General features: G+C 49.8%; 1 protein-coding gene and 1 long non-coding RNA gene across 3 annotated transcripts; one reads left to right on the top strand and one right to left on the bottom strand.

Moving 5' to 3' along the window:
• Nucleotides 1-11,910: 11,910 nt before the first annotated feature.
• PADI2 (peptidyl arginine deiminase 2) lies at nt 11,911-53,006 on the bottom strand. 2 transcript variants are annotated; one of them, XM_077151110.1, is made up of 16 exons: nt 52,802-53,006; nt 40,522-40,705; nt 39,481-39,553; nt 33,351-33,412; nt 31,020-31,137; nt 30,445-30,570; nt 25,824-26,002; nt 24,044-24,147; nt 23,127-23,238; nt 22,547-22,654; nt 19,966-20,117; nt 19,486-19,630; nt 18,466-18,559; nt 16,720-16,805; nt 14,962-15,090; nt 11,911-14,340 (listed from the first exon to the last, which is right to left on the bottom strand). In XM_077151110.1, the coding sequence occupies exons 1-16, from the start codon at nt 52,891-52,893 to the stop codon at nt 14,107-14,109; spliced, it is 1,998 nt and encodes a 665-aa protein (XP_077007225.1). In that variant the 5' UTR covers nt 52,894-53,006; the 3' UTR covers nt 11,911-14,106. The 2 variants fall into 2 exon arrangements, with proteins under 2 accessions (XP_077007225.1, XP_077007227.1); XM_077151112.1 differs by lacking the exons at nt 39,481-39,553; nt 40,522-40,705; nt 52,802-53,006 and adding an exon at nt 33,645-34,584.
• On the top strand, nt 39,765-44,581 carry LOC143674845 (uncharacterized). Its single transcript, XR_013171235.1, has 2 exons — nt 39,765-40,282; nt 44,300-44,581. It is a non-coding gene; the product is annotated as an uncharacterized LOC143674845 (long non-coding RNA).
• Nucleotides 53,007-70,503: the final 17,497 nt, after the last annotated feature.

The raw sequence follows: 70,503 nt of genomic DNA, 5'->3' as shown, positions 1-70,503 counted from the left end.
AGGACATCCCAGCTCTCTGCCTGGGGTATTTTACTTCAAGGGAGCAGAGTAATGGGGCATCTGGGGCTTGAGGGGGAAGGGCAGCTAAAGCAGTCTTCCAGACTTGACAGAGACGGAGTTGGCAAGTCAAAATGCCACCACCACCTGGCCTGGATTGCCCACCCCGACCCTGCTGGCCCCTGCTCCCAGGGCAGCCCTTAGCCCTTAGCCTTCTGCTAAGTGACTCGGGATCACCTTTACTTCTGCTCTTGATGCTGATGATGGTGGCAATGGGGCTGCCACGCTTGGGGTGCCTCCTGCAAGCCAGGCTCTGTGCAGAACACTTTGGGGACATTTTCTCTCTCCAATCATGACCCGAGGTAGGGATTACTGTCCTTCATTTTCAGTTGGGGCAATTGAGCTTCAGAAAGGGTCAACAACTCATGCCTGGCCACCCACCCAGCTGGGGGGGGGGGGTCGCCGTCTTCTGTGGGCATGCGCCCCAGGCTCGGGGGGACAGGCTGCCTGCAGGTACACGGGTCCACCAGGAGAGGGCGCCAGTGCCTCACAGGGCCGCTCGGCGCTCCCCGAGCCCCCGGCCAGCCGGTGCTAAGAACGGGCTCCTCCTGACCTCCTCCTCCCTCCTCCCGAGCAAAGCCCGCCACAATTAGAGTCTATAATTAGACTTCTCAAAATATTCTCTTTGAGTGGGACGGGGACAATCAGACGCTAAAGCTTCTCCAATTTCACGAGCAGTCTCTGTGGAACTCCCGGAGCACAGAGTTAAGAGCCGCCCCCACTACAGATTCACACACTGCGGTCGGCTCAGCTGCTGGGACTTAGCAAGTGGCCCACAGCCTTCCGGGGCCTGTCGCGCGCCGGGCCCTACGGCCCTGCACGCACGCACATAAATTTAGAGCTGACCCAACCAGCTAACCTCTGTCTCACAGATCTCCACTTTCGTCTGCCTGCCACGTCCTCAGCATACTCTCAAATTAGCAGTGAATTTAATCTTTTGGGTGTGTGTGGTGTGTGCTGTGTAAGCAGAGTGATTTGCACAAGGAAAAACTCTCTTTCCAGTTGAATCTGAAGTTCAATCTCCCCTTGCTGTCGGAGACAGAGCCATGTAAATGAAATGCATAAAAGAATAGTGGTAAATATTCGATTGTAGTCATTTGATGTCTGACTGAAAACAAAACAATTCTTCCGATAAGGAATGTTAAAGATAAATTGACTTTCTAAAGAAGCAGGGAGGTGGAGTGTTTAAATGGGCAGGGCTTTAGGGGTTCAAATCCTCTTGTGCCATCTGTATACTGAGTGAATTTGAACAAGTTACCTAACCTCTATGTGCCTCAGATTCCTACTGCGTAAAATGGGAAAAATAATCAGTCACTTCAAACAGGCAGGAAAAGGATGAAGTAAATTAATATCTGTTTGGCCTTATCCATCTTAAACTGGGGATGGAAAGCCCAGCTGTGGGAGGGAGAGAGGTATAAGAGTTGTGTATTTTTACACAACACAAATATCAGTATAATGATTCATTTGTTACACCCTACCTTCTCTGTATAACTCCACCGTCTGTTCCTTTTGATCCTGATTGGATTATACTAATTAGGATTGGAAGATTTCATCATCTGTAGAATGCCAAGGATTTCAGGCAGCTTTTAAAAATTATATAAATATACATACGTAATTAAACTTTTGTTATGGATTGGAAGATTTCATCATCTGTAGAATGCCAAGGATTTCAGGCAGCTTTTAAAAATTATATAAATATACATACGTAATTAAACTTTTGTTATGTAAAAATTTCAAGCAATATAGACAAACTTTAAATCATCTCAATCACACTTCCCTTTCCAGAGGTGATTACTATTGCCAGTTTCACAGGATTACTTCCATATCTTTTTTTTCAAATCTTTTAATTTTTTTTAAACATAACAACATATAAACACAAACATTCTTACCGTATGATCATTCCATTCTTGGTATATAATCAATAACTCACAATATCATCATGTAGTTGTATATTCATCACCATGATCATTTCTTAGAACATTTGCATCAATTCAGAAAAAGAAATAAAAAGGAAAAAGAAAAAAACTCATACATACCATATCCCTTACCCCTCCCTCTCATTGATGGCTAGTGTTTCCATCTACCCAATTTATTTTAGTCTTTGTTTCCCCTATTTTTTTCTATACCCCTTATCACTCCCTTTCATTGATCACTAGCATTTAAATCTACTAAATTTATTTTAACATTTGTTCCCCCTATTATTTATTTATTTTTAATCCATATGTTTTACTCATCTGTCCATACCGTAAATAAAAGGAGCATCAGACACAAGGTTTTCACAATCACACAGTCACATCGTGAAAGCTATATCATTATACAATCATCTTCAAGAAACATGGCGACTGGAACACAGCTCTACATTTTCAGGCACTTCCCTCCAACCTCACCGATACACCTTAACTAAAAAGGTGATATCTATATAATGCATAAGAATAACCTCCAGGTTAACCTCTTGACTCTGTTTGAAATCTCTCAGCCCTTGACACTTTATTTTGTCTCATTTCTCTCTTACCCCTTTTGGTCGAGAAGGTTTTCTCAATCCCTTGATACTGAGTCCCAGCTCATTCTAGGATTTTTGTTTCACATCGCCAGGAAGGTTTTACACCCCTAGGAGTCGTTTCCCACTTAGAGAGGGGAAGGGCAGTGAGTTTGCTTGTCGTGTTGGCTGAGAGAGAGAGGCCACATCTGAGCAACAAAAGAGCCTCTCTGGGGGAGACTCTTAGGCCTAATTTTAAGTAGGCTTAGTCTATGCTTTGCGGGGTTAAGTTTCATATGAACAAACCCCAGGACTGAGGATTCGGTCTATTGCTTTGGTTGTGCCCATTGCTTGTGAGGATATCAGGTCTCCACATGGGGAAGGTGAATTTTCCCCCTTTCTTGTCGTTCCTCCAAGTGGACTTTGCAGATACTTTTTATTCACTGTTCAAATCACTCTGGGATTTATCAGGGCATCACTCTGGACACATAAAATCTCATGCCCTCCTCAAGGTTCCATGCATTTATGGTGTTCAGTTGAACTGTCCACATAAGTTATATTAGGAGATGCACTAGTCAAATGATAAATTTTGCATCAAATAAACATTTTTCGCTTTAGTCTTACACATGAGTTAAAGTTTTAAAATATGAATTACCATCTATTGTCAACCCCTTGCAATATTGACATTCTTTTGTTCTTCCTCATGCAAAAACATTTTTAATTTGTACATTTTTAATTTGTACAGTATACATTATCATTGTATACTCTAGGCATTCCTAGATGATATCCTCTCAATCTTTATCGTCTATCTTTCCTTCTGATTTCATTTGTGCCCCCAGCCCTCTTCCCTCTATCAGTCTCACATTCAGCTTCATTCAGTGTACTAACATTATTGTATTATAGTTGGGTAGTATTGTGCTATCCATTTCTGAATTTTTACAGTCAGTACTGTTGCACAATCTGTATCCTTTCAGCTCCAATGACCCGATATCTACCTTATTTCTATCTCCTGATGGTCTCTATTCTTAGCTGAAATTCTCCAAGTTCATTCATTAATGTTAGTTCATATCAGTGAGACCATACAGTATGTGTCCTTTTGTTTGTGGCTAATCTCACTCAGCATAATGTCCTCAAAGTCTATCCATGTTGTTACTTACTTCATAACTTTATTCTGTCTTACAGCTACATAATATTCCATTGCATGTATATACCACAGCTTGTTTAGCCACTCATTTGTTGATGGACATTTGGGCTGTTTCCATCTCTTGGCAGTTGTACATAATGCTGCTATAAACATTCGTATGCAAATGTCCATTTGTGTCCTTGCCCTCATGTCCTCTGAGTAGATACCTAGCAATGGTATTGCCGGATCATATGGCTTCCTGAGGAACCACCAAACTGCCTTCCACAGTGGTTGTACCATTTGACACTCCCACCAACAGTGGATAAGTGTGCCTCTTTCTCCACATCCTCTCCAGCACTTGTCATTTTCTGTTTTATTGACAATGGCCATTCTGGTGGGTGTGAGATGATATCTCATTGTGATTTTGATTTACATTTCCCTAATAGCCAGGGAAGTTGAGCATCTTTTCATGTGCCTTTTTGCCATTTGTATATTCTCTTCTGAATATCCGTTCATGTATTTTGCCCATTTTGTAATTGGGTTATTTGTCTTTTTGATGTTGAGTTGAACAATCTCTTTATATATTCTGGATACTAGACCTTTATCTGATGTATCGTTTCCAAATATTGTCTCCCATTGTGTAGGCTCTCTTTTTACTCTCTTGAGAAAGTTCTTTGATGCACAAAAGTGTTTAATTTTGAGGAGCTCCCTTTTATTTCTTTCTTTCTTCAATGCTCATGCTTTTGGTGTAAGATCTAGGAAACCGCCTCCTATTTAAGATTTATAAGATATTTCCTTACATTTTCTTCCACAAGTTTTATGGTCTAAGAACTAATGTTTAGGTCTTTGATCCATTTTGAGTTAATGTTTGTATAGGGTGTGAGATATGGATCCTCTTTTATTCTTTTGCATGTGGATATCCAGTTCTCTAGCCACCATTTATTGAAAAAACTGTTCTGTCCCAGGTGAGTTAGCTTGACTGCCTTATCAAAGATCAATTGTCCATAGATGAGAGGGTCTACATCTGAACAGTCTATTCAGTTGGTCAGTATATCTATCTTAATGCCAGTACCATGCTGTTTTGACCACTGTAGCTTTGTAATATTCCTTAAAGTCAGATAGTATGAGACTCCCGATTTCATTTTTCTTTCTCAGGATATTTTTAGCTATTCTGGACACCCTGCCCTTCCAGATAAATTTGGTTATTGGTTTTTCTATTTCTGAAAAGTAAGTTTTTGGGATTTTAGTTGGTATTGCATTGAATCTGTAAATCAATTTGGGTAGAATTGACTTCTTAACTATATTTAGTCTTCCAATCCATGAACACGGTATGCCCTTCCATTTATTTAGGTCTTCTGTGATTTCTTTTAGCAATTTCATGTAGTTTTCTTTGTATGGGTCTTTTGTATCCTTAGTTCAATTTATTCCTAAATATTTTATTCTTTTGGTTGCAATTGTAAATGGACTTTTTTTCTTGATTTCCCCCTCAGATTGTTCATTACTAGTGCATAGAAACACTACAGATTTTTGAGTGTTGATCTTGTAAATGCCACTTTGCTGTACTCATTTATTGGCTCTAGTAGTTTTGCTCTGGATTTTTTTGGGTTTTCGACATATAGTATCATATCATCTGCAGACAGTGAGAGTTTTACTTCTTTCTTTCCAATTTTGATGCCTTGTATTTTTTTTTCTTGTCTAATTGCTCTGGATAGAACTTCCAACACAATGTTGAATGACAGTGGTGATAGTGGACATCCTTGTCTTGTTCCTGATCTTAGGGGGAAAGTTTTTGGTTTTTACTCATTGAGGATGATATTAGCTGTGGGTTTTTCATATATTCCCTTTATCATTTTAAGGAAGTTCCCTTCTATTCCTATCCTCTGAAGTGTTTTCAACAGGAAAGGGTGTTGAATTTTGTCAAATGCCTTCTCTGCATCAATTGAGATGATCATGTGATTTTTCTGCTTTGATTTGTTGATGTGGTGTATTACATTAATTGATTTTCTTATGTTGAACCATCCTTGCATACCTGGGATGAACCCTACTTGGTCACAATGTGTAATTCTTTTAATGTGTTGCTGGATTCGATTTGCTAGAATTTTGTTGAGGATTTTTGCATCTATATTCATTGGAGAGATTGGTCTATAGCTTTCTTTTTTTGTAATATCTTTGTCTGGCTTTGGTATAAGGGTGATTGTTGGCTTCGTAGAATGAGTTAGGTAGCTTTCCCTCCTCTTCAATTTTTTTGAAGAGTTTGAGCAGGATTGGTAGTAATTCTTTCTGGAATGTTTGGTAGAATTAGCCCGTGAAGCCATCTGGTCCTGGACTTTTCTTTTTTGGGAGCTTCTTAATGACTGATTCAATTTCTTTACTTGTGAGCTTCCAAATCTTTTTCTTTCCATGTTATGTACATTCATTTGTTTCATGACAATCCATGACTTTGTTTGATGTTCTTTTTTTTCATTTATACAAATCGTAATATACTGTACCTATTGCTTGGCAACCTGCCACTTTTCCTCAAGTGCTCCGCCTTCTCGCATGTTTATGTCAGCACACATAGATCTATTTCATTTTATCTGCTAATAATATTTAAATCTAGGGGCGGACTATTTGACTATTTCTCAGAAAGTCTCTTAAAAATGTTATTTCATGAACTTAACAGCAATAAAGAATCATATAGTACTGCTCTCTTTCCAAAATACAGGACTGATCATGTGACTGCAGCTGCCCCAAATCTCTAGGGGGCTCCCATTGTTAAAACCCTGGTATTTCAAGCCTGACTTCAGCCTCTAACTCAGCCTCACCCTATGATCACCATTTTCCAAATAGGCCACACAGTCACACCCCTTTGTTTCTCTAGTCAGCCCACAGCCCTTCCTCCCTGATGTCCAAGCGTCCATGCCTGCACTCATTCAGTAGTCCAAATAATCATCATAGTCCCAAATCCCTCTCTCAACTGGAGAGAATTATGAGTCTCTGCGTGTGTGTGTGCATGTGCCCATCTAAGAAATCCCACAGCTTTTCGTAACTTATTCATTCATTCCTCGATTCAACAAACAGTTGTTAAGCTCCTACTCCATCAGTCTGCCTCTTCCCTGTCCTCTCTCCCTGAGCCAGCTGTCAGTTCCTTGAGGGATGAGCCCATGACTCCTGCAGAGGGTGTTCTGGGGAGAACAGATGTCATGAGTCCTCTGGCGTGATCCCGGTTTTCACCTGTTGTCCTGGTGAAATTAGTCACAGTGCCCCCTTTCACTCCCAGGAATGTCCTCGTTTTGATGAAAAACGATAAGAGATTGAACTTATCCCCTAGCTAGGCACAGCAGGAGCTCCGTAAATTGTTAACAGAAAGAATGAATAGATGGGATGAATGAACAGAATTTGCTTTTCATGGTTTAGGGATGCTGCCTTACTCTGAGCAAGACCAGAGAGAGCAGACTCTGTGCCCTGTAGAGCACATTTTTTATCCTAGGCTCTATGGCCTTTGGGGGTGTTTATAGAAATCTTACAATCTCCAGACATTCTGCTCGTAGGTAAGGGGCATTTCTTGATGGTAAGATTCTAGAAGGACCCCTAAAGTGCTTAGAAATGACTGGTGGGAAGGCAATAGTTGTGAGAAAAGAATGGCGGCTCACTGAATCTGGGTTAGAAAGTTGTTTTTTTTTCTTACAGGAAAGAAACAAAAACATTCTTAGTATATGCTCATTCCGTTCTACATATATAATCAGTAATTCACAATATCATCACATAGGTGCATATTCATCATCATGATCATTTCTTAGAACATTTGTATCAATGCAGAAAGAGAAATAAAAAGATAACAGAAAAATAAAATGAAAAGAGAAAAAAACAAAATTTTACATACCATATCCCTTACCCTTCCCTTTCATTGATCACTAGCATTTCAGACTAAATTTATTTTAACATTTGTTCCCCCTATTACTTATTTTTATTCCATATGTTCTACTCATACTCTGTTGACAAGGTAGATAAAAGGAGCATCAGACACAAGGTTTTCACAGTCACACAGTCACATTGTGAAAGCTATATCATTATACAATCATCTTCAAGAAGCATGGCTACTGGAACACAGCTCTACATTTTCAGGCAGTTCCCTCCAGCCTCTTCATTACATCTTGACTAACAAGTTGATATCTACTTAATGCATAAGAATAACCCTCCGGATAACCTCTCGACTCTGTTTGGAATCACTCAGCCAATGACACTTTGTCTGATTTCACTCTTCCCCCTTTTGGTCGAGAAGGTTTTTTCAGTCCCTTGATGCTGGGTCTCAACTTATCCTAGAGTTTTTCTCAATCCTTTGATGCTGAGTCAGTCTCAGCTCATTCTAGGATTTCTGTCCCACATTGCCAGGAAGGTCCACACCCCTGGGAGTCATGTCCCACGTAGACAGGGGGAGGGTGGTGAGTTTGCTTATTGTGTTGGCTGGAGAGAGAAGCCACATCTGAGCAACAAAAGAGGTTCTCTTGGAGGTGACTCTTAGGCCTAATTTTAAGTAGGCTTGACCTATCCTTTGTGGTAATAAGTTTCATATGAACAAACTGCAAGACTGGGGGCTCAGCCTACAGCTTTGGTTGTCCACACTGCTTGTGAGAATATCAAGAATTCAACTTGGGGAGGTTGAATTTTCCCCTTTCTCACCATTCCCCGAAGGGGACTTTGCAAATAGGAAGTTGTTTTTGAAGTGAGGTAGGGGAGATGTGCAATTTGAGTGGGTGGGCTCTGGAGTCTGACCCCCTGGGGGATTTTGTATGACTTTGAGCCGGTCACTTCATCTCTCTGAGCCTCAATTTCCTCATCTCTGCAGTGGGGAGAATAATCTCTCAGCTTTGTTGTGAGAATCAGATGAGATGATGCACGGAAAGTATGACATTTCATATACATAGTTCAACCTGACATACCTGGCAAGTAATCAGTATTCAGGAAGTGGTGGCCCTTCGTTATCACCTTGCATCAGGTAGGGCTGATTTTTCAGCCTCCATTATTCAGCTATATGGATTTCATTCTTGCACTGAAAAACTTATCTACTGAGCACTTATTAGATAATAGAAACTGCCATCAGGAGGAAAACAAAACGTTTCTTCTAGAGATTGAACTTATCTCTTAAACACTTGGGTGGCATGTGAACAGAGGCTCGGAAGGCTGGTCAGAGACTGTCTTCAAAGAGTCATCTTGGGCATCCTCAGGACTGTGATAAAGTCAACCTCAGCCTACGATGGTGGGGAGCAGAGGCCAAATGTGGCTTGGCCTGAACCTGCAGTGCTTAGGAACTAGTTAGTGGAAGAAGTCCTTTGCTTTCTCAAAGATCAGGGTTGAGAAAGAGCCTGGCTGGCTGGGGCTGAAGCACAGGTGAAAAAGCGACTTGTGGCATCAGCCAGGCTTTAGATAAAGCTGTAGAGCTGAGATTCCACTGGTCCTTTGACTGGTTCTCCAGCTGGAGATTCCAGACGCTGCTATTTGGTATCATTCACTAATTTCTGTTACCAGTGTCATTGTCATCTCCCCGGACCTGATGCCACTTGGGTGAGATCCTGACTAGGTCCCACCTGAGAGGCAGTGTACATCCTGCCTGCTCTTTGGCTTGGGGGGAAGCCCCATTTCCAGAGACTTTCGACTGTTCAAATGTATGACTAGGTCATCCGGAATGAGTGAAGGGGCTGAGATAATGAGATGAAGATGTCAATTCCCCTTAAGCAAACTCTTGGGACATAACATATTTTAGCATAATGTGTTAAAATGTATAATCAAGTTGTATCTTGGGGATATAGGGGAAGGAGGCTAGCAGTGAGGGGGTTATGTTTTCCCTTCCTGCTGGGCTGGAGAGTATGTTGGGACTGGTAGCAGTTCCCATCTTGACAGTGGGCAGAAGGGACTTGGCCAAAGGCACTCCCCTTGCTGAAAGAGAGGCCAGTCCTGGCAATATGATGGCCACCCCAGTTTAGGCAGGAGAACCTTCTGGAGGTGAAGGGCAAAGCTTCTTCATGCCAGGGCCAGGGGTGGCCCATATCTACCTTACGTTTGTCTTTTCAGCATTACAATAAATGTTTGTTACCCATTGCAGTCAGGCTAACTGGACTCTGTGGATTTAAGAGAGCTGGCTATTTCCATGATTGGGGCTCAGGCTAGTAGAGCAGATTTTTTTTTTCCAGATAAAATATTATACGTTTATTTAAAACTTAATTCTCACCTTGAGCATGCAAAATACAAACTGCACAAAATGTTCATTTTTTTTCTTTACTTTGTAGTTTACCAATATACAAAATAGAAGTTTGCTTAAATTTATATTACATATTTATTAAGGCAAGGAACTATCTAGAAAAAGAAAACATTTGTTCTGCTTAAGGCATACTCGGGAATAAACCATTATACAAATTATTGCACATCTGAAACCACACTGCTTGAACAGACTGTCTGCACAACAAATGTTGAAGTAAACCAGGTATATTTATCTGACTTAGGTCACAAATGTAGATTGGAAGTCAAAAATAGATTTTCTTTGGAAAAAGTATGCAGCAGTTTGAGAATTTTGGCTTCCTTGTTTGGTACGTTTGGAACCAAGATTCATTAGAACCAAGATTCACTAAGCACCATTGGTTAAGCTTAAAATGCATTCTTTTTGTATCTGAATTTCTCTCTCTTCTTCTAATATTGTAATAGATGGCTTTTCGAAGGCAAAGAGAATACAAGGTGATCTTTATATTTATATTGCATTGAAACTCGATTTAAGGGAACGTGGCCCTTCCACCCCACAATGCATCAATCTAATGATATCCACGACTCCCAGTTCCCCCCTTGACGTTTCCTAAGTCTAGGAATATTCAAGTTGGATTTAGGGTTGGAATGAATGGAAGATGCAGTCGCAGACCCCATCTGTCTTGGATTTGCGTCCTTTGGTTTCCTCATTCCAGCAGAGCAGATTTTGAACTATGCCTTCCAATACGGTAGCCACGAGCTACTAATGACTATGGAGCACTTGAAATGTGGTTAGTCCAAAAAATGTGTTATGGGTATCAGATACACATGAGATCTTGAAGATTTACTACAATTTGTTTTAATGTGCCCACTAGAAAATTAAAAATTACATTGCGGCTCGTCTTATCTTCCCCTTCAAAAATGCTGTTCTGAACATCTCTGGGGGGACCTTCAGCAACCCTGAGTGGGGAGCCCCCAAGACATGACAGCACACCAGGGCAGATTTTTCTAGCACACCAGCAGCAGCCCTCGGAGAGCTTCAGAAAGAGATGGGGCAGAAACCCCATTAAAGATGGTCCTTGCTGTGACTTGGGCTCCTTAGTTGGCTGTAACATGGTAGGGTGACCTTACGGGGTGGGATTGCTGGGTCACACCTGGTAGAGAAAGAACGAGCCATCTGCATTCTGATGTGGTCATTTTGCAGGGGCCCCTGAAACTGTCCACAGCAGCGCATCAGTGCAGAAGCCTGAGATAGGCTGAGAAGGGCTCCAGGTGCCTCTCAAAGAGATTGAAAGTGGCTCCAAGGCTAGTAATCAACCTGGTGGTTGCATTTTGGGGCCTCAGGAGTTTGCTTACCAATCTCCAGCTAGATGGGAGCTATGTTGTATAGATGTTTATACCAGGGGTCAGGCCACAACTATCTATGTGTAATAATTCCCTGTTATAAGAACCTGATATGTCACAGACCAAGGGACACTGCCCTACCCAGATCCTTTTCTGGCCCTGGGAGCCCAGTCCCAGTTCCTGGGATCTTGCTGCTGATTGCTTGGGTTGTGATCTTCAGATGACTGCCCGGGAGATACTGGTCCCCCTCACCTGTTCAGAGAGATGAAGGCTCTCTAGCCGTGACAGACTGGTGCAGGGGCACAAAAACTCAGCCTCCAGATGGGACGACTTTGAGGCACCACCTATGCGTCAGGGCTCCCCAGTGATCAGGCTGAGGTGTTACCCAAAATCACACCCTTGGTTTCTCCTGGAGGCACTTTCCTAATAAACTACTTGCTCCCAAATCCTTGTCTTAAGAGTCTGCTTCAGGGGAGGCCCTACCTGAGAAGCTCAGGGCATTGGTCTTGACCTGGGGCACTGGCCATGTAAGACGTGCCCTTGAGTGTGTGGGGGATGCCAGCTCCCTGAGATATCCTTGCTGGGGGCCCCGACCCTGTGCCCTGAAGGGCAGGGGCTGCGGGGCCAGGAGAGAGCCCTGTGGTCACCCTTGCTCCAGCCCGCATCTGTGAAGCAGCAATGAATCACACCACCAGCACCGTGCTTCCCCTTTGACCATTTATTTTATTGCTGTTCCATCAGGGCTCTTCCCCAGACATCTTTCGGCATCCCTCCATCACTGCCTCTCCTCCAGACAGTTGAGTCTGTGGCCTGCTTCCTGCCATTATCACTACACCCTCTGCCCTCTTACATAACATATTTCAAAATAAAGATGGAAAGAGGAACTTTGCTGAGTTTTGCAACACAGAGGCACAGTCTAGACCTACATTTATAGGGAGTGGGGATGGGAGAAGAGTGGTGAGTCTGGAGGGGAATGACCACACTGAGGGCAGCCAGTCATATGGGCGGGAAAGTGCCTGAATCCTGGGGGCTTCAGAAACACCAGAATTTACTAACTTATCAATAAAGTCAGAGAGTCTTAGAAAAATCTATAAAGACACACTGTATCCACATGGGAAGCACTCACTTCCCCTTAAAGTAGACTAGGAAGGAAAAAAAAAACAGCAAGCCCACAAAACCACTTTACCCAAACTCACACACATGACAAACTCTAAAACTCCAGATAAACACTTTCAAATAGGCACATGGTGTCTCTAGCTCTGGGGCTGGAGAGATGTGGGGCTTAGGGCCCCGCCAGTGGGGACCACAGCTCCTGAGGAATCTTGGGGTCTGACCTGTCGGGTGGTTTTGGCCCAGCTGGATGGGAAGGGACCTGTTAAGGATTTCCATTTCACCAAGACTGTGACTTGTAGGAAGCTTTGTGCTCTGCATTTCCTGGATATAGTGGACGGGCGTTTCCAAAGAGCACATCACTGCAAGGGCAGATGCTGGCCATTTGAATGTGGGCACTGCATGTTAGGGGACTGGCCTGCTCCCTGAGGGCAGGGACTGGGTGCTTCTCGCTAACCACTGAGTCCTCAGAGCCCAGCGCTGTGCCTGGCGCTTGGCTTGGCAGGCACGCAACAAATATTGAATGACTGGATGAAATAATCCAAAATGAAAATCCCATTCCCTGGAGAATACGAATTCATAACCTTTCTATTTGTTATAAATTGGGTCTCTTTTATGAGTCACTCATTTTCCTGATATCAACTGGCCCTGAAAGAATGCTCTTTAGTTGAAATTGAGTCATTTCCAGTTGGAACCAAGGAATTAATCTGGTTATGTCCAAATAAGATGATCTGCAGCAAATGTGCTAGTGAATTCCAGTGAGACTATCCATTTCTCAGGTCAGCTGCTAGCCCAGAACTGGCCATCCAGGCTGGAGGTGTAGGCCAGGGTCCTTGTATGTTGGGCAGAGGGTTAGGTCATCATTTATGCCCTGGGGGAAGGACTGGGCCTGGCAGGTGGTGAAGTTCTTGTCTAGAGAAATGGCATCAAGTATAGGCAGGAAGCGGTGGAAGGGTGGGGAGCAGGGAGGGGGTCAAGGACTGACCAGAGAATTGAGGTCCAGCAAGAGGAGATGGACGGGGCTGGCCTTGGGGCATGTTTACACACTGAGCTCTCGGGTCACTAGGATGCTGGTCTGGGGTTCAGCCCCGAGCACCTGGGAGAGCTGGTGCCCATGGGAAAGATAAGGCATAACCAGCATCTCTCAAACAGGGAAGGCTATTCTGATAAAATCTATTTCCAGCAAATGTTCAAAGCTAAAGTATTGGACCCTCGGGGAGTGGGAAGGACTGGTCGCCAGGTGTCTACACAGCAGAGAGAAAGCCAAGAGGGTTTGAGAGAGGCTGGTGAGGAATGAGTAACTGGAGGCAGCCGCCCGGCAGCCTGAGGAGGTGAATCTGAAATGGGGCTGGCGGCTGAAAGCAGGTGTGGGGTCCCAGGGTCCCTTTCCATGTGTTCTATTCATGCTTTAAGGCATGGCTGCTGGAAGAAGCGATCCCAGAACCTCCCTCCCTTCTTCCCTTCTTCAGTTTTGGAGTAGAGGCTAAAGATTCTTTGGGGAATGGTTTGGGTCCATGGGTTTGGGGGTCTTGATTTGTTTTCAAGTCAGGGCAGTCCAGACACAAATGCCCAGCTATTCTCAGGAAGGACAGAATTGAGGGAGCCTGTGAGTGGCTTCAGTGGCTGTGGAGACGCCTCTCAGGGAGGGCAAGGCACAGGTACCCCAAATCCCACCCCGCTTCCTGAAGGTCTCCCAGTCCAGTCCGTGTCAGGCAGGTGGAGGCTCTGGGGGGCGTCAGGGGTCTGGAGAGGGCAGGGAAGGAGGGGGTGCCCGGGCCACTGCAGCTCAGGGCACCATGTGCCACCACTTGAAGGGGAAGGGCTTCCGGCGCACGTTGGTGCCGCAGTGGACTTCGCCCAGGAACTTGTGGTAGGCGGAGATGTCGTCGATGAAGGTGCAACAGAGGCCCAGGGGCTCCAGCAGGGAGCGCACGTGTACCTCCAGGCAGCACTCCTCCTCCGTGTGGGGCCCGAAAGGCTTGGGGACGCCCAGGTCCTTGTCCAGCACGATCATGTTCACCTGTGGTGACAGTGCCGCAAAGTGAGCCCTCATGACGCGCCTGGTGTGTTCTAAGCTCCCTGAGCACTCACAGAGCCTAGGACGTAGGTACGCCCATTATCCCTACCTGTTAGCGAGGAAACTGAGGCCCAGAGGGACTCATTGATTCATAAATGGCCAAGCTGAAGTGGAAGATCAGGCAATTGGCCTCTGAACTGATGCACTGCAGATATATACTTGAGTGCACATGTGTGTGCATATACACGTGTGTGCAAATGGCTGTATATGCTGCACTTGGGTGCGTGTGTGGGCATGCATGTGCATGTATTTGTACATACACGCATATATGTGTGTGTCTGCATGTGCATGTGGGTGTACATGTGTGCACATGTCTACGTGTGTGTGTGTGTGTTCTAACCTCTTTCAATATCACAGAGGATTCCCCACCATGAGAAGAACTCCTGTGCACAAAAGACATTTAGAGCTTTTTCAAAGCTCTTTCCTATCTGTTCAGGTAAAGGATGCCCAGCGCCCCAGGGAGGCAGCCAGGAGGGAAGGGAGGCCCAGAGTGGGGAAGTGCTGGGGGGTGAGTGGAGGGAGGCCCGGGGCTGGGAGCTGGCAGTGGGCTCCCGCGCGCCTCACCATGTTGGGGAAGTAGGCCCTGGCCTGGCGGTGCTCGTCCATCTTGAACAGAGCGGGCAGGTCGATGATGTCCTGCTCTGTCAGCCCCAGCTCCTTCTTGAGGATGTCACGGTTCCAGTCCAGGCAGCGCTGGGCAGGGGGTGGAGGGAGGACATGTGGTGAGGGACACACCCGGCCCCTTCTCCCACCCCGGTGCCCCGGGGAGACTTCCAGCGCTTCCTTCGCACCCCACTTTCTCTTCCAGTGCCCCTCTCCACCTGGGTCGTACCAGTGATGCTAACGGAGGATGGCCACAGAAGGAGCCAAGAGCGCTGCCCCTGAGCACTTACGGGCCAGCCCGGGGCTAGATGCCTCCTGTACAGTGTCCCACTGAATCCTCGGGCCACCCAGTGAGGTCAGAATAACACTGACGATCATTCGGATGATAATAGTAGAAGCTACTCTGTACTAGGTGGCAGGAACGATGTCAAGCACTTTGCTTTTATACTTCCTTAAGCCCACGACCACGCCCGCAAGGTGGATACATTACAATCCCTGTTTAGAGGGGAGGGGCTCACCTTGGGGACTTGCCCCGATTGCCAGGATTTGACCTCAGATCTACATGATGCCCAGAAATGGCCTCCAAGCAACTGTCATAATAAAGTCGATTTTCAAACAGCCAGTGAGCATCTTGTGGACTGTAGTGGAACCTGCTGTCACCTGCCTGGCGCCCTCTCTACCCTCCCCCTGCAGTGTGGCATCTGTGTGGTTAGCTTGGTGGACTCCCCGCACCCCCCAGGGGAAGTCTAACTCGTGGACCCTAGTCCCTACCTCCCTAAACCAGGAATTGGTTAAAGAATGGGTAGTAATCTCTAATCAGGTCACTCAGAACATGGAATTTCCCTGGCCAGAGAGATTGGGTTACATCGGCCCAAACAGAGTGAAAGGCGAGGCCTCTGCTCAGTTATTAGGGGGCATGGAAAACCTCTGTTTTTGTGGATGGTGTGCTGGGCAGATGGGAGGCCTTGAACTGTTGCAGCTGTGCTTCTACCATGAGCGCACCTGCAGAGTCCAAGAAGTGCAGAGAAACGGAGCTGGAGGCCTGAGCAACACGTGCCTGAACCCCCCCCACCCCACAGCTGGACTTTCCATTTATATGAGACAATAATGCCTTTTTGTTTAAACCAGCTTGAGTTGAGTTTTCTGCCTTAAAACAACAACAATAACAAAACTTGGTCCTTCAAACATGCTCATGCATATAAACAGAGATTCAATTCAAAATATGACCCTCATGACTGGTTTCTCCTACTGGATACAAGCTTGAGGACTTAGGGACTCAGAAAGAGGGGTCTAGCTATAGAAAGATAACTTCAGGGGCCTGTGATACCCCTAAAACCATTCAAAATTTACGGCATATTTTTATATGTGCATTTTTCTGGAGACCTAACATCTATAGCTTTCATATTTTTAAAAGGGTGTGACTCCTCCAAATGTTATGGACTCCAGCCTTATGGAGATCCTGGCTCTCTGGTGCTGCTTGGTGTGCCTTCTTTTCCAGGTCTCCTGCCTAAGCTCTGCTGATCTGTACATTCCTACCTCTGACTCCACTTTTACTCTCCAGCTTTGGCAAGGGGTAAAGCAAGGAGGGGGTCTGAGTGCCCGTTGAGCCCCTGAACCCCCATGGATGCTGCGATGATGTGAGTGGTGCCTGGTAACCACCCCCCCCCACCCCCCGCTCCCAGAGGCCTCTGCCCCAGCCCCGGCTGGCCCCCCCCTCACCTGGAAGTACTGATTCTCCTGTATGAGGCTCTCATTGGACAGAATCTTGTTGATGGTGATTCGCTTGCTGCTCATGCCTCCTAAGCCTGGGGATTTCAGAGGACAGGTGATGCTTCAGCCACAGGTCCCCAGGTCCCCCTTCCATCAAGAACCCCCTCCCAAGTCCCTGAGCTAACTGCTGGGTTGGGGTTAGAGGGATGGGGCTGGAGACAGGCTGGGGGACCAGAGGGAGGCCCCAGAGGACATCAGGTGCCCCCTGCCTGGGAAGGACAGCACACATTCCTTTCTCCAGGGTGTGTCATGTCACCTGGGCCAGGGAAGAGGCAGCGCTGCTTGCTCAGCAGGGTGGGGGTGAGGGGTGCAGGCAGCCCTCCGGGTTTCCCACCAAAGCATGAGAAGCTGACCAGGGTGAGTGTGGCAGAGGCAGAATGTCCAGAGGTGTCACTGTCCCCATGCCCTGGGTTTGCATGGCTTTGCCTTGGGCTGTGCCTGCTCCAGGCGCCTCTGGCCTGATTGGTAATGGTGATACCTAATGCTCTATGTGCACCCACTATGTGGCAGGTACACTTCTAAACCTAAATTTACATGGATTAGCTCATTAATCCTCCCCATTTCTATCAAGTAAAGAGGAGGAAACTGAGGCATAGAGAGATGAAGTGACTTCTTGTTCCCACAGCTAGCAGGTGGCATAGCTGGTGCACACACCCAGGCAGCAGACTGCCGATGTAAGTCACCTTTTCTTTCCTCCTGTTCTGGGAAAAGCCTGCGGGTCCATTGCACTTCCCAGGCTTGCAGCTTGCTAGGTGCACTGAGATTGGGGCTGTCAGGCTTTGCCCCTGAGCTGTCTCCACACCACCACTCAGCCCTACGTGCACAAAGGTAATGGTCCCTCCAGTCTAGGGGTAGCTTTTGGGGTGTGTTTAACTATAGAAAGGAAGTTTCGAGAAGGACAGGACCTGGGCCTGTCAATCCAAGGAAAAAGATCCCATTGGTTGGGAATCAAAAAAGGACAGTATTCTTAAATTGGTCTTGTCTGTCCTAGATACCAATAACTGCAGGGACCCTGTCTTTGGATTTGGAGGGCAGCAATATAGTCAAATATCAACCAGCCTGAGGAATGCAGACTTTTGGGAGGGAGGTATATTGGAGATACCAACCTGAAAAGTGACAAAAGTAACTTAAGCAAAAACCTATAAGAACCTTTCTAACTTTGCTCTCTGTCTTCTCCTGATCACCGTGCCCTCCTCCCATGATTAATTTAAATGCAAAAATTAATCAGTCTACGCACACCCCAATTACAGGAGAACCACAGTGAGGACATCTGGCCATATGATCAGTAATGCTGATGCTCACTTTTCTACCTGTCCCTGAGCCAAATGTGCTTTTTCTCTTTCCCCTCCCTCTCCCAACATAAGCTCCTTGATCATTGTCAGTGGTGAGTGGTTTAACGCTCCTCTGGGTCTGGTGTTGTTCCGAGTGCACAGCAGGTCCCCGGGAAGCAGCGGCACTTTGAACTGTTGACGATCAGCTCTGCACAGCTCAGTGGCCTACCCGACCCTTGGAACGACAAGGTTGCAGGAGGCCAGGGCTGCTTCCTACCAAGGTGACCCCATAAAGCACAGGGCAGGGCAGGCCACATGCCCAGGGAAGGGGAGCGGGATGCATGCGAACCAAGTGCTCACCCTCCCCCCAGCGTCTGTTGGGGGCTCCAGCTCCCTTTTTCTGCCAAGGCCCGGGCCCACTCACCTTTGAACATGATGGCCTCTCCGTGGCCCTCCTTCTGCTTCTCTCGGAAGAGCTTGTAGCAGGCCGAGGTGCTAGCCATGAGCATTCGGAATTGCTGCGGGACAGAGTCCAGAGGGACAGTGTCAGCAGCGGAGGGAAGGTGCAATGGGACACGACGGAGCCTCCACCCCAAGGACTCAGGGCCCTGTCTGCTCATCACCTCATGCCTCCCCAGCTGAGCAGCAAAGGCTGCTTGGGAGAGTTTTCTCTGTCTCCGAGGAGTACCTCTGACCCTTTCTGCTACAGAAACTCCTCCACCTTAGCAGAACGCCACTGGGTCAAAGGTGGCCTTGGGTGGAGCAGAACTTTTCCAAGTTGCCAAGAGGCCAGGCCATCTGTACATAATTTCCAGAGTATAAAGTCATAGCCATTCTTCCCACTCCAGAAAAACGAAAGATCTCTTTCCAGAACTCCAGGCCCATATCCCGTTGTGCTTTAGCGTGTTCTGGTCAATGCAGTGACCACCAGCTCCATGTGCCTATTAAGCCCTTGAAATGTGACTAGTCCAAATTGAAATGTGCTGTAAGCATAAGCTACACAAAAAATTGTGAAGACTTTAGTATGAACAATGAATGTAAAATCTCTCATCATAATTTTTATATTGATTATATGCTGAAATGCTAATATCTTGATATGCTAAATAGAATATACGGTTAAAAAATTAACTTCATCTGCTTTCTTCTTACTTTTAAAAAAATGGCCTCTAGAAAATGTAAACAAACATAATATGGCTTGCACATTTGTGGCTCACATTCTTTTCCTCCTGGACTGTATTGCTCTAGAGTGTCTGAATCTCTCCTTGGAGTGCTCTTGGCAGTGTCAATGCCACAGCGACAATATACAACCCAGCTTCGGCCTCCTTCCTTCTTCCTCTTCCTTCCTCCACCTCCACTTCCCTTAGACCCTGCCTCCTGCTGGCAAGGGCTGGTAGCACATGGGTTCCGTGCTGTGCTATTCACTCCATCCTCAGGGGTAGCTCACCTTTGTGCCTGGGATGGGGACAAAGGTCATGAACTCATCCACGTGGCCCACGGTCAGCCAGTCTGAGTAGAGCTCCACGGGTGCCTGCACCTGCTGGGCCTGGAGGAATTCACGCACCACCTTGGTCATCCTCCGGCCACCGGACCTGGGTGGGGGGAAGAGAGGCTTATCATGCCTGCCTTGCCAGAGAGCATGCAGGAGGCGGCAGCCTCTGGAACCAACCCCAAACCCAGGGTGCACCAGCAGTGAAGTCACAGGAAGGAGTCCGAACCCAGGTGCAGGCAGGAGGGGGTCGGAGCCCAAGGGAAAGGGGGAGGCAATAACTGCAGCCACGTCCTGTGTGAAGGCTGTGGAGACCAGCTCTCAGCCCCGAGGGTACCAGCCAACCGCCCCAGATATAAGCAACTCGGGCCACCCCAAAAGAGAAACAGTGATGATCCCCACCCCTGCTGTCCCCAGCCCCTCCCCGGCGTCTCTTACAGGGGAAAGCTGCTCCCGATGAGGATCCGGCCCAGGGGGTACGTCTTGCCATTCACGGTCACTGGGGGACTGACCTCCAGGTTCCCAAAGGAATCGAGGCTGGTGACGGGCTCAAAGAGGGGCTCCCGGGTCACATAGCCAAAATCTGGACCCTGGGCAGAGGGCACACACGTGCTGTCAGTCGTCCACCGCCAGGAGTGCTGACCCCCAGCCGGCCCCCCTTTGACAGCTACTCTTCTACCACCTTTGGCCCAGCACCACGGGCCCTTCGCCTCTGGGAAGGTTGCCCGCCGTCTCCTTATTTCCACCAGAGAGCAGGGGTTCAGGCAGGGGGAGGTGGAGCTTATGAGTACGTTGGTGTGAGTGTGGGTGTGTGAGAGTGTGACAGTGTGAGTGTGTGAGCCTGTGTATGTACATGTGGGTCTCTGTGTGCACCTCTAACTCCATTCCAAACACTAATACCTAGAGGTGATTTAGAAATTAATCCTTGTTTTGTGCTATCATGCCTCTGCCCAACTTTTAATTTCTCTGGCCCTCAGTTTCCCCAGCTGTAAAAGACGTGTCAGCTTAGGTGACCTGTGCAGGGTGGTAGACTGTTTAATTGTTCCCAGAGAGCTACCACCCTCTTCCCAGTAAGAGGATTTTGTGTACTGACCTATGGCCATGTGACTTCTGTTATCTCCCTGCAGAAGGAATAAAGTTCCTTGTCCTGTCACTTAGTTTGGCCAATGGGATGTGAGCAGAAGCGATGGGTGCCAGTGAAAAACAAGTTGTAAGGGACATCATGTGTCTGCCAACTCCCTTTTCCTTCTCTTGGGCCAGAAGAATGGCATTTCTCACACTGGGGCTCTAGGATGAGGAAGGCATGAGAAAGCAAAGCCACCCACCACCAACCAGTGGTCCACATGGAATGTGAGCAGTGAATAAACCTTGGTTGTTGTCAGCTTTTGAGATTTGGGGTTTGTTTGTTACTGCAGCCTTACTTAGGGAAAGCTGACCGATACATGTGGGAATGGCAGCTATGTAACAAGCACACTATCCCAACCCATTTCCAGTCAACCATACTTTCCCACTGAACCCAGATATGTAGCCTCAGAATTTTTCTCAGTACAGACTCTAACAGACTCGTGTTGGCACAGGTGATTTAACCCTATTGGACTCCTTGAACTTTAAAGTTCCTTGCATGATTTTTTCCTTTTGGTAAAAAAGCAGGAACCTTGTTTAGGAGTTTGCACTGGAGCTGGGACTAAGTTTGCCCAACAAAATTTAGCAGAGGGGGTGGATATGGCTTATTCTGGCCCAGCTGAGAGGCTCAGGGGACAGCTGCGCCTGGAGGGGTGGATCACCGCAGCTTAGCGCTTTCTCGCTTGGGAGCCTCAGCTGGCGAGGGGTGAGCTTGCCGGAGGCCTGGGTAGCTGTGGCTTTACAGCATCGCACTGGCAGGCAGGCATGCAGCACAAAGCCTGGCCTTGGAAGCAGGCCAGCCTGGACCACGGGAGGCAGGTGGTGGCCCGGGAAAGAGAGAGGGGACAGGGTCTGGGAGGCATTGGTTCTCACGCCCGTGGTGACCGCTGTGTAATTTTACTCTACCCCTCACCATTTCGGCGACATGGACAGAGAGCTCACCAAGGACAGCATCTAAGGCTGTGGGGTGACAATTAAAATAGCAGCTAATAAGGGTCATTGCATCAGGTGCAGCACTGTTGCCTTATTGCCTATAATCTTCAAGGCAATCCTATGAGATCAATACTGTTTTCACCCCCATTTCACAGATGAGCAAACTGAAGCTTGTGGAGACTAAGTTGCTTGCCCCAGGTCATGCTGCTGCTAAGGTACAGAACCAGGTCTCTAGTCCAGGGTTGACTGACACTCCTGAGCTTTGTGCTCACACCTGTGGCTCTGCCTGCTCTTGGTGATGAGGCGACCAGACTAGTGAATTGCTCTCAAGAAGCTGGTGTGACATTGGTGTGAACCTGCCCAGGGGTCACCTCTGAGCCACCTGAGCCTAAAGGGGAGGCTGTGCTGCGTCTCACTTTGGAAAAGCTACCTGACCTGTCCCACACTGTTTCATGCCTCCTCCTGCCTATTTGGGGTAGGGGGAGGGAGGGTGAGGATAAAAGGGAGACTGATTTCATTTCTGCTCTCACAAAGTAGGTCATTGAGGGCATATAAAAGGAGCAACATGGCTTTTAGCTCTGGGGGGAAAAAGAACCTAAACCAAACAAACATGAGCTGAAAATCACAGCTTCAAGCTCCCAACAAGCTTTAAAGTTGGAACCACAATTTTTGACAATTGCTGAACTTTGAAACTTATTTTGCTGCAAGCTGGAGGTGGCTCAGAGCCTCTGGAGTTGGGCCTTGCTTCCTATCTCCTGTGGTTCCCCTTTCCTAAGAGAAAAATCTACATATCATAGAGAAACATCAGTTATCAGAGCAAGAAATGACCTTAGGGGTCACTACCCCAATTGGCCCATTTTGCAGACAAGAAAACAGAGGGGGGCAGCAGATGAATTGGCTCGAGACTGCCCAAGGCCTCTTGACCGCTGCCCCGTAAGAGGCCTCAGGATGGGGGTCCTCTCACCAGGAGCTGCTTCACTGGGAAGTCCTTCAGGTTTCCATCCCGGGGGGAGTCCAGCACCACGGGGAAGCCTTTGTGGGGGGCCTCAATGTAGCCAAACTCGATTTCATCCTGTGGGGACACCAGGGAGCTGTCAGATGAGCCCGGGGCAGTGGGCATCAGGTCACCTCCCACCAGGGACCTGCCCGAGGCGGGACTCATGAAGAAACAGGTAGTTTGTGCACATGGATGAAAAGCTCAGAAAGTACAAACAAGAGCACAGAGCAAAGGCTAAGTCTCCCCTGCACCTGTTCTCCTGGTCAATTCTCCATCCCATAAGCAGCAGTTTCTCATGAACCCTCCAGGAAGTCTCTGAACATCAAAGCATGTTTGTATAGATACCGACCCCTTTTTTAAAAACATAAATGGTAGCATCCTGTATACAGTTTCCTGCAAGTGGCAATGGGGAGCTCATTCTGCGTCTGCAGGCACGGTTGGCCTTATTCCTCTTAGCAGCTGCACGGAACACGGCAAGGCTGCACATCATATTCTTAGCCATCACCGGTGCGTGGATGTTTAGGCTGCTTTTCAGTCTTTGGCTCACCTGGATCCAGCGGTCACCCCGGTTCAGGTACTGGAAGCAGACCTTCAGTTCACAGTTGGTTTTCTCAACCAGGTTCTTCACCTCTTTCAGGAACAGGTAATTGTCCTTCATGCTGGGAAGCGTAGGGAAGAGAGGGCGGCCAAGAGGAAGGGTGAGGAGGGACAAGGGGTATCCCCCTTGAGGTGGTGACAGCAGCTGGCACCTCTGGGCTGTGTTGGGCAGGTGTGACACCCTCTGTGTTCACCATCACCTTTGCAAAGGCTGCCAAAGTCAAGGGCCAGGCTCTCTCGTAAACCCACCCACTCATGTGGTGTTTGTCAAGGTCATGAGCAAACAAAATGGGGAGGGGGGCTTCACCCCCCCCCCCCCCCCCGCCACAAGCCTCACATCTCTGAGCTCCCCAGATTTTCAAAAGAAACCTGTGTCTGGGGGAAGCATGACACTCCCTAGCACGGAGGCAAGGGGTGGGCCTGAGGACCTTGGGGGTCCCCCTTCAATGCTGCCAGCTACGCACCTGTAGGTACTTCTTTCACCTGCTTCTCATCTTGCTGCGTATGCCTAGCATGTAATAGCTGCTCAATAAAAATTTGTTTATTAATGAGTAAGATGACCTGAATATCCAATGCAAGGATGCTCCCAATGGTATGGTGCTGGGCCAAGAATGGGAAAGACATGGTATCTATTACTTTTAGAGCACATACTCTGTGCCAGGACCTGTTTCATTTCATTTAATTCTTGCAGCCTGTGATGAGGGCTTTTCAGAGAAACCAAGGCACAGAGAGGCCTAGCGAGTTGTACAAGGTCACACAGCCATAAAGCAACAGAGTCAAGACTCCAACTCGGATCCATCTGACCCTGAAGCCCCGGCTCTCAGCCTCTCTGGCATGCCATGCCACTGGGCTGTCGCCACCCCTTACCAGCACACGAACACCGACACTGGCGGCAGGATGCTGGGCGTCATGATCCACGGAGCAATCCGGAATGTCACGGTGTCCGTGAAGATGGGTGTCAGGGGAATAGCCTGGGTGTGGGAAAGAAGGGGGAGATCAGAAGGTCTCACCAAGGTCGAGTCCATTATTACTTTTCACTTCTGCCTTCTGAACTGGGTGAAACTGATAATAGTACATTCATTGAGCACTTAACTGTATGCCAGGCCCTGTGCTAAGTGGACCTTACATGTGGTAATTCACTTCTGCCTTACAACTCCAGGGAGCAGATATTCTCATAATCCTCATTTTATAGAGGGAGAAACCAAGTTACAGAGAGGTTAAAGCAACTGCCCAAGGTCACACAGTAACTGGTAGGGCCAGGATATGGACTCAGACAGGCTGGCCACCAACATTCTTAACCACCACCCTATCTTTCCCCAATGAACATTCTCTTCCAGGAAATGGCCCACACAGTGGCTGAGCCAGCCCCATGCCTTCTTCTGGTTTTGCTCTGGGCACCTTGCCCTTTTCTCTGTGTGAGCATTTTAAAGTTTCTATGTCCAGACTGTTCTGTGTTTTAACGGAAGGTTCTTGGCACACTGTCGAGGGAAAATGAGATTTGATGTCAGTGTTCCTTAGAGTGGCTGGCTTTGAAAAGCGACACGGAACGGGCCCCTGCTTTGGCAGGGAGGGTGGGGTGAGGCTGTGGCACGGCCTGCCACACCTGCCAGGCCACTTGCCTGTGCTGCCCGGGTCTCCCTTTGAGCCTCTGCAGGTGCTGCTGGCGGGGCCAGTCTGGGGGCCCTGATGGCCAGGCCATGCCGGGCAGGGAGGAGCAGGAGAGGGCCCAGCTGCCCACCACCACGCCCACTGCCTTGGCCTTTTCTCTTTCCAGGTTGCCTACATGAGGACTATGTAAGTCTGGATGCTTACATCCTCCCCTGGAAGTAGATGTTTTTATTATTGCTGATTTACGAATGGGGAATGTAAGGCTCTGAGAGGTTAATTCACTTGCCCAGTGTCTCATGGTGGATGAACTAAGATAGAACCTGGACATCTGCTTCCAGAGCCTACTGCCATAAATCTAAGAGCCCACTATGCCCTTCTCCAAAGTGGCTTGGGAGTCAAAATGGGGAGGGGATTCTGGGTCTGGGAGAGGAGCCAGATGTCTCCTCCTTTCTGAGCCAAACAGCCTGAGAGGCCAGGATCTGGGGACATGTGGTCTTTGGAACGAGAGTCTGTATCAGCAAGACAGACCCTAAGCAAGGAGGCTTCTCCTCTAGAGGGGCAGGTGCTCTCTTTGTTGTCTAGTTCCGCAGAACCAGAAGAAAGGGGGGACGAGATGTCTCAGGGTGGGGCACAACCTGGGCCCAGGATGTGGGGGCCTGGCCTCGGTCAGGTTGGTATAACCATCGCTAGGGTGAGGGGTCAGCATTGAGCGGGAGTTAATAGGTCCAGAACAGGGTGCATGGTAGGTATTTCATTAACCTCTTGCATTAACCACTGGGACTCTCCAGAGGGAGGGAGACTGACAAGGGGACAGTCCCGGAGGAAGTCAGAAAAACTTGCCCACTGAGAATTCCTGGGGATGAGCAGGAGGGGCATCCAGGAGCCCAGCCCCGAGGACACTGGCAAGCACGTGCAGGCAGGCGGGCAGGTGGGCATGCGGGCCCTCAGGCCCAGGCCCCCTCTCAGGGCTGTGTTTCCAGCAGAGGCCCCCTGACACCCCAGCCTGGCCCCCGGGTGGAGGCCTGGAGCCCTCCCTCACCTCGGCCATGTACTCCAGCAGGCTGACATGGATGGAGACCAGACCCGAGAAACCCTCGTCCGGGAACCGCAGGCCTTCCACGAAGAACAGCAGCTCCGCGGAGCCGCCCGTGTACTTGACCACATGGTAGAGCTTCCGCCGGCCCAGGATGTGGATGTAACGCTGGCCGAAGAATGGGTCTGCAGGGAAAACAGCCAGCATCAGTCCCAGGCCCCGCAAGGAACAGGTCAGTGGGGTGGGATTGTTAGTGGGGACAAGACGGCAGAAGAATTCGTCCTCTAGATGCAGCAGAAAGCGCAAGCAGAAAGTGCCACGGCAATGGCTGTGGCTGGACAGAGTCGTCGTCACCTCAGCACTGCTTGCTGTATGCCAGTTCTGTGGCATTGAACAAACCAGCCCCTCTGACTTCTGGCTTCCTCATCTATCAAACACACGTACTCTCTCGGGAGCAGCACATTTGGAAATGATGCTTATGGTGTTGAGAAAAGTTATTATTGTTCCTATTTTACAGATGAGGAAACTGAGTCTTAGAAAGGAGAACTGGCTTGTCCAAGTCATACAGGCAGTAGGTGGCAGAGCTAAGACTCAAATTCAAGTCTCATTCTGAACCCCAAGCTCTCCTCCCCTTTATCTAAATAAAACATGTATGTGCCCAATTGTACCCCAAACTCCCCTTCATTTATAATGGAAGGCATTTGGGGTCTGCCTGGGAAGAAAGGCAGGTTTTCCAGGGCTTCCACCCCACTGGGTTCACCCAGCTCGTCATGGTGCTGTCCCCTCTGCTGGGAGCAGCTGTTTCTCTCCTTCCTTCAGGCCTGATTTGTTTGGGGCTTCTGCAGCCCGATCTTCCCCATCGCAGCCCTTCTAACCAGGCATGACCTTGCATGTTTGGCTGTTGGCCTTGAGGGGCCATCACCTGTGTGGGGATAGAACCAACACTTGCCCTCCATGCTTGAGAGGCCCAGCCTGAGCCCAGGGCCTGGCACATGGCAGCATTCAATAAATGTTTACCAAGTAAATGTAGGACTCCCACTCCACTCCTGGCGGGAGAGGCCAAGGGAGATTTTCTAGGCCAATTCAGAGCATGTGTATTGAGCTGCTACTCTGGGAGCAGCTTGGGCAAGGACCTCCGGGGAGATGGAGGTGGTCAAAATGTTGATCCCTGTCGGTCTAGGAGCAGTGCTCAGCCGAGGACGAGATAGAGCGGACGTGGCAGTCGTCACAATGGAGCATAGAGTGAGACGTGCTGTCCTGCTACTCGGGGCAGGGTGGGTGGGATGGGGGGAGGGGGGAGCTTTTGAGCAGAGAAGGCAGCGCCTGGATGCCCTTGCAGGGCAGTGGTGGGGAGAGAAGATACTTGCTTTGGCAAAGGCATGGAGGTAGGACCCTATGCAGTTCCAGAAGGAGTTTCTTTATGCCCTGTAGAGCTGGAAGGGCAGATTCAGGCTCAGCTTACTATGACTGTCAGCAACAATGGAAATGGTTAACGACCAGTGGCCCAAGGGTCAAAACAGTCAAGGTGACTGAACACAAAGAAGGAGCTCAATTGAAACTCGTGAAATAAGATGAACCACTGAAACCAGGGCTCAGGATGGCTCCTCATATAAGACAATGTGATCCATCAATTAGACTCTTGTTAAATCTCTCATCAGGTTTGCCTTCGCGGTTATGAATTCCAGACTCAGAGAGACCTGGGTTCAAATCCTGTTCTGGCCTTATAAGCTACAAAACCTTGAGGAACACATGTAACCTCTTGAGCCTTAGTTTACTCTTCTGTTAAATGGGATAATATCTATGCCACAGGGTTGGTGCAAAATAGAACACACAGCAATGGTAATCTTGGTAACGCATTCACTTCTGGTATAACTATTAAAAGAGCCAGTGAATAGGTCAGTGTGTCCCAACTGTTAAACTCATGACCTTCTTATTGAACAGCTTCCAAACAGAAGGCAAAGAAACAATAGCTTGCCTCATCCTCCCTTGGGTGGGTAGATTCAGACATGCTGAATGTCCCAAGGAATTTGTCACAGCCCAACACAGAAGGTGACATTTTTCTCACCCAAAAATGACAGTGTGTGCCCTGTAGCCCAATTGCTGGGCAGCTCCACATTGATCTGTACAATTAAAACCCTCCCCTGGGGCTTTGGCCCTCCCAGGTCTATGGACCCCAGGATGCACCTGTACGGATCTCAGGGGAGAGGCCAGAGCATATCTTTGCAGAAGGGGCATCTGCCAAGTTTGCCCAGTGGTGCTGCCAGGCTCTGGTGTGGGAGGAGGGGCCAGGCCAGGGGAGCTGGGTCAGGTGGAAGGACATGCTCCAGTCCATCTGGCGGCAACTTCCCCACCCCGATGTGACCCATGGCCTGTGGCTCACAATGTATCTCTGTTTCCTCGGTCTCTTTCAGGCTGGACCAGCTCCAGGCAGATAGATTCCTTGGTGGGAATAAGCCAGCCATTGTCCTGGGAGCCTCTTGCCCCTGCCCTGTCCCCAGCTCAAAGCAGACCTGCCTGAACAAGGCTGGCTCTCCCTGGAGGAACCAAAAAAGCCTCTCTATTGAGCAGCACCCCTGCCCCAGCCACATGGTATGGGTTGGCACGGCCTTCCCTGTCACCTTGGAACAATTCCACCTCCAGAGGGGCCTCTTCGATAACGTGACCAATCACCCCAGTTTGCCCAGAACTGAGGTGTTTCCTAGGGCAAAGGAACTTTCAGTAGTAAAACCAAGAAAGTCCTGGACAAACTGGGACTGGCTGGCCGTATAGCCTCGTAGGAAGGGGTGAGCTCCCAATTTTGGGGGCTTGGGGCAGAATCTGAGGCTGGAGGACCGACACCTGTTCCTCCCAATAGCCCTGGAAACTTCTGCCTACACCAATAATTATAATTAACAATCATCATAATAATCCCAACAAAAGCAACATCTGCCCTTTAGAGAGAGCTTTCCATGGACCTCACCATGTGGCCGTCACTTAACCCCACCACCAGCTGAGGCAGCAGGACCATCATCCACATTGCATCTCAGATGAGGAACCCAAGGTGCAGACAGGTGAGGGGACTTTCTAGACCCAGGATTTGAACCCAGGCCTGTCTGACTCCAGAGCACCCCTCTGCGGTCCCCAGCCCCACTGCCCTTGGGGAGAGCTAGTCCATTCCTGCCAGGACAAAGGTGACATATGATATTCATCACGCAACACAGGTATGAGCTACAGGTAGACTCAGATTTTGATAAAGCCCCAAAATGTTTGCAAGGGAAGAAAGCAAACTGTGCTGCAGATGAAATACTTTTCATCTTTTTTTGTGTGCATGGCTCAGAACATTTATCAAGGATCCTACATTTGTGGGAGACTCTGCTGGGGTTGTCACTATCTCATTGATGGCTGACCCTGCAGGACAGGTGGCCCAGATAAGACGGACCTTGGAGAATGGGTGTTTTTAAAGCTCTTGTGATGGTGCTTCTTCTTTATTCTTGCTTCCTCAGGGGGTGAGGGGGGGATGTTATTACGGGGTCAGACCTGAATCTACTCCCCTTAACAAAACAACAATGACAACGTCGAGCAATTCTATTAGCGAGGGGTCAAGGTCCTACCTGCACCCCTTGTGTCCCTGCTGGTGGCCCTATCCCCTGTGGCAACACTGGCCCAGCTGGGATAAACATCAACATCTCATCCCCTGCAGCAGAAGAGCTGGCCTGACTCTGGGGACATTCCAACCTGTGTGAGGTTACTGCCTGGGGCTGGGTGGGTCAGGAGTGCTGGAATCAGGTGGCATCCGCTACTGTCCTGGCTGAATCATCCCCTGAGGTGGGGGTTTATATCCCCATGACCAAGTCCTCATGGTAACTGCCCTGGTTCTAGTGGACTTGCCCAGAGTTGGCAGCAGGGCTTGTCCAGAAATCCTGGGCCCCCCAGACAGATGGGGCACTAAGGGCAAGCTCCAACTTGCACTGTGGCAAATTGCAAAGCAGACTGTTTTGCTGAGAGGGCATCTTACTACATAAATCAGATCTTGACAGTCTCTTGCTTAAAGCCCTCGAATGGTTTTCCACTGCCCTCAGAATAAAATCCAAACCCTCTCTGCATGATCGGGCCCTTGCCCAGCTCGCTGACCTTATCTCCTAAATCATCCCTCTGTCCTGCTCTTTTCCTGCTCCTCCAGCACTACAAACTGGTTCACTCCTCTGTGCTTTGCATTTGCTGTTCCCTCTGCTTAGAACACCCTTCCTGCAGACCAGTCGGACAGTCGGGTCCTTCTCACTGTTCGCTCAGGTCTCAGCTCAAACGTCACCTCCACCTGGGGGCCTTTCCTGCCCACCCAGGGTAGCATTGCCTCGCCTCATCCCTGTCATTCTCTAGTCCTTGGCTTATTGCAAACTTCTCTGAGGGGAGGATAGATACACCCCTGTGGAGTTACTTGGCTTCCCAGGACAATAGCATTTGCCGTTTATATGCCTGACAGGGGCCGTCCTGGTCTTCTCCAGCCGCCTGCACCTGCAGAGCCCACAGCTGCCAAGGGAGGGTCGGGGTCGGGGGAGGAACCTGGCGGGCAGAGCTGGGCCCAGCAGGGTCGGCCCACTGAGGACTGATGGATGGGAACTGCCAGAAGGTCCTGGCTAGCACCACTCACTCTCCACGTAGAAGACGCCCACTTTGTCCGAGTCTGCCATAGACAGGTAGAGGACTATTTCGTATCCTGCTGGGAGGCGGTCGGGGCCTTTGGTTCTCAGGATCATCTGGGACATATCCTTGAGGTCTGTGAGGGAGAGGATGAGAAGCTGAGGGTTAGGAGACAAAATGCTGGAATGGTGACTCACAAGTCCTTTTCCTTTTATAAGCAGGGAAAAGAACCTCCACACACCTTCATCATGGAAACTACAGAAAAGCACAGGGAGAATCATAAACTAGTCATCCCCTCCAATACCATAGATAACTCCTTATTAACTTTTTCGGAATTTCCTTCTGGCCCTTTTCTTGTGTATGTGTGCAATTAAAAAACAAAACAAAACAACAAAATAAAAAACCATAGTTGCACGTGAACTGCACGCACAGTTTTGTGTTCTGCTTTTCACAAGAGTGGATTTTTGGGTTCATTGCCCCTGGGAGGCCCAAGGGCCCCCGTCTTGGCCTCAGCCCAGCCCAGGACTTGGCATGACTATTTCCATTGCCCTCTCCCCACACCCTGCCTGTGGGTTTCACTGGCACCTTCCTTGCTGTAGACCTTCTCATCACTGCAGTCCTCCTTGGGCAACCAGGGTGTGTCTCGGTCACAGTTCACCAGCAGGATGGCCCCTTGACCATTGGGCCCCCAGGTCCAGGATGCCTACAGGGGCAGGGAGAGCAGTGAGGGCCCATTTCTGTGCCTTCTAGCAGAGAGCCTCACCCCCAGGGCAGATACCACGGGCCACTGGAGAGGCAGTCACGAGATGAGAACAGAGCAGTCACAATGTCCTGGGGCAGCTGTGACCTGGCCAACAATCCCAATCCTAGTGGACATCTATCCCAACTCTGATGTCCAGAGAGGCCCAACGAAAAGGTCAAGGGCAAACTGGGGGGTTGGATGGTGGCAGAGAGAGAGGCAGCGATCCAGGAGGCTAATGAGGGCATTTGTGAGTTCCATGTCTGGTGTGCCTACGCCTGGATGGGGTGGAGGCTGGGAGGCGGAGGGCGGCTGGAGGAATGAGCAGACAGACATCCTACAACAGGCTCTGAGGTACCTAGAGGGGCTCAGGGCAAGACGTGCAGATGAGGGACAGACACCCAGCTATTTCCAGACATGGTCTGAGAGCTTGGGACCGGCAAGGCAATCCGTTTTCTACTCAGCGGCCAGAGAGATAGTCGAACAAACTCCAACCAGATCACACGGCTTTCCTGCTTAAAAACGGTCAGAGGCTCTCTGTTGACTTAGGACAAAGCCCAAATGCCTTGCTGCGGCCTGCAAAGCTGTGGGAGACCTGCTGCTTCTCCACCTCGCCCTTCCACCTTCCCACTCGCTCACTCCAGCCCCACGGCCACCTCCCCGTTCCCGAGACTACAAGCTCCCAGGGCCACGTCCATGCTGGTTCCTCTGCCTGGAAGGCTGCCCCGTCCCCCAACTCTATCCTCCTAGGATATTCCAGACCAGAGGAGCTTCCCTGGCTTTACACTTGTGTCTCCGTGTAAATCTTTTTCCAGAGGAAAACATCCTCCTGTGACATTCTTTACCGAGCCCTCCCCTGCACAGGGCTGTGGGCCCCCTGAGGACAAGAGCTGCATCTTTTTTTTAAAAAAATGTATTTATCAATTAAAAAAATAACAACAAACAAAAAAAATTAACATATCATTCCATTCTACATATATAATCAGTAACTCTCAATATCATCACATAGTTGCATATTCATCATTTTGCATCTTTTTCATTTCTGCATCCTGAGGACTTGACAGTCTTAGAATACAAAAGATGCTCAACAAATATTTATGGAGGAGTGAAGAAAATGGGAAAACATCCCCGGCCCAGAACAGAGAACATTTGTGGGGAGCTGGGGGAGCATCTTCATGAGGGCAATTGTCTTGGGAAGGCAGGGCCGAGGCGATGTCCACTGGGGAGCTCAGGGCAAGGGGCAAGACCTCCCTCCAGGCCCCCCAGCAGGCCCGAGGCCCCCTGCCCCACCAGACCCCTGGCTTCTCACTGGTATCTATTTAATTTTTTTAAAGTGTCAGTCTATTTATTATGCAACCTGGACTTTTGATTGTTATAAAAATAACCTACGTACATGGCAACATTGAAAGGATACAGAAAGGCAGAAAATGGAAAGAAGCAACAGCCTGCATCTTCACACAACAAAAACCGATGGAGCTTAAAAGCTGAGTTGGCAGGGGTGGGGAGCACAAGTGAAAAGAGACAGACTGAGACTGAGTACACAATGCTATCTGCACAAATTAAAAATGCATGCCAATAATACTGCACATTTTGCAAGGATCATAAGAACAGAAAAGACACATTGAACCCATTAAAATGGCTGCTGTCAGGAAGGAGAACCGGAATGGAGAATGCAGGATAAAGGAGAACAAGCAAATGAATGAACAAACTGACAAACAGCGGGGAGGCCATGAGCGTAGACCCTCAAGATAAGTGTCTTTAGCTGAGAACGATGAATACAACCTTCTGGTCTTAAGCTATTCTCGCTCCCAGTATTAAGATAAATAAAACAAGTTTACTTTTACTAAAAGCAAATGTGCACGCATCACTTCCTCTGTGGAGGCACATTTATTCCTTGCCACGGGTCTATGGACTGAGTCTGCCTACACCGTGAATGGGGAAACTGGAACTCGGGGTCTTGCTCAGCAGCTGTTTTTGCAAGGAGCTGGGGGCAGCGTGGGCTCTGTCAGTCATTTGCTGCAGGTCTGGGCGGCCTCAGTTTTCTGATCTGTGACATGGGGGTGTGGTGTCTCTGTGCTTGGTGGGGGGGCCATGCTGGCCTGCAGGATCCTGGCTGGGGTTCTGTCCGTGGGTGCCCTCCCCTGTTCAGGGCCGTGCCTGCCCGGAGAGCTAGGTACCTTCCTTGGGTTGTTCTTCTCCACTATGCCGTCCCGGTCTGCATCCACGTCCAGAGAAATCTCTGGGGACAAGACACATGTGTGAGTTGTTGAGCCCAGCCTGCCAGGGGGCATGGAGCAGGGACAGGAGAAAGCCATGTGGCATCAGGATGGTCACACAGAGGTCATTTTGTCCAGTCACCTGCCTCAATATCCCCCAGTCCATGGAGATGATGAGCAGACACCGTGCAGGCCTTCCCAGCTTTCAGAGGCGCAACCCAGCCCGGGGTAGGCAAGGACTCTCCCCCAACTCACCGGTCCTCAGGCTCTTCTGGGTGGTGGGTGGGCTGCCCTTCGCTTTACAGACCTGGGAGTCGCGGTTCAGAGAGGCAGTCACATGTCCAAGGTCACGCAGGTGACAACGGCAGAACTGGGGCCTGTACTGTGGTTGGTCTGATTCAAAGCCCATGTCTGGCAAATGCTCAGGCACAGAATTCCGTAACTGCCTTTCCCAGTCTGTCCTGGGCACGTGTACCCAGCTCTCTCTCCCAGAACTCTCACCTCCAAGGACTTGGGGTTTTACTTTGGGTGGGAATATGGATCTCAACCTCTCTTTCCCACTAGGCCAGGCCTCCAGAAGAAGTTCCGGGGTGGGGCCCCTGCTTCTCCCTTCTCTTGGGAAAGGGACTTTCAGTACCTGGGGCCTGCTATGGGGACAGGCTTTAGGAGGACTCTGTGACGCAGTGAAAAGAGCCCAGGGCTTAGAAGACAACCGTGCTGGGTTGAAACCCTGGCCAGTTTACCAGCTGAGTAACTTTGGGCAGGTTAGACAGCCTCTCTGGATTCTAATTTCCTCATCCGTAAAATGGGGCCCTTTCTGGTTGAAAAGTTGCATTAATTGCAATGGTAGGCAATACTGACATTTGGGACTAGGTAATTCTCTGTTGTGGAGGACTGCCCTGTGCATTGTAGGATGGTTCAATGGTATCTCAGGCCTCAATCCATTAGATGCCCCAATTGTGACAACCAAAAGTGTCTTCAGATATTGCCAAATGTCCCCTGAGTGTCAGAAGTGCCCCACGAGTGAGATACTAACAGGGTGGGATAGAGGAGTTGTTGGGGAAGTGTTGGGAGGGCCACACGGACTGAGCTGGCCTGTTCTGAGGCCCCTGGTGCTGCCCAGTGGGCTTGCCTCCCGCTAAGCATGACTTGGCCCATGCTGGGAGTTGGGTGGGAATGAAGGCATTCCTGGCCTGTCCCTTTGGCAGGTGTGCCTTCTCCCTAAATGGAGTGGGGAGGAGGGTCCTGGCACAGGAAGGGCACTGAGGTCACCCTTGCTGGGTGGCTCAGCCTGACTGAGTCCAGGGACTACATTCAAATCCTCCCTTTGCCTAGAGCCCGATCCTTCCTGAGCCTAATGTGGTTTCCCTGGGGCTAGGGGGAGGCAGGAGGAGGGATGCTTTAAGGATGCCCAGTCCTTGGAGCACAGCACCCCAGGTCTCAGCCTCTGCAGCCCTACTGTGAGGTGGATGTGGTAAGGCCTAATTTCATAAACTCCTCTGATGAATCCTATTCACTTATGACTCATTCAACAAGGAACTGTTAGCATCTTCTGTGCTCCAGGCACTGTAGTAAGTCTGGAGATTTAACAGAGGACAATCGAGGCACAGTGCCTGCTCTCAAGGAGTTTATAAGTCTGGGAGATAAATATTATTGCTCCCATTTTACAGGTGAGTAAACCCAGGCTCAGAGAAGTCAGCAAACTGCGCTGAAATCTGGGAGGCTGGTACAGGAGAAGGATTCTAGGGAGAAAGAAGGGAAGGTGACACCACCAGCTGCTGTTATAGAGGCTGAAGGTTCTAATGGGGAAATGATATTCGTTTTGGCTCCCAGATCTTTAAGAAGTTTCCAGCTGTACAGGCCCTAACGAGTGTTGCCTCTGGGGGAGGTGCTCCTGCCTGGGACTTCCCTACAGACCCAGCCTCTTTGGGAGCTGCAGGCTTTGCAGGGCACTTTCACGGTGGGATCTCAGCCACTGCAGTGGGGGGGCAGGGCGGCGCATCCCCCACCCCCCACCCCAATCCACAGATGAGGAGACTGAGGCTCCGGCAGAGAAATGCCCACTGAAGTCCCCAGACCGTGCAGAGCCAGGCATCTCACCCCAGGTCCCCGCTCTTTGCAGCCGTCTCCTCAGACCCAGGCTGATCTCTGGCTGACCTCCAGCCTCGAACTCTGTTTCCAAAAACCAAGCCCATCTTCAAGTCCCAAGACTTGCTTCCTGAAGGTCATTCCCCAAGGAGCCTGGCCACATGCCCTCCCTGGCCGCTCTGTGGCCTTTGCCTCCGGCCCGTAAGGTGACCTGTGCAGGAGGCACCGAGGGTCTGCGTGGGTCTCCATTAAAGCAGTGAGTGGGTCATAGGAGAGCAATTACAAAGCTCTGTATAGCCCTTTATTTTGCTATGAATTCCTTAAACTTTAAAACTGTATCAATGTGGTATTTGCACATAGTGTCAAAAAAAACAAATAGCACCCAAAAATGTCTAAAGGAAAATCAGCAGTTCTCTGCCCAGTCCCTCCCTTCCCCTGCTTCAGGCAACATCCCTAATACTATACCACATGCTTATCGCTAGTTCTTGGTGCATTAATTGACTTCCTGCTATGAAATATCAGTGTCTCATGCTTTGGCTCCCTTTCCATCCTCCCCTCAACCACCCACAGGCCTCTCAGTTTCTCTCTTATGACCCGGCAGGCCACGGCCCTTCTCCACAGCCAAATGAAATGCCTCCTCTCCCCTCCCCCTCCCTCTGAAACCACCCCAAGCTCTCAGACATCTCCCCTGCCAGGCTGCCCCCCAAGTGCATGTCTCAAGGATGATCCTTGCAGGGGACAGAGAATGGGACCGGCATGGCTGGCAGTCATAGACCGGCTCTGCCTTCCCCAGGGGAGGAGCGGGGAGGCATCTGTCCCAGGGCTTCTGGGCTGCAGACATTTCCCGCAGGCTCTGGATCCTACCTCAGCTCCCCAGAATAGCCCTAAGATGTCAGGTGGCGCCTAGTGTGCAGGGCAGATTAACGGGAAATGTCAGCGGCATTGGGTTCAAGGCACTCTGCCCTGGGAATGGAGACGCTGAGGCCTTAGCTGCACATCAGAGGTCTAAGCTTTTTTGGCAGGCCACCGGCCCCTACGGAGAGGTGGCGGGGTGCCCGGCCTTCTGGCCTTGCTGGGAAGTTTGAGGTGTGGCAGGAAGGACAGACTCCTTCCCCCCAGCCAACTGGGGTAACGCTCCTAGGCTCTGGGGAGGGGCAAAGGCCTAAGGTCCCGACGTTGATGCTGACACCTCTGGAGGCTCAGGTACGAACACTTCTCCCGCTGCCCAGACCACAGCAGACAGTGGGACTCTTTCTCCTCCTCCACTCCCTGCTCCCCCATGTCCCCCCTTAATAGGGAAGATTTTGTAGATCAGACCCAACCATATCTTGGGGTATGGAAGGTATCAATTAGCTCAACACCCTTATTTTATAGTTGGAAAAAAGAGGCCTGGAAGGGATGGTTACTTGTCATGGTTACCCAGCAAGCCTGTGGCAAGGCTGGGACTGAGACCCAAGATGTGGCTTGGCCAAGGATACCACAGGTGTGTTCCCAAATCCCAAGAGGAAGACTATGGGAGAGGAAGGTTCCTCAGCTTTGCCCCGGCAGAGAGAAAATATGGCCACCCCAAGAGGAAGGGAGAAGAGAGCACTGACTGAGCACCTACTTCATGCCAGGCCCTTTCCACATGCCATGCCATCGAAACCACACTACCACTGGCAAGGGTGCACTGTGAAACTCCATTTTCAGAGAAGGAAACCGAGGCTCAAAGGGGTGATGTCACTTGCTCAAGGCCACAATGTGGCTGAAGGGGACAGAGCCAGGATGTAGACTTCGTTCTGTCTACTCCAAAGCCAGAGCTCTTTCTGCTCAACCTTGGGTCATGAGACACACTCAGATACGTCTTTGGGGGGCAGCCCCACCATACTGGGATGTTGGGGTATTCCCGGTCTCTGAGGAGGAATTGCCCCCACATGATTACTCAGAACACGGGGTCCTCAAAGGCTCTCGCTGGAGGAGACAGATCAGAAGTTGCCAAGTGAAATAAAATTTTCACCAGACCAGGGTTCCTCGAGGATCGGGAAACATAAATTCAACGGGGGTGTGTTTTGTATAAAGTTTCATCTATGCAAAGCAAATCACTCTTGTATTCTGAGATGAACCCTTGCCTACCTGCTTTTTAGGTGTTAAAATGACCATTTTTCATAAAATGATGGTAATAGTCAATGGCAAATTGTTTTACTATTTTTTTTTTAAATTTTTGCTAAGCTTTAAAGTTGTCAATCTATGTCAGTCCCTTCAGTTTTTTAGTTTTGTCTTGTTTTTAAATTTGACTGGCCTGTGGAATTGAAATATCCAGGAGGCTATGCAGGCAAATCAATAATTATTAAATGAGGGCATGACCTCAGAACCTGAGAAGGATGAGCTCGGACCGGGAGTCTGTGATCACCCTCGTTTGTAAGGCCCCTGGTCACTGGCCCCCCTGTCTCCGTCCTCAGGTGTCCCTGGCTGTGCAGTCCAGAATGGGGTCACCATCTCTGTGGGATCAGGTTTCCTGCAGGACAGTCACCTGAGACAACCCGGGGTCTGCGTGTGCACGCGACGTTCCCCGTGCCAGGACCTGTCACAACCGGCTCCGGTTACCATCTCTCAAGGCTCCCCGAGGCTGTGCTGAGGCTCCCCCAAGCTGGACCCCACCCCTCAGTGCAGAAAGAGGGGCAGGGTCACAGACATCAAGCCCTTTGGAACTAGCCTCAGAGCACTGCTGAGCCTGCTTCAGCAGCTAAATAGTAGGGCTGGGTAAGGGGGTGCTGCCTTGGAGCCTGATTGGTTTTTTTTGGGGGGGCGGGGGTATTCCAAGACCTCTGGAGAATGTGAGATAATTGAAATGACTTGGGGTACTACTAATCACTTTCCAGATGAGTGGCCTCAGGTAAGTTTTTATTTGTTTTACCTTTTCTGAGCCTTGGTTTTCTCATCTGTAAAATGGGCAAATAACAGTGCCCATCCTTGAATGGCTGTAAGAATAGACTGAGATCATGTCTGCAAAACCCCTAGTTTTGGAGCATGACACATTTTAAGTTCTCAGAAAATGTTAGGTGTTCATTATCTTCATCATCATCACCATCACCATCAAAACACTCAGCATGTCCCAGGCACAGTGTAGATATTCAATAAAAGGGAGGCATTATCATCATTTTTAAACACTTTGCATATAGGAAGCTCTCATTAATCTGTAGTTCCCTCCCTCGGCCATGTGGCAGCTCTGTCAACATTCAACTAAGGCTAAATGTACAATGTAACTCTCTGAAATATCTTTTTGGTTTAAATAGTCTGCAATTTAAACATTTCATTTTCTTTTAATCATAAAAGTAACACCTTTAATGCAGAAGAGCACAGGACTGAGCTTCAGAGGACCATGAGCTGGCCTGTGAGCCAGGCTGGGTCCCACCACCCCGGTGGTCTGGCCCCAGGGCAGGGCAGTGCATGGTAATAAAAAGAACCTGGGAGGGGAATAATCCTGAGTCTGGACCCAACCTGCCACCCAGTTGCTGTGTGACTTCGAGTGAGTTCCCTAACCTCTCTGGGCCTCACTAGGTGAATTAATGACCCAGGGCTGCACCTCTGTGCTCCAGGGTTGGATCCCAGGCAGGCAAAGGGGTGGCAGGATTGTCAAAGACAATGGCAGATTTGTAGAATGGCCATTTCCCTCTCCATGAGTAAGAAGCTCTTCTCCAGGGTAGGGTGGGGTGACAGGGTACTGGGTGCAGGGTGAGGGATAAGGTTTCCTCTTTCTCCTCCACAGCCCACAGGGCCTGTGATGGGGACCCTAGCTTTAGGTGAGTGGATGGCTGAGCAGGGCATGCCTCCCATGGCAGGAGGTCCCCACCAGTGCAGAGGGGCTGGGGTCATGTGGCATTATGCCACACATCTGTCTTATTTGTGAAGAAGCTACACATGCCCTGTCTACAGCACTGAAGACTTGACTGGCTGCTGCCAAGAAGGGTGCCCATGCCAGACCTGGAGGGACCGAGGTACCTAGACCGCTGCTGTGTCCACTCACCAATGGCCGTGAGGAAGAGCCCGGCCTGGTCGATGGGAGCATTCCCCTCCTCTTCATAGTAGTTGACAGTGACCTTGGGGGGTGGAGCACATTGGCAGAGAGAGAAGAGTGGAGGTCAGAGAGCATAGGCGGGAAAACCTGCCATCAGCCCTTCCCTTCCAAACCCCTCACAGCCCATCAAGCCAACCCTCTCCAGATGTTGGAACCATTGCCTCCAGGAAGCTCTCCTGGGTTGGTGGGTTGCTTCTCCCAGATCACTATGTTAGACGGCGGACTCTCCTTCTCAGAGTAAAATTGGAATGCCATCTGCCTACTCGTGCCCCACATGCAGGCTGCTGCCAGGGATGCTGTAGGTCTAGGTCCCCCTGCCCCCAAACTCCAAGGGGTGGGGGTTGAGGTCACTGTCTTTGAACAATGCCCAGTGCCATCACTGAGATAGGGCATGTGGTAAAGGGGCTGTTCATAATTAGATACCCAGTAAGGAGGTGGTTCTTGTCTCAACATCACCACTTGGGCGAACACTTCACCGCGAGCACCCTACCTTAAAGGCAACGAGCCCAAGGATGTTTGTGGCAACAGCTTCCAACGACTCTAATGTTCTATGGTTCTGAGCTTCTAAACTCTCCAGCATCCAACAGCACAGTCATAACCCTTTATGAAGCCATCACTCCACAGTCTCATGCTGTCCTGTCCAGTACAGCATCCAGGGGTCAAGGGGGTTATTGAACACTGAAATGGGTCCAGTTCGAGTTGACATGTGCTGTCAGTGCTGGATTTAGAAGACTTGGCATGAAAAAAGAAGGTAAACAAACTATCCCATAAATATTTTGTCTTACACTGATGACACATTGAAATGAATATTTTGACATATAGTGCTCTATAAAATACATGATTGCAATTGATCCGTTTCTTTTTGTGAGCACAATGTGGCTACTAGAAAATTGGGAACGATGTAAGTGGCCTGCATTCTGTTTCTGTTGGACAGCACTGGCCTGGCCCTGTGGGAGGCCCGTGGAAGGGGGACGTGCCCAGCTGAGGTACCTTGTTGCTGCTTGCCTCGGTGCTGGCCTTGTCCATGGTGAGCCGCAGGGTGGTGCTGGGCGAGAGAAGCCAGCGCTGTTTGCCATTGGTGGCCACTTCCTCGGCCTGCCCATCACGCACCACCTCCACCCGCACGCCCTCCGAGTGCTTTAGGCTGAAGGTTTGGGCCTCGGCTGGAGCCGCGCTGCAGGTAGAGAGGACAGAGGGTCGTGGGGAGCCCTGGGATGGGGGGGGCGAGGGGCTTCAAGGAGGACAGTCTTGGAGGGGCAAGGCTGCAAGTGCCCTCCCAGGTCATCTGGTCTGGGGGACCCCAAAGGAACCAGCAGACGTGTTCCTGTGAACAATGCTCAGTGCTGTCACTGCATTGCAATCTCTCTGTATTGTGATCGCCGTGTGGGAGGGAGGGCGCTTGTTGCAAATATTGGGTCACTCTTGCATCTATTGAGTCAAAATGCTCAAGAGTGGGGCCTGGGGGTCCAAGTTCTTACTAAGTTCTTCTGGCTTCTTATGGCCACCAGCTCTGGGAGCCATGTGGCACCTTAAGTGTTGGCGGCCAGAGCCCAAGGAGAGGGATGAATCTGTCCCAAAGGCAGTGATGGTAAATCTTGTCCCCAACCCCTTTCCAGGGTCTCTGAGCTCAAGGCTGGGAGAATCAGAATGAAGGAGGGGAAGGCAGGCAGGCATTAAGTGCCGACTTCCCACAGGGACAGGGGTGGCTCTGTCACCAACACCCTCCCTCCTGCCACGGCTTTCTGAGCCTGGACTTCCCCATCTTCTGAGGCTCATTCCTTGGGGTTCAGGGTGGTTTTCTACTGAAAGTCAAATACTTCTGGAATTCCTGAAAAGCCATCAAGACTTCAGGGCAGAGGATTTGACTTGTCTGATTTGGCTTAAGGGAAGATAACAGGAAGGGCAGGGAGACAGGAGGAAGTAACTCAGGACTGAGAGTTTTGCTAAATCCAGCCCTGCATCTGAAGGATCCTAAAGGCCAAAGAGGGCTCAGAGGGTTTCTGGTGAGATTCTCTAGGGATTGCGAATAAGTCACAGGCACATGTGTCTGCCTTAAAGGCCCAGGCTGCTATTTTGAGGGCCTGGTGTTTCTGGGTGCCAGAAAAATTCTCAACCGTGGTTGAGTGTCCGAATAACTAAGGGGTGCTGCTTAAACCTGTGGGGCTTTTTTCTTTTCAAGGCTACAGATTCATGGATCCCATCCTTGGAGGGTATGGTTGGCATGAGTGGGGAGTTGCTAGAGCAGCCAAAGCTTGACACAGGGGTTAGGGTTGAGTAGGAGGTTTAGAGCAGAGCTCTCAAAGTTTAGCAGCATCAACTGGGGGGCTTGTCAAAACACAGATGGGTGGGCCCCACCCCGTGGTTCAGATTCAGTAGGTCTGGGTGGAGCCCAAGAATTTGCATTTCTAACATGTTTCCAGACACTGCTGAGATGCTGTTGCTCAGGACCAAAGGAGGAAAGCCACTGGACTATATATGCAGCAGTGCAGTTCAGTGGTCAGAGCCCTGGGTAGCCAAGGCTGCAGAGTGAGTCTGTAGAGGCCACCACGCAGGGGCTCTGAGTCAGGCCACAGCTGCAGAGGCTACTGGCAAAGACCACCAGTTTCAGGGGCTGGTGTGAGAGAGTGGGCAGGGGTTCAGGCAGTCCATGCCCAGGGTTGGGAAAGCAGCTCCAAAAAGAAGCCCCAGGGCCACTCCTTGTCTTGTCCCTCTGCCCCACTCCAGACTCTCCAGTCTGTCATGGGGATGCTGGGTCCCAGGATGCTGAAAGATGCCAAACAGGCTGACCTGAGGCTGGACACCTGTCGGCTGTGGCCTGCTGTCCTCTGTCACTGCCCATCACTAGGGGAGGCAGAGAATCTGGGCAAAAACCCTGGATTGTGGATACAGTGAAAAGATCTGAGTTCAAACGTAGGGCTTGAACTGAGATTGTACAAAGGTTTCATGCACTAGGTTTGCCTTCTTGGAACATATAATTCCCAGAAGGTTCTTAGGTTAGATAAATTCTGGTTAGATAAACCCAGAGGGACCAACTTCTCCAAGATGATCAATTAATTACATCCCCCTATTCTTTAGTGTAGACACCCCTTCTCAACATGAAAAAACTCAGAACAGGCATTGCCCAAAGTTTACCCTACAGACTGGGAGAAGGATTAAAGGAGAAGGAGGAGGAATAATAGAGAAAATGGGATTTAACAAACAAGTATGGCTGTCGAATCACTATATTCATATTCCTTCTAGCCTCCAGTGTTTTGGAGCAGCTAGAAGGAAAAATCTGAGATAGTGGAATGATAGCACATGACAAACTCTGGGATCTGTTCTGCAACTAGTTGTTGAAGTGTGCTTTGAAAATTATTGCTTTTTTCTTCTTTGCTATGTATACAGATAAATATATCACATTTTACAATAAAAAATGTTTTAAAAAATGCATGTCCATGCATTAGTTTTGGTCTCTTAATCCAGCTCCTAGAATTGATACAAGAATAAAAAGAGAAAAGGGATTCTGGAAGTACTTTTAAGGAACACTTCCATTTCTTCTTCTTATTTAGAAGACTATTTTAAGAATTTAATAGAGCCAGCATCCCTGATTCCCTGATTCTTGATTTGTTTCTAATTTAGTGCTATTGTGAAAGGTGCTACAAACATCAAAAAAAAAAATCTGGGTTCAAGCCCAATTTTACCACCAACTTGCAGAGGGGGTCTAGAGTGAGTCCTTTGTCCTTTGGGGTGTCTGCTGACAAAGGATGACCGTGCACCCCTCCCATCACAGGGTCCTTGTCACACATGCCTCAGAGGGCTGGGGCCGACTCTTTCTGGTGCTGTTCCCATGTGGGCCTCCTCTGGGTTAAAACCCCCCCGAGGGGGACAGGATCTAACATCTTCCATCACTCATCTCTCACCTCCAAAGCCTGGCGCAGAGCGGGGCACTTCCCACACCCCAGCCCAGGGTGGACCTGAGCTGCAGATAGGAGGAGGACCTTTCAGAAGTGTCCAGGCAGCATTTCCCAGAGAGAGGCACGGGCACAGATGATGCTTTTATGTGGCATATGGGTGGACATTTTCAAAGACTTGGGAATTTATTACGTGTGTTATCTTTTTATGACACCTGATAAAAGCTCTCCATTTAATATAAAATCTTCATTTAAAATGAAGTTAAGAAAAATATGTCTGTTTAAAGAAACACTTTAAGTTGATAGTACTACAGGTAGAATAACGTTTTGGTAAAAAGTCATGAGAATCTGGGAAATTATGGACTGAGAAACCCTCCCAAACTGAAGTTCCAGCTTCGTTCATCCACTTACTGGATGGTCTAGGGCCAGTTGCTTCCCCTCTCCATTGCATTAAGTGTAAACTGAGAGGATGCAACCAGGTCAGAGCTATGGGGTGGGGGTGGGGGAATGTTGAAACGCTGGTGATCTCTCTGCCACTGCACCCCACACCTTTAAACCAGAGCTGCCATCTCATCTGGCTTTATATCTTAGGCTTCTGCATATAATTCTACAGAGAAAAAAATGCTTTACAAATTCTCAGGGTAGGATGGTCTCTGAACACTGGCAACAGTAGCTGCAAGGGAAGCTTCCTGCCCCACTTCGTTCCTCTAGACTAGTGAGAAACTGGAGGAGGCCCCAGAAGTCTGGGGGTTAATGAAGGCCCAGGTTGGAGCCCCAGGGACCCACCCCCACCCCTCCCCTTGCGACAAGCTGAGCAAACAGCTATTCTTGGAGCAGCCCTGGCAGAGGCAACAAAGATACCCATTGTCCCCCTGCAGATCCTGTTGGCTGCTCCCTCTCTGGGAAGAACTTTTGAGAATCCCCTGCAGAAACCAGAGAGCCAGGAGCTGAGGGCACTCAATGGTACCTGGAAGCTGCAGGGAAGGCCGGGGACAAGATGCACAGAAAGGAAGTGATGGAAAGAGGCGAATGACAGTGAGGACAGAAGCATCGACTGCCAATTCTTAGGACCATGTCGGCTTTGCCCACCATTGCATCTCAGGGCCTAGGATGTGTCACAGTCAATACAGACTTTGTGAATAAATGAATGACTGAACCTATGTCTCTTGGCTAGCTCCACTATTTTACCAGAGTGATTTCTTTTGAAAATCAGCTTGTAAATATCCACTGTTTCCTCAGAACCCCCTAATAGAAGAAAATCCAAACTCTTTAGCCTGGTGGTCAACCAATGGCATTTAGCCAGCGCCTCTCACCTCGAACCCCCAGCCTCGTTTTCTGTGACTCCCTGCGTCCTGTGCTTTTTGCACATGCTGTTCCTTCTCACTGTGATACTTTCCCCGACTTCTTTGCCTGGCTAATGTCCATCCTTCCTTGAAGACCCAACTCATTCAAGTTGTCCCATATTTTCCATGTGGCTGTTAGCTCCGTAACAGCAGGGATTGTATCCTCTTCTTTTATTTTGTTTCAGGCCCTGGCTAGCATAGGAATACAGAAAGTATTCTATAAACGTGGCTGCAGGAAGGGCCAGAAGAGTAGGGTTTACTTATACTGTCATCCATTCACTCGACACACTTATGGAGCACTTACTATGCGCCAGGCACAGTTCCAGGTGCTGGGGGTAGAGCGGCAAACAAGATAATATCTTCCTTTGGCCCATGGAGCTTATATTTTAGTGGAAGAGAAAGGCTTTCAATGGAGTATACAATTGATTGCATGACAATTAATTATAACAAAGGAGAAGTATGAACTGCCCTGAGGCCTCTCTGGTCTGGCAGGCAGGGAGGCCTTCTCCGAGGTGGCATTTGCTTGGGAGTCTAAACTTTAGACTCTAAGGGATGGACAAGAATGAATTAGACCCCTGTTTTTCAAACTTCAGTGGCATCAGTGTTACCTGGAGGGCTTTTTTAAAAACTGACTGCTGGGCCCATCCCCGAGTTTCTGGTCATCAGGTCTGGGGTGGGGCCTAAGAAACTGCATTTCTAATGAGTCCCTCAGTGCTGCTGGTCCAAGGACCACACTTTGAAAGAAGCACTGAATTGGACACAGGGAAGAGAGGAAGAGGAGCCAAGATTTCCAAGCAGTGAGGACAGCTTGGGTGGTGGCCGGATCGGGAGTTAGCCAGGCATGTTCAAGAAATGGGATGGAGGTCGGTGTGGCTGGGGTCTGTGAACAAGGCGGAGGGATAGTGGTGGAGGAGAGGTCACAGGTCATGGCCAGGAGGCGGCCATGGTCCTGAGAGTAGTAGGAGGCACTTGAGGTTCTAAGCAGAGGGTGATGTGATCATTTTTACACTGTAACTGTTCACCCAGCATGTTGGTAGGGAATGGATCTCAGGAGAGTAGGTGACTGCAGCTGTCCAGGTGATGATAACGATGGCTTGGGACAGGGCAGTGGCTTTGGAAATGGGGACAAATGGCTAATTGGTAAGTGCCAAAGAAAGGAACTTTGGGCAAAGCCCAGAAAGCAGTGATGGATGTATAAGAGGGATGTTTTCTAAGTCCACCCAAGGGAATTCTGGGGCTTTGAGACCTAATAATCTGCTCAGCTCTACAAAGGCTGGGTGGCCTTTGGGGAGTCATGCAGCTTCTCTGGTCTCTGTTCAGTGGGAAGGGTCACCGGCTTGACCTTGCGGGGCTGGGATGGCTTGCTCACAGCCCCAGACTACTCCTAGATGGCACCTGGAGTTCTCAGCTTGTTTGCTTGCCCTGAGCCTCATCAGCCAGAGCTCACCCCCAGAGTGACCCCAGCTCCTGACTGCCTGGTTATGTCCTGCTGTTGGGTCTCTGGAGGAGTGTAAGGGGTGAGTTGAGGGTGCCTGAGGGGCGGGAGAGAGGGAGGGGACCAGGCCTAGGGAAGGAAGTCAGGTCTAGCTCCTGGCACCCAGTATGGTAGCGGCTGGAGCCCCGAGGCTGGGCAGCTGCTTTGGACAGGATTGGCAGAGGTAAATGATGCCTGTCTTCAGCTAGCTACCTCCTGCCTGGTCACCTTAGCAGCCCCTCTCGCTTGGCACTGGTGCCTCTAGCTGCCCTGGAGCCCTTTCCTTACGGAAGAAACATTCTAATCTATGGAAACTCCCCTCCTCAGAAACCTTTAGTGGCTCCTCACTGCCTACAGAAACAGTCTAATGCCTGAGCCTGGCATTCAAACCCCAGGTTTGTGCTCACTGACCCTCTAGGGCTACACTCAAAGTCACTGAAACTATGCCCTTTCCACCTCTGTGTGCCCCAATGCCTCCCCTGCCTTGGTGCCTTTGCTTCACTGACCTATCTGCACACATGTCCTCCATCCCACGCGGAATCCCTGTCTATCCTTTAAGACTCAGCTCAGTTGCCGCTGCCTCCAGGAAGTCTACCAGGATCCTATCGGCCAGAACTCATCCCTCCTCACCTTTGCTGGTGTCTCAGATAACATTTAACAAATATTGCTCAATGTTTTTCTCCCATGAGGGTTATGAATTCTTTGAGGGCAGGGACCATGTCTCATTATTATTTGTTTTAATAATATTATCATAAACCCCAAACCAATTCAAATTATTAATTCATACTTACTGAACACTTACTAGGTGCCAAGCACTGTACCAAGCCCTTGACCCACACAATATCAGTACATCCTTTCAATAACACCATGAGGCCTGTTCTGATGTCACCCCCATCTTAAAGATGAACAAACTGAGGCCCACAGAGGGCAAGCACTTGCTCAGGGGTAGTAGTGGTGGAGTTGGGAGGTGAAATTAAGCTCTCTGAGCTCCAGGTTTGGCTGTTCTCTCTGCAGGAGGGAACCCATAGACTAGGGTCCTTTCTGAAGGTCTTTTAGGTAAGGGGTACCTGGTGGTGGTGGGGTCAGGCCTGGCTCAGGAGAGGGACCAAATGAGAAGCCCTTAGGGAACTCTAAGGGCCCCTGCTTATTTTACAAATGGGGGTTAGAGGTTCAGAGAGGGGACACCAAAGACTGGCTTCCCACTGAGTTCTTGGGTGAATGGCTGAGATAAGCAGGCCTGGGGCCAGTCACAGCCCCTGGGTACAGGATCTGGCATGGCCAAGTTTAATAAGTGTGCTGTCCAGCTGGGGGCAGTGGGGTGAGGCTCTGACTAAGGGTCCTCTGGGCAGGGAGGGAATGCTCTCAGGTCTCAGCTGTGCCGGGCCTGTGGACACAGCACACAGGGTGCCAGGTCCTCCCCAGAATCACCCCCACCCCAGGAACTAGCCTGAAACCCGAGTCCTGGAGCAGCTCCTGGCATGGCTTCCCTTTTAGGGTTGAAGGCTCTGGGTGTTATTCTAATTTATGGGGCCACCTGACCTGGCCCGGATTCCTCCCCACCGTCATTCTCTCAGGAGCAAGCCCTGCTCTGGCCAAGCTCAGCCACATGTTCTTGACCTTCCACAGGCCCCACCAATGGTGGCCCTCCCTCGAGGCTGGGAGTGGGGCGTTCCGCCCAACCAGAGGCCAGTCCTCATGCATCAATGGCCACATTCGTCCATTCATTCATTCACTCAATCAAGGAGCCCTTCACTGACTTGAGGGCTGGAAGGAGGAGGGCGGGGAGTAAGGAGGAGGACACACCTAAAACACAAGTCCAGGAAGGCAGTCCACAGAGGGGTCAGCTGCCTGGGCTCTGCCTGAGTCAGAATCCCACCACCATCATTTACCAGCTGTATCATCAAGGACAGATATTCCTGACCTCAGTTTCCCTGTCTGTGAAAGGAGGACAATAACAATAACAGTACCTAACTCAGAATGTTGTGAGGGTTAAACACATGTAAATTATTGAATACAGGTGAGACGAGCATGCGAAGTGATAAGAAGGTTGCCTGGCACACAATAAGTGCTCAATAAATGTTAGCTAGTAATACTAAGTAAATAAAGAAGATCTGAATATTAAAACTAAGTTTAGTGAGGTAGAGAGTTCCTGGGGTTTGTGGCAGGTCACCATGAAATGGTGTGGACAAGGGGGGCTTCTTGGAGGAGGTGGCATTTGAGCTGAGACTTGACTGTGAAGAGTCAGGCTTGTGGAGGTCTGGGAGAGAGTATTCCAGGTGGAGGGAACAGCACCTACAAAAGCCTTGAGGTGGGAACTGGTTGGTGGAATAGGGTCCAAAGAGCCAAGGGTGAGAATGGGTAATGGTTGGAGAAATAGTCAGCAGGGCACTGCCTGGTACACTACGGAAAGTGGAAACCATGTCATCCTGAATGCCTAGTGTTTCAAAGCGGATCTCAGACCCTCCCCAGCCTTTGTCCTAAGGATACTTTTAAAACAAACAAACAAACAAATGCCCCAACACTCATACCAACCAAGGGGCAGACAGAGAAAACCTGGGAGTGAGTCAGAGATAGGGAAGAAGTTAAATTCTCTGGGTTCTATCCCAAGGCAAGGGAGTATTCAGATTGGTTCCTGTTTCCCCATCATTTTACTGTGCCAACTCTGGGGACTTCTGACCTGGTACCGGTACCTTCTTCCCATCTCCTGCTAGGGAGGGATGGGCAAGGCCCCACCTCGGAAAATGGCTGGTTGGCCTCTGCTTCTCAGAGGGGACAAGATGCTTATCCTTGTCCTCATGAGATCACATGCAATAGGGGGACAGCTTTGCAGAGGCAAGACAATGATTAAAAACATATTTGCCCTAAAATTTCTCCTTCAGGGCATGAAGTCTGACCCCATCTCTCGTCAGGGAACAGAAGGGAACACCTGCCTTATCAAGGAACTCTCATCCCCTTGGATAGATGCACAAACCGAGGCAAGGATAGAAGTTGTTCTTAAGGCCTGGTTTGAGGGTCAGTGGGAGAGTTGGGCAGAGTGCGACTACCTTGGTACTTTATTCCAAGGCTGCCTCCTTCTAAATCCCTCATTGTCCCACATGAGGTGGGTAGAGGGTTAAACCAATCTGAGGAAGCCATTCAGTCTGTTCCCTCTCTCCAATTTCAAACCAGAATCAGGTAGGATCCAGGCCAGCTCCAGCAAAGAAGCAGTTGCCAGTAAAGGGATTGTGTGGGCAAGGTGTATTCATTCAGATCTAAGCTAAGCACATCAGGCAGTAGCAGAAGGAACAAGTACATATCTTTAAAAACTATCATAAAGTACAATGTCTAGTAAAAAACCTACTTCCCTCTTTCTGTGCATCTACCAATAGCTTGCTGGAGACTAGCAGTAGAATGTAGTTGAGCCAAGTCATCTGTCTGTGAAGGAGCCAGTTATGCTGGAAGAGGGTGAGTGGCCCAGAGCACCCCTTCCCACAGTGGCCTGGGTAATCCTTTGCAGGATTCATCATTTCCCCTGGGAAAAGGGGTTCAAAGTTCCCCAGGCTTTGCTACTTGGAGACTACTTGGAGGCCTGGGAGGTATTGTTTGGGGTCCTGAGTCAGGATCTGGGTCAGGGCTTCGAAGAACTTAGTGGGAAGTGGGGGGAAACTGAGGGAAGAAGCGAGGTGGGGGAAGTGAAGTCTCCAGGGTCAGCATACTCATGGCCCAGGTGGAGGGTGGAAGGGATGCAGGTTTAAAGGGTCATCCAGCTCATCCTGCTCCTTTTAGAGTCATGAAGGAGAGAGTAGAGGTTAAGAGCATGAGCTCTGAGACTTGGATCTGAGTCCTGTGTGACTTTAGGCAAAAGGCTTCACCTCTCTGAGCCTCACATTTTTCATCTACAACATGGGATGTTCCTAGCATGACCTCCAAGGTCTGTGGTGAGGATGAAAGGAGATAATTATGCATTTGGTTCTTCAGGGCTCATAAATATCACTTGCTTTTATTAATACTGACAGTAGCTCTTATCATTACAGATATTAGAATAAACCGCCTCAAAAATAGCCCAGTCTCCTTAGTTCCAGAAGAGGCTTCCTTCCACTAGACCAGTGATTCTCAACTGTTGGTGATTTTGCTCCCCACTTCCCAGAGAACATCTGAGAATGCATGGAGACATTTTTGGCTGTCTACCTTGGGGGGTGGATAGGGAGGAGGTTGCTACTGGCATCTAGGGGCTGGAGGCTAGAAGCGAGGACGCAGGGATGTACAACCCCACAGGTACCCTGAAACAAGGAAGTATCTGGCCCCAAATGGAGAAGCACTCTCCAGACCCTCACTGTTCAGTAGAGTGGCTGCCAGTCCCGTGTAGCTACCGAGGAGATGAGGACTTGAAATACGGTTAGTGAGTGCTACTGGGGAGTGCTGCAAGCGTAAAATCGACTTCAGATTTAAAAGATTTAGTTAAAAGAAAAAAAGAATGTCAACTATCTCATTAATAATTTTTATACTGTTACATATTGAAATGATAGTATTTGGATAGACTGGGTACAAGAAAATATATTACTAAAATTAATTTCACATGTGTAACTTTTGAAAAAAGTGGTTACAAGAAAATTTTAAACTACAAATGTGGCTCTATTGGCGGCTTGCATTCTATTTCTTTTGGTGAGTGCTGGTGTAGACTGGTGGTGGTGAGGAATCTTAAGTGGGGTGGGGGTTGCTGTGGCTGGACCCTGCCAGAGGGAGGACAGTCCACATTGCCCCCACTCCTTGCCTCCACCAGGCTGGACCTCTCTCTGCCAAGACAGGGTAGAGGGCCTGAGTGCGCCCCTCCACTCCTCCTCACTCCTACTGAAGGTGCTGTGCCAGCCTTGCAGGCTGCACCAAAAGTGCCCCAGTGACCAAATAGTGTGTTATGGCGACAGCTGAGGCTTAGAGACCTGAAAGCCCTGGCTACTGGCCCACCCCCTGGCAATACCCAGTTTAGGGCTGGGGGTGGAGAAGGGAGGGGAGTTCCCTCCCTGGTCACTGGGGCTGGGCACACTCCACTGCTGCATTATGGCTCTCAGAGACCACCCAGCCCACCTCAAGCTTTACTTTACATGTGGGACGACTGAGGCAGAGGCTGGGGCTGGGGGCAGGTGTGCAGAGAGGGTCCCAGGTCCCAGCTGGGCCAGCAGGTGAGATGACTGGGCCTTTTGTCCTTGGGGAGACCGGGCAGTGGGAGAGGTGCTTGGCTAGGGCCAGTGCCTGCTGTGGAAGTGGCAGAGACTGTGGGCAGGGTTGTCAGGGCCATTAGAGGTGAAGGAGAGAATGGGGTTAGGGGGAGCCTGTGTGGGGAGACAAAGGGGTGGGTGCTCTGGGCAACTTCCAGATGCAGGGAACATTTGGGAGTAAGAAGCCACCCTGGTACCTACACAAGAGCTCAGCTTGAGGCATAGTAAGGTAGGGGGCCTGAAGTCACCGCACGGAGTGCTGCCGCAGAGTCCTGTGTGCCCCTGCCCCTCAGCACGGACCCTTCCTGCCCCAGCAAAGGGGAACATTTCAAATGCTTGGAGCAGAGGCCCAGCACAATGCAACCCGGGGCCCTCCCCACCCCTTCACTTCCCTTACCACACACTGCGGGGAAACGGCTCAGGGTACTTGACTGCTTCCAGGGGGCTGGGGATAAGGGCAGCTCTGACTTCAACTCTCCACCCCCACCCCCACCCCCTCCTGCTGTCTCAGAAATCTCAGTACCGCCACCCCACCCAAAGTTTGTGGACAGAAAGAAGGGGCAAAGGGAGGGGATTCTGAACCAGAGGTACTTTTCCAACAAGGACACCACCTCAACACTCAGAACTCCAAGTCTCAGCTGGATGGAACCAGGCACCTGTCCGAGCCCAGAGTGAAGTCAGGAGAAGGCATCTGGGGACAAGGAACTCACGGCCAGCGCACGGGGACAGGTCAACAGGAGTAGCCCTCACGGGGCAAAATCAGAGCCTGAGCAACCCCTGGGGCCAGGAGTTGCCCCAGGGCCGCTCCACTGCGGCCCTGGCCCTACCCTGGGCCAGGTGGATGCCCGCTGCGGCTCAGCTGATCTGAGAGGGCCAGGGAGCAGGATGGAGGCTGGGCTGGGGTGCTGGGTGAATCTGGAGGTCTGAGGGGAAAGGGCTGCGGAAGGGGTCGGGGAGAAGGGATGTGATGAGGGGGGAGTGGAGAAGTGAAAGGGGAGAGGATGGCAGCAGAAGCTGAGAGGAGCCGGTGCTGAGGGGAGGGAGAGGGTGGACAGGTGGGACCAGGGGTGAAGTTTTGGGGTGACGGACGGGGAGCTGGGGAAGGAGTGTTGACGGAGTTGGGCCCAAGCGTGTGTCGGCGTCTCTGGGAGGGTCTCAGGGCACAAGGTTTGAGGACCCTCAGGATTTGGAAGTGACCATCTTGGGATTTCTGGGCGCGGGGTGCTCGGGATGGGGGGGCGGCTGAGGCCGGAGGGAGGCCGGAGGGAGGCCGGAGGGAGGTCGGGGAGGCTCTGGGCTGTGTGTGGGAGCTCTCGCGATTTCTGGGAGCGAGATCTGGGGCCTCGGGCCCGGCCAGGTGGCCCCGCTCACCTGTAGACATCGGTCCAGAGGTGCGTGCCCAGCACGTACACCGCCTCGACGCGGCTCCCGTACTGCAGCCGCACCGTGCGCTCGCGCAGCATCGTCCCCGCAGCGCCGGCCCCTGCCCGTCCTCGGCCGCTCCCGGTCTGCCCCGAGCCACCTGTCCCAGGTGAGCCCGTGCCCCGCTGCTGTCCGCCGCGCTCGCGCACGCCGCCTTATCTTGCCGCCGGCGGGGGGTGGGGGGGATGGGGAGGCGGGGCGGCCCGCTAGGCTCCTCGCGCATTGGGCCGCGAAGCCGTCCGTCAGGCGTGGCCCCGCCCACGGCCTGCAGTCGCCAGCTGGCGCCTTTGGGTGGTGGTTTTGCTCACCACTCCCCAGTCAGCCGGCCTTCAGCCCTGGCCGCAGTTAAAACGTGGGGCTGCCACAGGGGCGCCGCGGGGGCCCTTACTTAGCCTGGGGCTCTGGGAAGGCTCGGTGGCCGGGTCCACTTTTGTTTTCCAAATTTTGTTTTTGATTGTGAAATATAACATATATACAAAAAAGAAATAAATTTCCAAGTATATTTCAACAAGCAGTTATAGAACAGGTTCCAAAGTTTGCATGGGTTTCAGTTCCACGATTTTTTGTTTTTTCTTCTAGCTGTTCCAAGCCACATCCTCTCATAGGAGGCATTTGTCAAACTAATGGTAAGGGTGGGCGTCCCCAGGGGCAAATCAGGAAGCAAGAAACAGTCTGACACCAACCATCAGATGGGTAGTTCCAGAGGAAAGATGGGGAGTGGGTGGGAGTGGAGAAGCCCCAGCAGCCTGCAGTGTCCAGGGTGCCACGCCACGGTATTGGGGGGTGGGGGTGCTGGTAAGGAGCATGTGGTCGGATACCGTATTGAAATGGCCCTCTGGGTGGCGTGGATGGAGGTGGACCCCGGAGGGAGGCTGAGCCAGGCAGGGGCGGTGACCACCCAGCTCGACAACGAGAGTGGGATAAGGGGGCCCGACTTGACTACTGTTTATGGACTGAGATATTGGGGGCACCTGGTTGCAAGGGGAGGGACAGTGAGAAGACAAGAGTGATTCTGGCCTGGGCCACCAGGAAAGGGGGGTGCCACTGTGGAGATGACTTTGAGTTCTGCGGAGGCTGAGGTGCGGGGTGACACCCAGTGGGGGCCGAGCCACCCCCCTCCCCACCCCATGTGGTGGGGAAGGTCGTGGGGTGGGGGCGGGCGGAGGCCTTGAAAGGGAAAGGGTGGTGTGGTGGGGATGTGAGCGTGGGAAGGGGCAAGGACAGCTGGGGACGTGAAGCCCCGGTGGGGGCGTGCCTGAATGAGGGGGATGAGGCTCAGGAGATCCCTGAGACACATCCAGCCCCCTACCCACCTCCCCAGGGCAGCTCAAATTAGAAGGTGGTGAAGAGCCCAGCTGCTCTGGGACCAGGGAGGAATGTGGGGGTGGGGGGTAGCAAGGCCAGAGTCCAGCCAGGGTGGCATCTGTCCCCCAAAAGCGCCAGATCTAGGGGGTGGCGGGTAACTTCTGATCAACTCCTGGTGGGCCACTGGGTTCATCCCCCAAGTAGGGAGCAGCTCACATGTGAAAGGGGGAAATAGTTTTGAGAAGCTGGGAGCTGACTGTGAAGCCACCGAAAAAGGTGGGCTCGTGTCTGGGCGCCCACCTGCCCTGAATGACGTTTTGGACTCCTACTACGTGGCAGGTACTGGGCATAAGCCTCCTGGGAGTCGTAGAGCACGAGCCCCTCGTTCCACGGACAAAGGGGAGACTGGGGGCCAGAGTGGGGGAGGAGCTGGCACCCCCACGAGGCCTGGCCGGTCATAAGAGGAGTGGAGCACATGATAATGCAGGCTAAGGGGCGATTGCCAGGAGAGAAGTAATAAGAGCGGGCATTTATTTCACACTGGCACTGTTCCAAGCTGACACTTTTCGCGTATTTGAATTAGATCATTATAACCTTCCGATAACCCCACCACTTTACAGAACTTTACAGAAGAAAGAGAGCCGTGGAGAGGTTAGAGAATTTATCCTCAGCCACAGAGCTCATAAGAGTGGCTAAGCCGGGCCAGGCACCTGCACGGCCTCGCCGTGGAGGAGAGGCAGGGGCAGAGCTGGGAGGGGCAGCAAAGTAATGCCCCTTGTCTCATCGACCAGGAAACCGAGGTTCTAGTCCCGGCCCTGCCTTGGTGCAGCCTTGGAAGGTCCACCTGCCCTTTGTAGCCCTGTTTTCCTCATCTGTGATGTAATTCATCTCAGCCTAGATGTTATCATGATATTAGATGAGACGGTGCATGGAAAACCCTAGCACAGGGGGCAGGATAAGGGGAGAACCCAAGAAATGAAATCCCCTCACCTTCAAAACTCCAACCTGGACCGCTGACCCCTCCAGGACGCTGGGCCCTGGCTCAGAGCCCGTGACATTGGGTCACGGCACCCGGTTGGGGTGATGGAGCTTCCTGGTGCCCAAGGGTTTAAAATAGCTGAAGTGGTCACAGCTGTTGGTGGATTCAGGGCCGGAGGTCTCCACATCACGGCAGCTCCCACCGCTCCCCCGGGGGCCCAGGAGAGCCAGGAGGCATCTCCCTGTGCCTTTGCGGAAATGCCAGCAAAGCGCCCATTCCAGCACCCACCCGCCAAGCATACAGCCAGAGTGCCTGGCCTGGGAGGGGCTCTTTGGCCCTGTTTCTGCTCTGATCCTCTCCTGGGGGCTTTTCTGGCCTGGGCCTTGGAGGACCCTGGGAGGCGACTCAGGCACAGAATGGAGCAACCTGCATGGCCCACCGAGGGCACCATCTGTGCGAGAAATAAAACAGGAAGAAAAAAAAGCACACAGGTGATACCTGATCATTGTGAATAAATCAGAAAAGCCAAATTAGAGAAGCAGAATGAAGGAAGTTTGGTCCCACAGGACCCTAGGACCCGAGACCACTGTTTGTTTTTCTGCACGTGGCCTGGAGGCAGCGATGCTGCTGCCGCTGCAGCCGTGCTGACAGCTCACACTTACAGGACTTCACGTGGTGCCAGGAGTATCTAAGGGCTTCCCACATCTTAGGTCACTTAATCCTCACAACAACCCGCTGAGGTGGGGACTATTATTACCCCCAGTTATGCAGAGGCCCAGACCAGCCTGGCGGTGAAGATGGTGGGCTTTGGACTTGCACGGAGCAGGAGGCAAGTCCAGCCCTGCCCCTCAGTGTTGGAAAATCGGGGCCCACTCTGAACCTTGGTGTCTTCCTTGGTAAAGGAGACACTTGCAGTTGTAGGAATAAGTGAGCTTCTGCACAGGAACTTGCTTAGTACATCGTCCAGCGCTGGCTCAAGTCCCAATAAATGGTAGTTAAAGTTTTTGTAAAAGTGGGTTTCTTTTTTATCTCATGCTTTGAAACACTTCACAGTGTGTCATGAGTATGCATTCCTATGTTGTCTGAGCGCTTCCTCTTCATACTTTCGAGAACTTCAGAGTTTGCAAATCTGAGTGAAGTTCTCTTCGGTCAAGGAGACTCAGAAAGGGGAAGGGACTAGTGCAAGGTCAGCCAGCAGGAGCCCACAGCAGGGAGTCGTGAGCACTTGGTGGCTTCCCATTGTGTACTAGACCGGACCAGCACCCAGTGCTTGTGGTCTGAGGCCTAAGAACTGGCCTCAGTACAGCCGTGGGCTGTTCTTGGAAGTGCCCTGCTGTTGCCATCAGGTCCCCAGAGCCACCCAAGCAAATGGCGGTGCTAAGCTCCTCCTGTACAGAAGTTCTGGGGGTGGGGGTGGGGTGGGGACTCTGAGCTTGAGCCTGGGGGCCTGAGGAGGAGAGTGGGGGTGCCAAGTAGGGGGAGGAATGGGGTGCTCAGGGTGGGATTTGGAGGGTGAGCTGGGCATGGGGAAGTGGCAATGAGACGTAAAGGACAGAGGCAAGTGCACATGCCAGGACTTGTGAGTGCCAATGCCCAGGACGGGGGGTGGAGGAGGGGGGTGCCACAAAGAGGCTTAGAGGTGGTGCTTGCATATGTATGTGTGTGTGTGTGTGTGTGTGTGTGTGTGTGTGTGTGTGTGTGTGTGTAGCCCTGGCCAGTTCACAGGACACCTTGTTAGTCTTGTGAAGCCCTTTCAGGCTTTATGTTAAGGTCACAGGGAGCCTCGGAAGTATCGATGACACGCTGTGTGGAGCTGAATTCAACCCTAGGTGGGAGGTGAGGGTGACGTGACGGGTGCCTGGCTGTCTAGCCCCAAAGCAGCCCCTTTTGTCCAGGGACTCCCCACCCCCTGACTTTGTGGGAATCCCGGTAGAACTGTCCCTAGGAGCATGTCCCCATGCCCGTTCCTTTCCTTGCCCCTCACATCCCCTTCCCTCCAGCAAAGCCCACCCTTGTTGCACTCCCGCTGGGAGGGGTCTCTGGCCAGAAGGTGAAGGAGGGGCTCAAGAAGGGGTGGTAATTCTACCTTGGAATCAGCCCTAGATCCTGTCTCCTGCACCCCCTGGAACGCATCCTACTCCGAGCCCCTTCCCTTAGGGTGCTATACTCATGCTGCTGCTTGGGCAATGCCGTTATTCACCCTTTAATGCGACTGGTGTCAGGGTGAGGGGGTGTGTCCTGCTTTACGCTCTCATCCGACCCCACCCAGGTGCCCTGCTCATCCCCCAAAGCCTCCCCGGGCCCCCATCACCTCGCCTGAGCCAGACATTCTGGGTCCTCGGGGTCTCTTAAAGTGCCAGAAGTGGGCTAAGGCTTCCAGAACCTCAGCGCAGGCCGGTGCGCTGAGCATTTGCTTCCTGCCAGGCACTGTGCTGAGCGCCGGGCACATGCTCTCCCCGTCAGTCCTCTTTACCACCCTGGAAGCAGGGACATTTCACATTGTAAGAGGACTTGCTCAGTGCCCTACCCCAGGTCAGTGGGGTTCAAACCCAGCTCAGTTCAAACCCCACCCCCTGAATCGGAACTAGAAAGCTTAATCCTGGATGAGATGTATCAGACAAGATCTCTAAAGGGCTGACCTGGGCCAGGGCAGGCCAACTGATGTGTCTACGCCAGCGCTGGCCCCCACTGTAGCCCTATCATGTGCAGCTGCCAAACCCTTGAAATGGGACTGTTCCAACTGAGATGTGCTGTCCGGGTCAAATGCACCCCGAATTCGAAGGCTGTACAAGAAATGAAGGTAAATTACCTTAATTTAAAAATCATTGACCACATGTTGAAATATAATGCCTTGGCTATGTTAAATGAAAATAAACTATTAAAATGAATTTCACCTGCTTGTTTTAATGTTTTAAAAACCTAAAATTACAAGCAAAAGGTGTGCTGGTGGCTTGTGTTTATCTCTGTGGGGCAGCACTGGTTCAGACTCTTCTAAACCTGTCAGGCAGAGACCACGGCCACCTTGTTCAGTGTTGTCTTCTCTGGATTGTGCCCAGCGCGTGGCCAGAGTACATGCTTAATACAAATTCCCCTGGAGTTCACAGAGGCGTCCTGAGGTCCAAGGCAAGAAGATGCTCAAGGAAAAGAAGCCATGATCAGAGATGGAAGAGGTGGTGACCACAAGGTGGCGCCAGATCCCCATTTTAGGCCCTGGGCAGGCTCGGGGCTGCCGAAATTTTCTTATCAGAGATGGCATCCACCCATGTGATCCTGAGAGGTCAGGGATGCCTCCCGTCTTTGCCTGACATCACTCAACACCTTCCCTTAGCTCTGGGGGCTCTCTTCCCCCCAGCAGCTAGAGTCAGGGTTCAGGAACTCTATTTGTATGAGGTCAGCGGCAGGTACCTTAGAATGGGACCCCCACTCTACTCCTGGACATAGTGGGGACTGAGGCCCAGAGAGGGGCAGCAACTTGTCTAAGGCCACACAGCCCGGTGCGAATATGGCTAGGTCCTTAGGTCTGTCCTGTTGCCTTAATGCCACTGAGCAGATGCCAGGTGCCAGGCTGGGCAGTATGAGGGGCACAGAGCCACAAGAGACTGCCCATCTTTAAGATGGGCACAAGAGGACCGTCTTATAGGAAAAACACCTCTTGGGCATTTCCAATGAGCAGGTGCTGCTCTGAGCACTTTGCATCTATTGTCTCAGCCAGTCCTGACAACCACCTGGGAGGCAGGTGCTGTACTTATCTCTATACTCTACGTGGTGGTTGCATTCCCTGTCTCTAGAATCAGTCTGCACAAGCCCTGCCACTTGCTGGATTGTGAAGCCTCAGGCAAGTCATTATACTTGAGCCCTGGTTTCCTTACCTGTGAAATGGGAAAGAATCAGGGGAGCCACTTCCCACTGTCATGAGGTTTAAATGAGATAATACACAGAAAGGGCCAGGCACAGAGAAAGTACTCGATTCATCCTCTCTGTCATTTTCACAGGTATAATTCAAGGCCTCTGGTGACCATTGCTATAGCAAGGGTATCAGCTGAGAACCCCGGTGGTTCCTCTGGAAGCAGATCCTGAGACAGGAATTCACAAACAAGTTTTTTATTTGAGAGGCAATCCCAGGAAACACCAGTAAGGGGGTGAGAAATGAGACAGGAAAGTTAGGGAGTCAACAAGGAGTGCAGCATTAAGCAGTTTACCGCTGTGGTCAACGGAAGCTTAATCCCACTGGGGATCTCTGGGAGACAGGATAAAGCACAAAATCAGAGTTATCCCAGGGAGCTCCAAATCCTGTCGGTCTTGGGTTGGGGGTGCACCTCAGTGGGGTGGACTAATTCCCTAGAACCCCTGGTGTGCTGCCTGCAGGCAGAGAAAGGTTTCAAGTCCAAGAGAAGCAGGTGCTCTTGGAAATTGGGATGGTGTGCACAGACTGCTTCCACAGAGGAGGGAAAGGTTAATTCTGGATGAGAGAGGGAAGGCTGCATGGAAGAGGTAGCCTTTGAGCTCCCCGTTGAAGGATGGGTAGGAGTTAGACAATCAGAGGTGGGGAAGGGAGTTCCTGGCAGGAGGAAGCCCAGGAGGTGTGGTTAAATGGTGAGAGGATGCTTCGGGGGACAAAATCAGGGAAACAGTCTGGGGCTAAGCTGTGGAGGCCTTGACTGCCAGGCAGAGAGGGTTCCAGCTGGATGCTGCAGGCACTGGGGAGCTGGGGAAGTGAGGGGGAGAGGAGGGGTTCAGGGGAGCAGGTAAGACACTGTGCTCTGGATAACAAAGGATGAAAGCCTAGAGGGGTCAGCGGGACTGACTTTGGCAAGAGGCAAAGTGAAAGTGAAATGGCTTCCTGGGATGGCTCCTAGAACTCTTGGAGCACAGAGCTCTTTCTTTTCCCAGCCACATGTGTCCCCTCCCCGGGGCAAGACCTCAGGTGAGCATCTTTCCATATGCCATATGCCCAGGCTCCAGCAGGGGGCGCTACTGACACTAGGCACCTGTCACAGCCTCTCAGACCTCAGAGCCAGTTAACTAGATGGATTCTGTTCCTTAGGGCAATGCTTGAGATCGTCTGGCCTGGGTTTGAATCCTAGTACTGCCTCCAACCTCTCCTTGCCTCTGTTTGCCCATCTGTATAATAGGGGCAGTGAAAGTATCTTTTTCGCAGGGTTGTTATAAGAGTGATACAATAGTAAGGGCTAGAAAAGAGCAGCGATAATAATCACAATAATTCCTGTTGATGGTCAGGGTCGGAAAAGGGGCAGTACCTTGCAGGTGGTCTCCGGAGAGGGTGGTCTGAGCAGTCCTGAGATCTGTGACCTTGCCTGGCGAAGCCTGGTGCATCCGGGCCTTGCAGTGACCCCAGGGGAGACCTCAAGGCCCTTCAAAAGAGGGAGCGGGTGACCTGATTTGAATTTCCGCAGCTATCATTACCTAGTGTCAATGTGGGTTTTTGTTGTCCTGGAGAATGACTTTTGTGCCTAGAAAAAAAATTCAGAGTCTCCTTTGGTTTTCAAAAATTAATATGCAATGGATTCAATGGAATAAATATTAAATTTCTTATAGTTACAAATTCAACAATCCCACCTCAGTGCAGGTTAAAATTCTTTTTTTTTAAAAAAAATGAATATAGCAACTTTTAACAACATATTTAAAGGGTCACTGGATGAATGTTTGGCCCCGTTTACAATCTTGGTTAATTAAACATGTTAAACTGCATTTAAAAGTTTAATATTTCAGTTCCTTTCTTAAATGTTTCAAATGTCTAAATATAAGCAAAACTTTCTCAAGCACTGAAATATCGCTTAGAAATCCAATAACTTAAGCTTATAAATCTGGTGAATTGAAATTCTCTTAACCATTCTAACACTGTTAACCGAGCTTACTATGATTTCAATTTCAAAATCACAAGTCTACGTGAGTCAATGATTCTTTTGCACGTTTAAAATTACAATTCCAAGACTGAACTGTTATTCCCACGATGTTCTCTTAAATATTACAAATGTGCCTTACAACTGTAGATCTGTAACCTAATACATCCTCTTTATAAAAACCAAAAAAAAAAAAAAATCACAAATGTGTAAAATTCCAAACATGCACTGATTATTGATTATATAATCAGTACTATAATTTTGATTCTGTTAAACATTTTTATTTTCTTCTTATCCAGCTTAAAAGACATGGGCCCACCGAGGCCACAATTTTGTCATCCCAAGCAAATTTTGGAGCTATCTTCCAAGGAACCTTTGGAGTTATCTCTAAGAAGCTCCTGGGTTCTTAGTTTTTTGCCCATAACCCTGATGGGACATGAGCCCTATTTATACCCACTTGAACTGGGTCCCCATAACCTAAAAGTGGGGTGGGGGTATGCAGCCCATGTCCCTATTGTGTTCAATGCATTCCCTATTTCTAAGTCAGACCCACACATGCTTTCTGCCACCTCTTACAGGCAGCCAGTTCTGACCGTGATTAACCCCACCAACACCCCCTTTCCCTTCTAGGTGGTGTCACCAGGTTCAGCTGATGGAATTACTGCTTCTGTTTAGCCTGAATTCTCTTCACAGTCCCCCTACCTGTCGAGGCCATGCCGTTACAGATATTTAAATGGCACTCAACTGAATCTGGCTCCTGGAGACTGTGTTAAGGTTTTTACGAAGACTTTGAGGAAATTAGAGGTGGGGATGGGAGGGTGAGGGGGGCTGGAGGTGGAGCTGGAGGTGGTGTCTCCCTCCTCACTCAGGTCTCAGCTTCCCGACCCCCCCTGGCTAAGGTAGACGCCCCACCCCCGGCACTCTGTAACACACAGCTCACCCCAGACTCTATATATGAGACATTATCACCATCTGAAAATACTGTATGTAGGCAAGTAAAAGTACAGGACAAGACACCTATAGTTAAATTGGAAAGCAATGACGCATAATAATAATTTCTCCATGTTCCAAACATTTCATGGAATATTCTTATACTAAAAAAGTATGTTATCCAAAATTCAAATTTAACTGGGCATCCTGTAGTTTAGTTGGCAACTCTGCTGCTTTTGTTAATGATCGCCTGTCCTGCCCCACCCCAATTGCTTTGTAAGCCTAGGGGGAGGGTCACACTGTGTCTAAGACAGACTCAGTGTTCACTGCCACCCTCCTGGTACCCAGCTCAGGCCCCAACTCATCATACCTGCTCAATGAATGAATATGAATGAGTGACTGAGTGAATGAATGAATGAATTCAGGGGCTGAGAGAGGAGCCAGGATCAGTGGGAGTGTCACTTACACCCATGGGCTCATGCATATGCTCTATGCCCCCACCTGCTTGCACACAGGAAATACTCATCCTCACATAGATGTGCACACACCCATGCCCCACTCACACACGCAAACACACACACGTACACATGCTCTCTGCCACCTCTTACAGGCAGCCAGTTCTGACCGTGACCAACACCCCCCTTCCCTCCACCACCTGCTGGGATCCTGACCCTGCACCCTGCGCCCCATCCTTTCCCTCGGCTGTGGGCACCTGCCCCTCAGCCAGCAGGTGGCTCAGGCCCCTGTGGCAAGGGAGCAGGCGGGGAGGGGGCTCCACAGATAGTTAAGAGAACTGGGGTCACCGGGCCCCAGCCCCCAGGATCCCGCTGAGCACACAGAGTGCCAGGCATTGCTCTGCCCCTCCCTGGGAGAGGAAGCCCCCTCCAGAGAGGAGGACCCCAGGGCCCTGGGCTTGCTTCGGGCTCTGACCCATGCCTGTGCCGCCAGCCAGTGGGGGGACCTTAGGGGGGTTCCTTAGCCTCTTTGAGGCTCAGCCTGTTTATATCCTATGTGGGGACAAGGACGGTGCTGCTTATCGAGTCGCTCACTGTGTCTAATCACCCTGCTGAGGGAATTAGATGGATTCATTTATAGTATGCTCCCAGTAACTTGTTGGAGTAGATTTTAGGTTGAACCACATGAAATGCCTTTTTTTTTTTCAGGCCTAAAACAGTTAAATGTCAACCAATCTATTTGGTTTGGCCTAATACTTTCCCCGTGTGCAAGAAATTTAGCCAGTTTGCAAAGTGGGCGGGTACAGCCCTGCATGACTGTTTTCCCTTCACACACGGGCCTCTGGCTTGGGGGTCCCCAGACCAGATGGCTACAGATCCGGGGTTGTCCCCACCACCTGCAGGTTCTGTAATTCGCTAGAATGATTCACAGAACACAGGAAAACATGATACTCGGGATTACAGTTTTATTATATGGAAGGGCTGCGCGTTAGAACCAGGCAGAACAGATGCAGGAGGCAGCGTCCGGGAGTCCTGGATGGCGTCCCCTCCGCTTGGTCATGGTGTGTGACAAAATGCACTGAGCACTGCCAACCAGGGAAGCTCACCCGAGCCTTTGGCCTCCAGGATTTTTGTTGGGGCTCAGTCACATACCGTCCACGTGGCTGACCTTTAGTCTCCTGCGCCTCCTGGAGGTCAGCCTGACACCTTGTCATCAGTCCCTCCGCTGGCCAGAACTGATACTGCACGGCCCAATGCCGCCATCATAAATCACATTATTAGACCATCTAGTGGCCACAGCCTCTGGACAAATAAAGGCTACTCTGATCAGGCAGGACGTTCCAGGGACCCAGACATCACCTTGCAGTAGCTGAGGCCACAGGCCAGCCCTATCTTTGGGTCAGGCTAGTTCTTCATCATGCATTCAATTACAGATGAGGAAATTGAAGCTCAGAGAAGGGATGTGACCTACCCAAGGTCACACAGTCAGAGAGTAGAAGAGACAAATTTGGATCCAGGTCCACTCGGCTCTTCCAGTCTCAATGCAATACCTGCTGGGCCTTGGTAGGGCTTGAATGAGCCCATGTCAAATGCTTAGCACCCTGCCAGGCATGTAGTAAGTGTTTAATAAATGTTCTGTCTTGCCTGCTTGGTGACTTTCTCTCAGAGCCAAGATCTTAACTGCAGACCCCCTATCTTGCTTGCCCAGGTTAGATAGGTGACACCCCGTTTCTTCCTCCAGCCTTTCCTCCCCCTCCCCTGTCGCTCACTCCACAGATGGGGTGAAATCACTGCTGACCTCACCCACACCTGACCCTCAGCTTCCACCATCATCTAAATAGCTCCTGGCAGCGGCAGCCCATCTTCTTTCAGGGAGTCCTCCTGGATGGGCACCTCCTTTTCTTCCTGGGCTCAAGTTCAGAACCTCATTCAGTTGTTTCTGTGTTTGCTCCTGGAGCCCATGTGCCTGGTGCCACCAGCAAGGGCTTGGGGGCTGGAATGCTTAGGGCCAAGTATTGGCTCTACTGCTTACTGGCTGTGCCGCACTGGGCAAGGCACTTAGGTACTCTGAGCTTCCGTTTTCTCACTGCAGAAGGAAGAGAGCCCCTTCCCTTGACAGGGAAGTCGAGGGTAGGAAATGAGCTCACGTGTGCAAAGTGCTTGACACTGGACCAAGTGCTCGGTCAAGGTCAGTGCCCCAGAGATGAGGCCCTGGGTGAGGCGTTTGCATGTCATCTAATTTCACTCCCATAACAGCCCTTGGAGGGGTACTTCTATTCTTCCCATTTTACAGATGTTGAGACTGAGGCTCTGAGAACTGGAGTGATGTGAAGGCTTAAGGAGAACCTGAGGTCCGAGTGCTACTGGACACCCATGAAGGGACAAACCCAGGGTAGGTGGCATCTAGGGAGTCCCTTAACAAGTGGCCAGTGTGTCAACAGGCAGAGGTGGGTGGGAGGTGGGGACGTGAGAGGGGGAGGGTGTGCCAGGCAGAGGACACCATGTGAGCAATGCTGAAGACAAGAACAGCTGAGCGAGAAGGGCTAGTCTTGGGCATGAGCCAAAGGTCCAGAGGACAAGGTCACGGCCACTGGGAAGCTCACAGTGTGAAGGGGCAGCAAGACCCTTGGGCAGAAATCAGGGCAGAGAGAAGAAGCTGCTAGGGTTGGGCTGGGATTCATAATGCAGGTAAGTAGTGGGTTCCTTACCATCTAGAAGGTTCTTTCCACACAGAACACTAATATATCATTGTCCTAAGAATCTGTGATTCTAATGTATCCTGGTTAAACAATTTCATAATTTTAACATTTTTGTGATTTCTATTTTTCACAACTCAGCCTCCTAAGATTCCCTAATCCCAACACTTTATTTGCATAAGTTCCTGCATTTCTTCCATTCTAAACTTTTACTAACCCAAGAGCTTAAAAGCTTGGCGGTTCCATCATGTACACAGGCTGTGAAGCCTTTGCACCTCAGCTCCTGTGAGACTCTATGATTAATTTCAGGAAGATGCCGAGCGAATGGGTGGGGAAGGCCAGGCCAGGTCTGCGAGCACAAAGTTCACTGCTGCCCCTTTCCAGTGCCAAGTTCTGGAGGCTGGGTGCAGAGGAGGCAGCAGGAAATATTTACAGAATGACGGAACGTTTGGGTGGTGTAGGGGCCGCGGTGGCTCTTAGGTTAGAGCAAGCCTTGAGTTAACAAAGTTAAGAGGAAATGGGCAAATGCGCTTGAGAGAAAGCCTACCCAAAGTTAAGATAAAAAGTGGAGAATTTCGTATTGGAAATGGGAACCATGCAGACAATTGGTGTGCAATCAAGAAGTGGGACTGGCGAGCCAACCCTGAAACCAGGATAAAGCAAAAACTGGTTGGCAAACTTTTTCTATAAAGGGCCGGATAATAAATGTTTTAGATTTTGTGGGCCCAGAGAAATATTGTATTCTTTTAGCATAGCTATATGTCATTCCATAGTAAGAATAATGCTTTGCCATCTGTCTTAATTTCCTAGGGTGGCAAACTCGGTGGCTTCCAACAACAGAAATGAATTGTCTCACAGTTCTGGAGGCTAGAAGGCTGCAACCAAGATGTCGGGAAGGCCAGATTCCCTTTGAAACCCGCAGGGGAAAACCCTTCCTTGCCTCTTCTAGTTTCTGGTGCCTGTCATCAGTTCTTGCAAACCCTTGCAGTGGCAGCACATCAGTCTCTGCCTCTGTCGTCACGTGGCCGGCTTCTTCTGTCTCACCCTGCGTTTGCATTTTCCTCTTCTCATTTTCCATATTGGATCCTCTTCTCATCCGGTTTGGCCTCCTGTGAGCTAATCACAGCTTCAAAGACCCTATGTCCGAATAAGGTCACATTCATGGGATGTGGATTCAGGAGACACATCTTCAACCCATAACACCATCTAATTCAATAACAGAATGATCTACACCCCATTAGGCCTTTAAAGTGTGACATCTGAAGTCCACTTTTCTTGCCTGGTTCTGCCGTGCTTGTATGTACTGCTAATAGGAAGATACAATGCTGCACTATCGTGATAGGCAGGCTGCCCACGTGTAGCTGTGTCACTGTAACGTATGGTGTGCTGAGCAGCAGCACAAAGTAATGAGAAGGGTCCTACTACAAGGCTCAACTCTGTCATCGTTGTGTGAAAACAGCCAGAGACTCTAAGTAACGAGTGGGCGTGGCTGTGTGCCCATGACACTTTACTTACAGACATTGAAGCTGAATTTCATTTAATTTTCATGTATCATGAAATATCCTTCTTTTGGTTTCTTCGCCCCACCATACTTGACACTTTGGGAGAAAATGGATTAAGCCATTGGTCTGCCTTCAATGTGTCAAATGCCCCTGGGCTAAGTTAGCCTGAAAGTATCATCAGAACTGGCTGCCCATGGTTGAATGGTTTTATTGGTTCCTTCCCAGTGGAAGCTGTTTGGACGAAGAAAGGAGGCGAGATGGGCCCCAGGATGAGTAATTTGAATGGGAAATCACATGTAGGAAGGGTGAGAGAAAGGGCCCAAGGGTGGGAGGGGCCCAAATATCAGTAGAGGAGCACTGAGCTTGGAGGATTCACTGCTTTTCTTTCTTTTTTTTTTGCATGAGCAGGCATCGGGAATTGAACCCAGGACTCTGGCATGGCAGGCGAGAACTCTGCCTGCTGAGCCACCATGGCACACCCAATTCACTGCTTTTATAGCAAGTAGAAGCAGGCATAACCTCATTCCTCCAGGTTGCTTGCTGCAAACAGAACCCTGAGAAGTGGCCTGGGTAAAGTGGCCAAGGCTGTACATTTTTGGCATCCCAGCAAGAGCATGCAGCAAGGTGATTCAGCACCAAGGACAAACTGCCCCTCCCAACCGTGATGTGGATGGACGCAGATTTCTCTGGGAACGGAGGAAGGACATGGGCTTTTCCACAGGGAACTTGAGCTATGGGAGATTTTCAAGTCCGTTTTCTCAGGATGACTTTTACTCTTGCTCTTCCCTAGCCCTTTGTAGATATAACTAATCACTCTTATCAAAACACACTGGTTGTTTTGATAAGATAGTAATACTTATTGAGTACCTACCTCGTCTATAATACTTATTGACTACCTAGTGCTGGGCACTGTGCCAGACCCTGGAGGTGCCCCTGCCAGATCTGAGCACTGTGTTAGGCACTAGGGATGCATCTACTATGCTCTGAGTTTCATGCCAGACCCTTCAGATATGCCTACTATGTGCTGCTCCTTGTGCTGGATCCTGGGAGTACACCTACTATGTGCTGGGTACCATACCAGAACCTGTAGATGCATCTATTATGTGCTGGTCACTGTGCTGAGTCCTGGGAGTGTGCCTACTATGTGCTGGGTACTGTGCTGATCATTGTATAGACCCCGTGAAGGGTCCAAGGTTTGATCCTACTTATATGCTAATAAGCTACTTGTTCTGTTTCATGGATGCTGGCAGAAGATAGCAGATTCTGACTATGTGCTGATTGCTATGCTGGACCCTGGAATTCAGGGACAAATAGGGACAGGTTCTGGACTCAAGGAGCTACAAGTCTGGAGGGGACAGTGACACAGGTTTCAACCAAGTTCCCACTAAAGCAGAACAGGAATGCTGAGAAAAGAACAGGAGGGAGTCTGGGGGCGCTTCCCAGATGAAGCGAGTGTTTGATCTGGGTTCTGAAGAGCAAGTAGGAGTTTGCTCGGCAGAAGACAGAGAAGGATGTTGCTGGTAGAGGGACAATGTGTACAGCCTGGAGATGTGAGCAGCTCCAGAATGTTCTGAGGAACGGGTCTGGTATGTCAGTCCTGGATCCAGAGTCTTGCTCAAATCCACTTCCTTATTCAGCAACCAGCATGAGTTGGGGAGCAGGGTGGCCAGCCCGCAGATGGTGTTATGTCCCTGCCCTTGATAATGCACGCATTCTGCCTGGCACAGCATGATCTGCTCTCATACATCCTTGCCCTGGTGTTCAGAAAGCCCTAGGAGGGAGGGACTGGAGGGAGGGAGGGAGGACGAACTGGTTCAGGAACAGTTCCCAGAGGGAGTGTGCCATTTCATTTTAAGAAACACTTTAAAGTATTATTACAGAGATAATCCATGTTCATTGCAAAGAAAAACAATCAATACAGATCTGTATAAAGTAAAAGAGTGGAAGCTTGCCCTCTCTCACAGTACTTCTCCCCTGGGGTAACCATTTTTAGCTGCCTGATGTCACTCTTTCTAGACCGTTCTTAACACAGGTATAATCATATCAGTGAATACTGGGATCATAGTAATATTGTCTATATTGTTCTGCTTTTTTTTTTTTACAGCACACTTCCTTAATTCAACAGATATTTAATTGAGCACCTATTATTTGCCTGGTATAGTACTAGGCTCTGGAATATAAGCAAAGAACAAGACAGAACAGCTAATGGCTTGCCTGGAGCTTACTTTATAGAAAGAGACAGAGTAAATAAGTAACAAATGTACAAATAAACTAATTATAGATATGATAAGTGCTGTGAGGTAAATAGGCAGGATGCTGTCATAGAGAAAAATAGAAGAGACCCATCTTACAGAGGTGGTTAGGGAAGGTCCTCTGAAGAGATGAAACTTGATGAGACCCATGTTAATGTCCTAAAATTAAAAAAAAAGTCCCAGGAACTATTCCAGATTAAAGGGAACTAAAGACACATGGTAAGTGAGAGCAACACGTGATACTGTACTTTCTTTTGTAAAGTTATTCTGATACTTGTTGAAATCCCTATAAGATCTGTGGATTAGAGAATAGTATTGTATAGATGTTAATTTCCTGATTTTGATAATTGTACTGTATTATAAGAGAATTCCATACTTTTAGGAAAAAATATATTGAAGTATTTAAGATAAAAGGGCATCCATCATGCTTGCAACTTACTACTAAGTGGTTTTTGGGGAAAATATATATGTATATACAGAGAAAGAGAGAGACAGAGAGAGAGAGAGGACGGGAAGGAGAGAGAAGGAGAGCACTAATTAGTAAAGGTTAACACTGGGGGGATCTGGGTGATATGGATGAAAGGTAGCTGGGAATTCTGAGTATAAGCCTTAAGACTTCTGTATGAAATTATGTCAAAATAAAAAAATAGTAAAAGGTGCATGATTGATTATTCTATTCTATTCATGTGTTTATTGATAGATATTGGGAAACTGTCCTCCCAAAAGATCCCATTTATCCTTTTCACCAACAGGAAATGTGTATTGGTTTCCCCACATCTTCACCAATACTGAGTGTTATTCATCTTTTGAATCTTTGCCATCATGGTAGCTAAAAACATATCTCTGTTTCATTGTGTATTAGTTTTATTATGATCAAGGCTGATTATATTTTCCCATGTGTACTGGTCATCTTAAAATGCACAGGGCAGCCTCCAGAACAAAGAATTATCTTGTCCAACCTCATAACAGCTCTCTAAATTCTACTATTATTAGTTGAATTTTTATGGAGGAGCAAACTGCAGCCCAGGGTCACCTGCCCAAAGTTGGCCACTGGTATAGGGCAGAGCAGGATCTGAAGCCTGGTCCTTGGATTCCAGAGCTTCTGCTCCCAACTCATGCCAAATAGCACTATAACTCATCTTGGAATGAAGCTTATCTAACACATATATTTTCTCCCTAAGGCACATTAATCTTCTGGTGATTACAATTACTAGACAGTACTTCAGCACTATGTATGAGGGCTATTTTTAAACTACAAATTCACCAACAAAAAATGCAAAAAGTGCAAAAATATATGGTACTAAATAGACCACCAAAAAAGACATTTGTTTGCAGGATGAAAGCTGAATCAAGAAGGCAAACTATTACCTTCAGGTGACAACATATGCATTGGGTGATTCAAATTTTTTATTACCCTGTGCGTGTCTGTGAATGACCATGAAAACACTGAGTATTGATTTGGGGGCGTTAAAATAAATTTACCAAGTAGGTAAATTTGCAGATATAGAATTTGTAAATAGTGAGAATTGGCTGTATATGTTTGCTTGTTTGTTCGTTTTTGTCTATCCCCCCCATCACCAATAACTATGTCATTCCATTGTTCTCCATGCACCTCCAATGTCTAGAACAGTGCCTAGCAGCATAAGTATTTATTCAATGAATAATTGTCAA

This window comes from Tamandua tetradactyla, chromosome 2 (genome assembly GCF_023851605.1).
Source record: "Tamandua tetradactyla isolate mTamTet1 chromosome 2, mTamTet1.pri, whole genome shotgun sequence".
In the NCBI taxonomy this organism is placed as follows: domain Eukaryota; kingdom Metazoa; phylum Chordata; class Mammalia; order Pilosa; family Myrmecophagidae; genus Tamandua; species Tamandua tetradactyla.
The sequence above is the reverse complement of the archived record's forward strand: the minus strand, read 5'-3'. Positions and strand labels throughout refer to the sequence as shown.

What these genes read in the sequence shown, in the direction of transcription:
- PADI2 (XM_077151110.1), bottom strand. Translation starts at nt 52,893, where the DNA reads ATGCTGCGCGAGCGCACGGTGCGGCTGCAGTACGGGAGCCGCGTCGAG. An exon ending in AGAAGAACAACCCAAGGAAG is followed by an intron (nt 31,138 to 33,350) that starts GTACCTAGCTCT and finishes CTGCCCCTGTAG; the next exon opens with GCATCCTGGACCTGGGGGCC. An exon ending in GTGTCGGTGTTCGTGTGCTG is followed by an intron (nt 23,239 to 24,043) that starts GTAAGGGGTGGC and finishes TACGCTTCCCAG; the next exon opens with CATGAAGGACAATTACCTGT.